General features: G+C 41.9%; 1 long non-coding RNA gene across 1 annotated transcript; it reads right to left on the reverse strand.

The window, feature by feature from the left end:
* Nucleotides 1-2,008: 2,008 nt before the first annotated feature.
* Nucleotides 2,009-27,179, reverse strand: LOC142254619 (uncharacterized). Its single transcript, XR_012727281.1, has 3 exons — nucleotides 27,100-27,179; nucleotides 6,574-6,629; nucleotides 2,009-2,163 (listed from the first exon to the last, which is right to left on the reverse strand). It is a non-coding gene; the product is annotated as an uncharacterized LOC142254619 (long non-coding RNA).
* Nucleotides 27,180-72,089: the final 44,910 nt, after the last annotated feature.

Below are 72,089 nucleotides of genomic sequence, written 5' to 3' on the forward strand. Positions count from 1 at the left end.
TGACACAGATGCATCTCCGTATGCTCCGTGTACATTTTGTGCTTTTTTTGTAGCTATGTCGATCATTCTTTTTTTTTCTGTGTATGTCAGTCAATCTCCCTCAGTCCGTCGGTTGGTCGGTCTCTCTGTCTTGTCTGTCCCTCTCTCTTTATGTCCATGTCGGTCAGTCTCCCCCCTCTCTCATACTCACCGTTCCCCGATCACCGGCGCGGTGCTGCACAGCTGTTAAAAAACCTCCGGCGGCTTTTACTATTTTGAAAAAGCCAGCCGCTCATTAATCAATCTCGTATTTCCTGCTTTCCCCGCCCACCGGCGCCTATGTTTGGTTGCAGTGAGACACGCCCCCACGCTGAGTGACAGCTGTCTCACTGCAACCAATCATAGCCACCGGTGGGCGTGTCTATATCGAGCTGTAAAAAAAATAAATAAATAATTAATAAAAAAACGACATGCGGTTCCCCCCAATTTTGATACCAGACAGGGTAAAGCCAAATGGCTGAAGGCTGGTATTCTCAGGATGGGGAGCTCCACGTTATGGGGAGCCCCCCAGCCTAACAATATCAGCCAGGAGCTGCCCGGAATGGCCGCATCCATTAGATGCGAAAGTCCCGGGACTGTACCCATCATCCCGATTTGCCCTAGTGCGTTGGCAATCGGGGTAATAAGGAGTTAATGGCAGCAGCCCATAGCTGCCACTAAGTCCAAGATTAATCATGACAGGTGTCTCCCCGAGATTCCTTCCATGATTAACCTGTAAGTTAAAGAAAATAAGCACACACAACGAAAAATCCTTTATTTGAAATAATAAACAAAAAAACCCATCCTCGTTCACCACTTTATTAAGCCCCGAAAACCCCTCCAATTCGGCGTAATCCATGGAGGTCCCGCGACGCTCTCAGCTCTGCTACATGAAGGTGACAGGAGCTGTAGAAGAACACCGCCGCTCCTGTCAGCTCCACGCAGCAACTGAGGTGAGTAGCGCGATCAGCGATGATGTCACTCAGGTTACTCACGGCCACCGCTGGATCCTCCAACTATTACAGCAAGTCGCCCGAGTGACAGCGATGAAGTCACAGGTGAGTTGCGGTCTCGGGTGGAGGATCCAGCTAGCCGCAGGTAACCTGAGTGACAGCAGCGCTAATCGCGCTGATCACTTCAGTCACTCAGGGGATTAGTGGTCACCGGTGAGTCCTTCACAGGTGACTGCTAATCAGTACGCGACACAGACAGAGCCAGGGGATGACAATGAAGTAGGGTGAAGTTCACCCGAGTTCATTCTCATCGCGCTACGCTGTCTGTTTGCTGTCAGCGGGCATATAGCAACGTCATTGTGCATCACACACGGAACATTTCACACGGGCAACTCACGGACATGTCACTTACATATCTCACGCACACACGGACATTCCACACGCACACACAGCTAGCATACGCCATTCACACGGATGCCACACGTACCATAAAAATGGACATAAAAACGGAACATGGACCCAAAAAACAGAACGTAACACACGCACGTGTTTTTCACGGACGTGTGAAGGGGGCCTAAGACAAACTATTGTGGCATCTAGACAGTAAAATGGGGGCATGAAGGAAAAAAATTCTAAAGTGTTAGGTCAGCATCTTTAGTCCATCCATCTTTTGCAGATACATGCTAGATGTACAATTTTTCATATCCAGCATAGCCCTTTTTCAAATACATATTTTTTTTTCCCTATCAATGATATGTAATTATAGAGGTTGTCCAAAATAGAAAATAGCGGCACTTGGTACCCACGTAAAGGGCTATTCTTTATTGAAACAAATACAAAAGGTATGCCAGGCAGACACTATCAAAATAAACCACATCCAAAAATAAGCTATCGAGGTAAGATTCAGAAGAGACCACCTGAGACAAACCTCTAAAACATAAGTCTTTATTGATATTAAATATTAAAATGAGACACCATGTGTCTGACAAACATAAAGGACAGACACTATCCCAGTCGGTCAATGTGGTTTCACGTGAACATGTGAGGGTGCCCGGTGCGGAAGTCGTTCCCGTTCTTCTCGGTACCCACCAGGGGAGTTGTGGTCCTGGCTGAGTGCATGGACTTGTGTAGTGCAGGTCATATCTTTTTGTAGGTCGCTCTTCACCGTTGCATCTGGTGAACCAGGACCAATCTGCAGTGAAGACAGTAACAGAGGCCAACAGTTCTTATCAGTCTTTTACTTAAGCTGGGTTCACACTAAACGACAGCGACAACGACGTCGCTGTTACGTCACCATTTTCGGTGACGTAACAGCGACCTTGTAAGTCGCTGTTATGATCACTGCTTAGCTGTCAAACACAGCAGAAGCAGCGATCATAACGTCGCTGTGCTACATGTGCAGAGAGCAGGGAGCCGCGCTTAGCGCTGGCTCCTTGCTCTCCTAGGTACAGTACACATCGGGTTAATTAACCTGATGTGTGCTGCAGCTACATGTCACAGTGCAGAGAGCAGGGAGCCGCGCGCACTGCTTAGCGCTGGCTCCTTGCTCTCTTAGCTACAGTATACATCGGGTTAATTAACCTGATGTGTGCTGCAGCTACATGTCACAGTGCAGAGAGCAGGGAGCCGCGCGCACTGCTTAGCGCTGGCTCCTTGCTCTCTTTGCTACAGTATACATCGGGTTAATTACCCGATGCATACTGCAGCCACATGTGCACAGAGCAGGAGCCGGCGCTGGCAACAAGAGCGGAGGCTGGTAACCAGCGTAAACATCGGGTAACCAGGGAAAGGACTTCCCTTGGTTACCCGATGTTTACGCTGGTTACAGCTTACCGCAGCTGCCAGTGCCGGCTCCTGCTCGCTTCATTTCGTCGCTCTCTCGCTGTCACACACAGCGATGTGTGTGTCACAGCGGGAGAGTGACGACCAAAAAATGAAGCTGGACATTCAGCAACGACCGGCGACCTCACAGCAGGGGCCAGGTCGTTGCTGGATGTCACACACAGCGACCGCGACGGGACGTCGCTGCAACGTCACAGAAAATGGTGACGTAGCAGCGACGTCGTTGTCGTTGTCGCTGTGTGTGACACCAGCTTTAGCTTCCACAGGTCTTCCACCACAGGTTTACACATGAGACAGCAGGCACATAACTTAAGCACTGTTTCCAAAGTACCAGACACCATTGGACGTACTTCCTTCTCCATCTTCTCTACCAGCACTTTTCCAGTTCTTCTATCTCCTCCCAGCCTAACACCACAGAATGTGAAACTCAATCTTGCCCACCGGCGGTTCTGCATCTTCTCAGCAACAGGGATTCGCCCATGCTTTTGGACTCTTTACCCATTTCACTTATGTTCCCATTTCAGTCCGTTCCCAATGACCTGTAAACTACCCTAGGTCTTTTGATAAGTGTCCACCTCCAGACCCTTCTCTACGAAAGTCACTCCATTCTTGGACAGCACTAGGTCTCAATGCTGACCTTCACTCTGGACCTCAGCCACTTTCCGTGCCTCAATCCATTTCCTCAGATCTTGCTGTCTCCCTCTCCAGTCTTAGCTGTTGTTACTGCCACGAGTCACCCACTAGATTAGGCCTTTAGCACCTAACTGACTTGCACGTCTGTACTCGTCACAAGCTGTTCCCCATCTCCCTTGTGAAACTGAAACCAGTCTCTTTCACTATGAGTTAACTCCTCCCCTTGTGGGCTAGTCAAACAATTAAAGCATAACTGTTGTTTTAATTTTTTATTTCATAAATCAATTGTTCACATGAAAATAAGCAACTTTGTAATATTTCTTATCAGACAAATTTGCTTTTTTCTTTGCCAGAATTGATCAGTCATTATCAAAATTCTCAATTCTGAGGTAAAATCTGTATTCAGTGAAGATTTTCCCATTATTGAGATAGGAGATGGCAGTTGTTACTGATGAAATTCTATAATGATGGGAGAAGCTAGAGGTAGAAGGAGGACCTAGGGGTGGAGGGAGGAGCTAGAGGCAGAGGGAGGAGCTAGAGGAAGAGGGAGGAGCTAGAGGCAAATGGATTAGCTGGTAGAGGGAGAGGCTATTGGCAAAGGTAGAAGATATATGCAGAGGGAGGAGCTAGAGGCTGCGGGATTAGCTAGTGATGGCCTATCGGCAAAAGGAGGAGCTATAGGCAGAAGGAGGAGATAGAAGTAGAGGGGGGAGTTAGAGGCAGAGGGAGGAGTTAGAGGCAGAGGGAGGAGCTAGAAGCAAAAAGATAAGCTAGTGGTGGAGGGAAGGGCTAGAGGAAATGGGATGAGCTATATGCAGAGGGAGAACCTAAAGGCAGATGGAGGAGTTAGAGGCAGAGGAAGGAGTTAGAGGCAGATGGAGGAGGTAGATTCAGAGGGAGAGGCTAGAAGCAAAGAGATAAGCTAGTGGTGGACGGAAGGACTAGATTCAAAGGGAGGAGCTATATGCAGATGGAGGAGCTAGAGGCAGAGGGAGCAGCTAAAGGCAGAGGCAGGAGCTAGAGGCAGAGGGAGGAGCTAGAGACAGACAGATGAGTTAGAGGCAAGAGGGAGGAGCTAGAGACAGAAGGAGGAGCTAGAGGCAGAGGGAGCAGCTAAAGGCAGAGGCAGGAGGTAGAGGCAGAGGGAGGAGCTAAAGGCAGAGGCAGGAGCTAGAGGCAGAGGGAGGAGCTAGAGACAGAGAGAGGAGTTAGAGGCAGAAGGAGGAGTTAGAGGCAGAGGGAGGCGCTAGAGACAGAAGGGCGAGTTAGAGGCAGTGGGAGGAGATAGAGGCAGAGGGTGAAGCTAGAGGCAGAGAGAGAGGAATTAGAGGCAGAGGTAGGAGCTATAGACAGAGGGAAGAGTTAGAGGCAGAGGGAGGAGCTAGTTGCAGAGCTCCACCCCTCCTCTTCTATCTGTATAGAATCTCATCAGCACCAACTGCCATCTCCTATCTCAATAATGGGAAAGTCTTCACTGACTACAGATTTTACTTCAGAATTGAGAATTTTGATAATGACAGATCAATTCTGGCAACTTTGTCTGATAAGATTTATTACAAAGTATCTTATTTTCATCTGCACATTGATTTATGAAATTAGAATTAAAATGACAGTTACGCTTTAACTATTTCTGTCCCTGCAGTCATCTTGTGCTGGGCAGGTCTTTCTCGTTAGTAACCATCCTGTCTTATACGATGACTTGTACCCTACATAACGTTCCTACAATGTAATACCTTACACATACCAACACTACTACATCTATGCATTACACTACACCTTATTATACCTTATATTAATATTGCTTAACACATTTTGTATCCTACATAACATTCCTATATATCTGCTCTAATGACCTACATAACAGTCCTATACCTTATCACTATGCATGACACATCCCATTACAAGACATAGAGGAGACTGGTGTCTTCAGGGGCAGGAACACGCGACCACCTATAAGGATTTTTTTTTCATTTGTGGAATTTTTTCATTACTATTCGATGGGACACAATATAATGCAGAAGTACGAACAGTGTATGTATATATTCACACCATCGCCTGCTGTCTGATATAACTAGCAAACAGGCATTGATTTTATGGTGAATTCACTTTCGGATGAGAATGAGTAACTTCGGGCATCGCTATCACTGTATTACACGGAAATGGTCCAAGTAACAAGATGAACATTGATTCAGCATTATGTTTGATCAATAATGAAATAAGTAACTGCAGGGCCAAATTAAAATGCAAGATGGCTTCACACAGCCGAGACCCGGCCAAATGACAAGGCAAATTTATTAGGAATTTATTTAGACCAAATGCTGTGACTATTTCTTAGAGCCATCGCTAAATTGGTTGTGGCGATGGTGCCGTTATCCAGCAATTTGCACTTCTAATTTCATTGTCAATACTACAGAGCACAAAGAAACAAAGCATGGGCTACCATTTGTCAACCATCCAGAAAGTCCTGGAATTTCCACTCTACTGGGCTTTATCTGTGCTGGTATCAATATATAGGGGGCCCGCATGGCATTTTGTTTATTTATTAAGTCTAACCAATCACAGATGCTGTCTAGGGGCGTGGTCTGACTGCAGCCAATCAGAGACTCTGGTAGGAGGGGAAAGCAGTGAATATGTATGAGGGATAATGAGCGGTCTTGGAAGTAGCACTGCAGCTGCAGGGAGACTCGGTAAGTATATATTGCTTTATCCATTTTGCTTCCTTTTTTTTACCGTGATTTCCTTGGCCAATCACAGCCATGCCAATACTTGATATAGCTGTTATGGGGATATGTTATGGGGAGAGAGTATAGTTTCTGCAAACTGAAAATGTACAGATCCAAACCGAACATTTCCGACTTTTTGGTCAAATGTTGGGTTTTCCGATCCCGACCCAATCCTGCCAAGGATTGTACGATTTTGTAATTTTCCAGATCAAGATCATTCATTTCTATCGAGGACAGTCCCTAAAAATAGGACAACTTTTTCCAAACTGTTAAAAAATTAGTTTTTTTTAAGCTGAATAAATATATACAGATTATTTTGACTGTGATTATCATTTTACAGTTTAAAATGAATACAAATAATGTCTTCTTATCAGAATAATGAGCTGTAGACATGTATCACTTACCATCCTAACGATTATTTATGATCTTCTAATGTGGTTGTCCGTAATTTTTTGATAACCTGTCCAGAAAAAATAAAAAGTTACGTGGGCAAACCTGTTGTCTACCAGGAACCATGACAAATTTATAAATTGTCTGGACCACTGCCTTGACCTAATAGGCTTTCTATACAAGCGACTGGTGAACTGATTCCAACTATACTCTGCTAAATATGAGCACATCTTTAAAAGCTATAAACTGTGTTATTAACCCCTTCACGACCTTGCACTTATTGGTACTTCTAGTAACGTGGAAACCCCCTATAGTTCTGGTAACAGATGATAGACCTGAGTGGGAACTTGATTTTTTTCTGGGTTGAGTTGAATGCTACTGGTAGCAACTTGGGGTACAGAACATTACACCTACAGTGTTACCCTGACAGAACACCTTTTAGACCATTCTCCTGGCGTGGTCTAACAGCTTACCATAAATAGTAGACCCAGAGATATTAATTTGCTTTCCAGGTGCCATGGCAATGAATGGGCTGCTGTGATCACATCAGGGATCCCGATCTGGTGGGAGAAGGAGCACATTCCTTCTCCAATTTTCTTAAATGCTGTGATCATGTGATTATTGTCACTATGTGACGATAGACACTACTTGCATGCAGTAAATGGAGAGGTAGTCAGACAGGCTGAGATCATAAACCAGGAGAACATGACAGTACACAGGAGGCAGACAAAGATGAGGTCAAAGTACAAGCCGAAGGTCAGGGTTCAAGGCGAATACGTACCAAAATACAGGAAGCAGATAGGGACGTGATCAGTCGTAAGTCCGAGGTCAGAAGCCAGTGAGTCACAACAGAAACAGAGGGGGGTGGGGGGGCAACAGTCCGGAGTTGAGAGGCCAAGCTCTGAACACTGAGCACCAGGGGAACCAACAGCATAACTAAAACCAGAAAGTACAACTGGCGGAGTCCTGAGTTAACACACTCCCTAATGAAGCAGTGCAATCACCGGGAACGAGAAGCATCTGTGTGAGCACCTCCCAGGACCAGCGTGGAACCCAGTACTGTTAAACAAGCAGCAGAGCAGTCATTCTTCAAAACGCTCTGCACCATAGGCAACGTTTATCGGCTCTGCAGGACAGCATAGAAGAACAATATAGAATGTTCTGCTCATAAGAATCATGACAGATCACTATTGATATTGGCATTTAGGAGTTAAAAAGCCATGGGCAGTGAAGGGGTTGGCCCTGGCAGTGACAGCCGGAGCTTGGCTATTACTTACAATGAGGTCCCGGCAATAGTTGTGCGGGCACAGCTCCTGTGCTCGCATGATCGCTATACAGTAAATTTACGTCATGTTGAGGGAACTCCTTCTCGACCATGACATAAACTTACATTAAATTTTGTAAAGGGGTTAAAGACCTTTAAAGACCTATATAAACATGGAAGGACGTAACTGGTATATTGGGTTTACTTTGATAAACTTGACCATCAGACCTGTTTATCATCATCCATCAATGCATCAGTAGTTGTACCCCACTTACTGTACTAAGCCTATGTAGCAGATAAAGACCACGTAGCCTGAAAAAACGTAAAATGTGAATTTCATAGGATCTTCGCATTTCACTCATCTATGATAAATGTGTATATTCTTTTCGACAATTGATGTAGAGTTTCTTGGTTGGTCCAAATACCATTAAAATCATCCACCATGGAGATTTCCATAGTTTATATTTTCTATCTCCTTCCCAAGCTCTTTATAGATGGCGATGAGGATTCATAGCTCTCCGATATCAAACAGGGGAGTACGTAGCAGGAATAATAGAGTTGCATCTGACACTGAGGAATGACCTATGGCTAAATACATATCCTTCAGCAGTTTAACAGACATGGGATGGAAAGCGCTCAGGCATCATCCCACATCATCAGCATTAATATGCCACTGAAAAATGATACTATCCTCATATTAAAAAATCAATCACAAGAGCTATTGTGAGTAATGCTTTTTGAAGCCCGGTGTAACACGCAGAGAGGATTTCTGCAGAGCGTAGCAGGCGTAGGTCCCATGATGTTGGCTTTTGGCCCAGTTTATATGTTTTGTCCATGGCTGGTTTTATAGCTTAGCCATTATTATTGTAACCATGACATTGATTTCCAATCGACATGTTCATCCTCCTGCTGCACAGCTTAAACCCCAGGTTAGAAAGCGTAAAGCCTCCTCTGGATCATCCATGGCAGGCTGAAACGACAGATATGAAACATGGAAGAGAGGAACGGGAATGACATTGCCATGTTCGATGGTATACTCAACGACAGATCTGACAATCACTGGAAGCTATAGGGTAAATGTTTGTAGGTATTATCAAAAAAGCACTAAAACAATTATAGACTATGTTCCGACACATGATTTTTGCCAGATATTGTTGGATGTTCATAAATATCAGATGATACAGAGACAAAGCATCATCAGGAGTGCCCATCCTCCAGAAATAAAGGAGTCATCTAGTTGATGAGCAGTGTACTCCTGCTTTGAGTATATGGGACTAACCCTTCAACTTATATGATAGCTACTCCAATAAATGGTACCCTTTCTGTGACAAAATGCTCATATTCATGTTTTGCCCCATGGGGCATTGCCAATAAGTCTTGTGGGCTTACTTGGTGAAGTGGATTTCCTAATCCATAGATAAGAATGAGCAACATGGACTAGAGGTAATAATTCAGCAGAGTTAAGGGTACTTTACATGCTGCGACATCGCTAGCGATGTTGCGAGCGATAGCACCCGCTCCCGTCGTTGGTGCGATATGTGGTGACTACTGCCGCAGCGAACATTATCGCTATGGCAATGTCACACGCACATACCTGCTGTGCGACGTCGCTGTGACCGCCGAACAATCCCTCCTTCAAGGGGGAGGTGCGTTTGGCGTCATAGCGACGTCACTGCGGCGTCACTAAGCGACCGCCCAATAGCAGAGGAGGGGTCGGAGATGAGCCGCCGGAACATGCCGTCCACCTCCTTCCTTCCGCATTGCCGGCGTGACGCAGGTACGGTCAGTTTCCTCGTTCCTGCGGTGTCACACATAGTGATGTCTGCTGCCGCAGGAACGACAAACAACCTTGCTAGTGCCCAAACAACGATATTTGGTGTTTGAACGACCTCTCCAAAACCAACGATTTTTACCACTTTTGCGATCGTTGAAGGTCGCTCGTATGTGTCACATGCTGCGATGTCGCTAACGGCGCCCGATGTGCGTCACAAACACTGTGACCCTGACAATATATCATTAGCGATGTCGCAGCGTGTAAAGCCCCCTTTAGTCTTTAAGGACAATGCACAGACCAGGGCAGACGAATATGCAGGACGGAAGACAGATATGTGAAACAGGTAGCACAAGATGCAGCTAAACTAGATTTGCAGATTTGCATTGGAACAGTAACTGTATATAAAACTGGTATCTTCCAGCAGAGATGCAGTAGATCACAGGAGTGGCAGAGTAGTAAATGCAGTCTGGTATATTCCAGCAAGGTAAAGGTTGAAAGCAGCAATATAATAATATTTATTCACTTATATATCGTAATTAATTGCATAGTGCTTTACATACATCAGCAACACTCTCCCCATTGAGGATCACAATCTAAAGTCCCTATCAGTAAGTCTTGGAGTTTGGGAGGAAACCCATGCAAACACAGGGATAACATAAAAACTGCTTCCAGATGTTGTCCTTGGTTGGATTTGAACTCATGACCGTAGCGATGCAAGACTGCAGTGCTAACCACTGAGCCCCCTTGCCACCCCTGCAATGTATGTAAACTGGGACTTGTAGAAAGGAAATGGTTAACTGCAGGATATCAGTGAAATACTGATAAACTAGAGACTTGCTTGAAGAGATGAGTTACCTTTATTGCAGAGGCTAGTTATGAAATGTATTGAGAACAGTTGTGAGATGTTGGTAACTTGCTTCCTGAGCTGTAGATGTAAACACCACTTAGTATACTGTGCCAAGATTGGAAATGCTAGTTGAAGAATGTAAGTTAGGGTGCAGTCCCATCTGATTTGTGTACTTTTATTTCTCAGGAAATTGTCCCAATTTATGGCACTAAGTTTATCTCTTATACATTGGAAATTTGCCTTCCTGAAATGTAGTGTCTTTGTAGACCTTCTACCATACATCTTATTAAAGGATACATGAAAACATATTATTTTGTGATCACTACTATGCAAGAGACCCCCAAACCGTGTATGTGATATACCGTCCTTCCAGTCCCTAGTTTGAAAACTCCACCAACCTTCTAGCCGTATTGTCCACCAGCACAGTGACACCCTCCCCATTGACGTGCAACCCGTGGGACTTCAACAGCTGACAAATCTAAGCTTGATCCTTGTTGTGTTGCACAACTTTACTAGGTGAGAAATTCCCTGCACCTTATTAACCTTTATCATCAGATAAATCCCTATTACACTTTTTGCTCCTCAGCTTTTTCCAAATTTCTCTTTGTATTACTTGTTGTAGTGTCCTGGAATCAGGGTGGGGATTGGGATATCTTTATCGAGCCCTCATGTTGGTCATTGTGATGGCCAAATCATTGTGATGTGTCCCTCTATGCAGTGGTTAGTAGAATGGGCATAACGATTGCGGTTGCAGAAGGTGCAAAGAGGGTCTGCTCATGGCAGCGCCGATTACATATATTCAGCTTAAATATATTGCAGTATAGGGACCCGCCAGGTACCTGTACCGCATACAAGCTGTTGGCCAGGTTTGGGGACATTATTTCATTATGGGAGGAGTAGGTAAACATGTACCGTATGTCTTTATAGGATTTAGAATGCTACACGGGCCCATACATCTGAACAACATGCAGGTGGGCGGTTAGGTCCAAATTTTAGCCCATTGGACTCTAGTTAAACCATTGGTTAGTAGTTACCAAAAATGGTCCATAGAAGACAATCTGTGAACTAGCGACAGGATCATGGGAAGCATAAGTTGGTCATACACATGAGATCGCTATCTCTACAGAGTTGTTCATTCACATGGGCGTCCAGTTTGGCCAAACGTTTATGTATTTTCCAGAATTAGACAAGAGAAAATTGCTGCCCGGAACCTTTTCCAGAGGCTTATATGTCCATTGAAAACAAAAGAATAGGCTGTCAAAATTCCAATGACCGTATCCTTGTCTTGCCTGGTCGGCCAGTCACATTGACAATGACTTGGTTCAGCCATTTTTCCATTTATAATTTATCTGTGTGGGTAGTTAAGGATAGCCCATCAGATCAGATCCCTCAAAAGAGCTATTGTAGCACAAATTGCTGAACAAGTAACTGCTGGCAATGATCTGTAGGTGTCAGTATCATAGAGTGCCAGGTATGGGGCTGCAGACTGATCAGAGAACCCTGAGCACTGCAAAGGCCCAAAGTGGGCCTGTGAGCATCAGAAATGGACCATAAAGGAATAGATGTAGGTGGCTTCGAATGACAAATGATTAGTGATGAGCGAACACAACCATACCAGGAAAAATGCTCAAGTCCCCATTGACTTCCATTATACTCAAGTGAATGAGTTGCGCCCCTCCGAGCATCAACTGCTCATTACGAGTACTGAGCACCCGAGCATGGTAGTGCCCGCTCATCACTAGTTACGAGTACCGTGCTCCCGAACATGGTTGTGCCCGCTCATCACTAGTTACGAGTACCGTGCTCCCGAACATGGTAGTGCCCGCTCATCACTAGTTACGAGTACCGTGCTCCCGAACATGGTAGTGCCCGCTCATCACTAGTTATCAGTATCGAGCCCCTGATCATAGTAATGTAGAATGGCTAGGGGAGACAATGGTAGTCGTGTGTACAGGGGTCACCAGGCCGCAGCGCAGTCGCTCGGTAACCCCTTGCCTCTCGGTTGCTGCTCCAATGCAAGGATGCTTTTGCCTCAGTCTATTCATTCTCTGATTCAATAAAGCCGGCGCCAGTATATTTTCTTTAAACTACCGAACATTACTGGTCTTCTTTGCAGGGACTTTTTCCATTCACATAACACAGGCACCGCTTCTGGTCCCAACAGGGTTCCCTTCAGACTCCACTTCAACATTTAATTTATCGGCCGAGCGCTTTCCTGGCACCTGGGCTCATCGGACACCACAAGGCCCCTCATTCTCCCGTCTAACATCACACTGCATGAACTGATTCAAATAGTCCTTAAGCCTATCCGTCCCACTCACAGGGATTAGCTTGTGTCGCGGGCGGGGAGGAGGGTGTCAGCACACCGCGCTCACCCCTTCTGCTCGGGTCCGGCAGCTGCTCAGTGGTGGCTCGAGCGGTGGGCCGGATCCCGGGGTTTCTCGAGCGACACTCCTCGCCCGTGAGTGAAAGGGGGGTTTTGTGGTTGGGTGTGGGGATTGTTATAGTTCGTGACGCCACCCACGGTTGTGGTGATTTCACCACCGCTGCTCAATGTGGGGGTCCCGGGGATGGTGATGTGGAGCAGCCAGTTGTTGTGTTGCCCCTCCGTGGGTAGGGGTTGGTGATCCCGGGGGCCAGTGGGGTGCAGGGGCGCAGGGGCAGCGCTGTGCCTTGCGGCACTGAGGTACTCACTCAGCCAGTAAACACGACACAGTTCTCGGTAAACAAACGGCTGGTTGGACGGGTCCCTTGGACGGTTCACGGTGCTGCGGTTCCCTGCGGTTAGCGGTGACGGTCTCTTCCCTGCACCTTTGAAATGTCTGTTTGGTAGCGGTGGATTCCCACCGGTTACCCGCTCCCCGACTGCAATCTGTGCCGGAGGAGCTCCACACTTTGCCCGCAGGCGCCGGCCCTGGGAAACTGGTGCCTTGGCGGTGGCGGTGTTTCCCCGTTGTGGTTGGACCTTTGCCGTCAATCAGGACTTGCTTGTTGGGGGATCTACGTCCCCTTCACTAACGGATTTAGCAATTTACAGCGACTCCAAGCCTTGCTGGGATCCGAAAAGCCCCTGCTCTGGTGCTGACTGTCCTTCGGAACACTGCTCCAGACCACCGGGCACACAGCCAACGGGGTCCTTCCAGGAACTTCCAAACGGTCCCCCTCCAGACAGTCACCGCCGTTGCTGACCTTGCTGTTCTGGCCCTACACAAAGTTGGACCCTTCAGGCTTTCCTTCTCTTCTGTCACTTCATTTGCTTTCCTCCTTTTTCCACTTTCCTACTTTAACTTTCACTTTCTTTACTCCTCTGCTTAACTCAACTTCACTCTTGCCCTGCCTGGGCTAATCTGCCTGGTTACTTCCTGCCTCCAGAGTTGTGAGCTCCTCGGTGGGCGGAGCCAACTGCCTGGCCCACCCCCTGGTGTGCATCATCAGACTCCTGGAGGAAGGCAACAAGGATTTCTGGTTAGCTGTGATGTGCCTACCTGGAGTGTGGGGTGTAGTGGTGTGTGACCTGTGTCCCCTGGCTTGCCCAGGGCGACACATTCCCCCTTAGCAAAATGCAGACCGTCCGCGGGCTGCCGTCCTACACCGGTTTTATTTTTCTGAAAAAGGGGTAACAGGGTTAAGAAAACATTAATAACATTTTTAATCATAACTCTTCCCAAGACGGGAGGCACATTTACTTAAACGTTGCAACGGTATACGGTCACGGTTTCCGCTCTCTCCCACCCAAGCAACCTGGCCCTGATGCTGCCCCTAAAACCCAGGCAGCACCCCTTGACCCACAGTCCAGCACAAGTTACCCGAGCGGGATCTGTCCTTCCCCTCCAGAGGGTGGCCACCGGTCCCTTTGGTGGCTGGGCCCTGGCCTGCTCTGCTCAGGGCCCTCCCTCCAACCTGCCTCTCCGGAGGCGGCATTGCGGAAACGGTAACGGTACCCAACATATTTACAAGCCACTTAACGTTTGTGGTGCCCTGCAAGTTCACGGGCTTGTCCATGGATAGTTCCCATGCAAAAACTTTAAACGGTCCCCACGGGGACAACGGTGCCGGCTCCTGCCGGTTCAATCACAAACAAATCAGGTGAAAGACTCGGTAATTTTCATTTTCCTTATCATTCTTTTGCAAACTGTCAAACAAACAAAGTGGTGGTCCCAACGGGGACGGTGCAACGGGCACCCACGGCCCTACTCGTACTTTTCTGTTGAGGCAGACCCATCCTCTGCCACCGGCACATCAAACATGCACTGACATGCCTGCGGTGACAGGGGCACCCGGTACCCATTTCCACTGGCACACGGGGCATGGACAACCATGGGGTCCCATACATAGCGGGAACGCTCACTGGCCTCTTCAAACTCAGCAGCAGACCCGGGACTAGGGCCGGAGTCGTCATCTCGTGCTTCTGCGTCAGGCGGGTTGCCGCCAGCTGTCGCAGCCTCCTGGCCTCCAACTTCCAGCACTTCAGCCCCTTCTGCGGTAGCACGGAGCAGCAGATTTGGCAAGCTGACATTAAGGCGCCTCATAAGTAACGGCAAGGGCGATGCACAGGCCGAGACTAGGCCCTCAGCCGCAGCGGCCGGTCCTGGGAGAACATAGGGACGTGGGTCACCAGTCGGTTCTGCTACATCCATTCCCCCTCCGTACCTCGGGGCAGTTGTAAGCAGCTCCTCCACCTCGTTGGTCCACTGCTCCATCATCCGGAAGATCTGATCCTGCTGACGCTGGTGGAATTGCATCACCCGGGCCTTCATCCAGGCCACGGTCTCGGGCTCAGGGTCTGGCACCATGCTGTTAAGGGGCCGCGGTTCTAGCGGTTCCCCCTGGTATACTTCAGGGACGTCCCGGACGTCTGCAGCTGGCTGGTCCGCCGGAGCGGCTGGGCAGGGTATCGCTACCGGTTGGGCAGGTAGCGGGCCTAATGGCGGGGCGGCAGCAACTATCACGGGTAGCGGGGAGAGAGGCAGGGTGAGCGGAAGCCGGCCGGGCCCCTCAGCTCTAACGGCTGATCCCTCAGGAATACAGGGGCGTGGGTCGCTTACCCGCTCCTCCAACTCCTCTTCAGCCTCGCGTCTCGCATAGCAGCCACTACGTCCGCCATGTCGGTCTCCCACTCCTCCAGGAGGAGTTGCATATGAGCCTGCAGACGATTACTCAGCGGGACGGTCCGGTCCCTCAACCACGTCGCCGTGCCGGGCGCGGGGACTTCCTCATTGGGGGTTAGGTTGTACATCTTGGCAATCGTGCCTTCCAGGAACCCAGTATGTCAGCAGAGTCCTGGCGTCCCTGCTTTTACAGCCGCAGCTACATGCGTCCAGCCGCCATCGCGTCCCCCTTAGCTCTTTCCGGCCCCTCCTCTCTCGGGGCGGGGTTTTGGCCTTCGCGCCTCTACTGCTCGAGAAGACGCTCGAGCGGGAACTTTTCGCGCCAAAGATGGCGGCTTCTGAAATTTTTCTGCCGGATACCTCCGGCGGTAACAAGGCGCACCTCTACCAGACGGCAGAGCGGTAAGATCCTGTTCGTGACGCCAAGTTGTCGCGGGCGGGGAGGAGGGTGTCAGCACACCGCGCTCACCCCTTCTGCTCGGGTCCGGCAGCTGCTCAGTGGTGGCTCGAGCGGTGGGCCGGATCCCGGGGTTTCTCGAGCGACACTCCTCGCCCGTGAGTGAAAGGGGGGTTTTGTGGTTGGGTGTGGGGATTGTTATAGTTCGTGACGCCACCCACGGTTGTGGTGATTTCACCACCGCTGCTCAATGTGGGGGTCCCGGGGATGGTGATGTGGAGCAGCCAGTTGTTGTGTTGCCCCTCCGTGGGTAGGGGTTGGTGATCCCGGGGGCCAGTGGGGTGCAGGGGCGCAGGGGCAGCGCTGTGCCTTGCGGCACTGAGGTACTCACTCAGCCAGTAAACACAACACAGTTCTCGGTAAACAAACGGCTGGTTGGACGGGTCCCTCGGACGGTTCACGGTGCTGCGGTTCCCTGTGGTTAGCGGTGACGGTCTCTTCCCTGCACCTTTGAAATGTCTGTTTGGTAGCGGTGGATTCCCACCGGTTACCCGCTCCCCGACTGCAATCTGTGCCGGAGGAGCTCCACACTTTGCCCGCAGGCGCCGGCCCTGGGAAACTGGTGCCTTCGCGGTGGCGGTGTTTCCCCGTTGTGGTTGGACCTTTGCCGTCAATCAGGACTTGCTTGTTGGGGGATCTACGTCCCCTTCACTAACGGATTTAGCAATTTACAGTGACTCCAAGCCTTGCTGGGATCCGAAAAGCCCCTGCTCTGGTGCTGACTGTCCTTCGGAACACTGCTCCAGACCACCGGGCACACAGCCAACGGGGTCCTTCCAGGAACTTCCAAACGGTCCCCCTCCAGACAGTCACCGCCGTTGCTGACCTTGCTGTTCTGGCCCTACACAAAGCTGGACCCTTCAGGCTTTCCTTCTCTTCTGTCACTTCACTTGCTTTCCTCCTTTTTCCACTTTCCTACTTTAACTTTCACTTTCTTTACTCCTCTGCTTAACTCAACTTCACTCTTGCCCTGCCTGGGCTAATCTGCCTGGTTACTTCCTGCCTCCAGAGTTGTGAGCTCCTCGGTGGGCGGAGCCAACCGCCTGGCCCACCCCCTGGTGTGCATCATCAGACTCCTGGAGGAAGGCAACAAGGATTTCTGGTTAGCTGTGATGTGCCTACCTGGAGTGTGGGGTGTAGTGGTGTGTGACCTGTGTCCCCTGGCTTGCCCAGGGCGACACACTTGCGCTTTGGAAGGGCTATGTGTGACAGCACTCCTCCGTTCGTGCTTGTGGCTAGGACCAACCCTTCTGTGTTAAGGGCCCACTGACCTTCGGTCTCGCAGGGGATTTCTTTGGGTTTTCTTATCAAGGAAAGAATGGACGCCACTCCAACTGACTGGACTAAACCCCGCTTCTGGGGATGCAGTTTCACAGTCCTCTAAAGAGCAGGAACCTGTGTATCCATGATCAAAGTGTTGACCCTAAGGATCGTTAATCAGTTCAATAGTATGGCCTCTTCTCTCTATCTCCTACTGGGGACTCTTCTATCCTCCTTCTATACTCTGTTCTATTTGTGTATACTATCCTCCTCCTTTCTCTTAACCCTTTATCTGCCTACCCAAGTGCCAGGACAGCCGACACTACCACACTGTCACCTGGTTGCCATTTACAAAATACATGTTACATTTTATTACATCAAATAAAACCTTCTGTGTGCTGACTACTTCTGAAGGAGGGTGGTGTAGCCTTGACCCCCCCTACAGTACTGCCCAATCATCACTAGTTATGAGTAGTGAGTGCCTGAGCACGGTAGTACCTGCCCATCACTAAGTATGAGTACCGACCACCCGAGCATGGTAGTGCTCGCTCATCACTAGTTACAAGTACCAACCACCCAAGCATGGTAGTGCTCGCTCATCACTAATTATGAGTGAGCACCCGAGCATGATAGTGCCCGCTCATCACTAGTTACGAGTACAGAGCATGGTAGTGCCCGCTCATCACTAGTTACGAGTACAGAGCACCCGAGCATGGTAGTGCTTGCTCATTACTACTCACGAGTACCGAGCACCTGAGCTGGTAGTGCCCGCTCATCACTAGTTACGAGTACCGAGCACTCAAGCATGTTAGTGCTCACTCATCACTATGAATGATGAATCACATATTACTTTACATGATGTTGGTGTGTGTGCGTCACTTATCTGGGAAACAGATGGCACCAGGATGTATTATATGAAACAATTAAGCCATTGGACGCAGTGTGATGCTGTGGATAGTGGTCATTTGGTGCAGGGGTGGACACACCATTAGCGTACAGTCACACAAATGCCCAAGGGATAAGTGGGCCACTTACTACTCCAAATCAGCAAGAAACCTATGTCACGGACACAAAGGAGTACATAATGACTGCAGAGGGTCCATATACTGGTCTTGCACAAAGACCTCTTATGTTTCTTGCTGCTCTTTTGTTGTATAACATTGGGCCTTAACATTTATGTGGATGTTGCACAACACATAAAACCTACCTAATATCACAGGACATCTTTCCAGTTTTTGTTTTGACAAGCGAGAGCTGCACCGGTGGCACAAAAAAAAAGACGCAATAATAGGCAGGACGTGTTCATGTTATGGATGAATTTATAGTGCTGGTATTAAGATTTTCATAAGACACATGCAATTTTAATAGTTTTTGAAATGGATCTTAGGAATCACCAGTCACCCCTCATACGTCCCTTCACATACACACACACACTGGACAGCATTAATGTTTTCCTATGCTTCGCCATATTATATCTCAAAGTAAGAAAAATGAGGTCATTATAACATCATATATTCCCATTATGGCACTTTTGTTCCTGCATTAAGCAGTATAGTGTCAAAGTGGAAGCAATAGTGTAGCCATGTATTGTTATAGAGCAAGCTTGTCCTTTGGGGTGATTTCTGTGTGCCCTTTTATACATTTTGCATTCATTTTGACCTTTTAAAAAAACATCACATTCTTAATATATTTGTAAATATTTGTTGATATTACAGAATTGCGTCTGCAAGATCCATTGATATGAAATTAAGATTCCTGGCTGCAATGCGGGGATCGTGGGACGTCAATGTGTTACCATGGTAGTGCGGGGTCAGCTGATGACCCCTGATGATAGCATGACTCACTTCCTGTGACAGCCGACAGAGCACCGGCACTCACAGGAGATCAGCATTTCTGCTGATGAGAACAATGCTACTCTGATTGGTACGCAGCGTGGCGAGAATATAATTTGACATTTCAGTCTTAAATCCAGTCTTAAATCCAGACCTTCATCATGTCGATTGCTAAAAGAAAGATATGTACAAGTATTGGTGCCCCGAGGTATGCAACAACAGTTTTACCTATCTTTAATTTAGCAATCCACATGTTGTGTGGAGGCCTAACATATTTGCTCCCCTCCTATTTATGCTGGTTGAATTCTTCTACACATGCCAGCTTTAGTTTATTCTGTGTTGTTCTGTGTGGGGTGGTGTTCCAGACTCTCTGGTAAAGTTGTGTTTAGTGGTGCTTTCTGCTTCGTGCGGTTGTAGAGATTACCCCTGTTATTTTATACCTCCTTTCTGCTCTTGTTTCCCTCCTGAATCTCTTATTGTCTTATCCTGTGTGACAGAATTTTGTTTTTTCCATTGTCTGTCTTTTTTGTAGTTTCAACACACTCTTGTGTCATCCCTCCCTGGGGGAAGGGGAACTAGATCAGGTCTGGTTAGGAGCAGGGCCAGGAAGGAGACACAGTCCTCTCCACCATCAGGAGTATCCCTGGGATGGCACAGGGCACAATATTCCTACACAGCGTTCATTCATCAAGTTGCCATGGCTCAAGCTCAAGTTGAAAGCTGTTAAAAAGACTCAGGCCTCTCCACCATCAGGAGTATCCCTGAGATTAAGGATGACACAGGGCTCATCTTCCTACACAGCGATTATCTATCAAGTTGAGTTGCCATGGCTTAAGATTGAGTTGAAAGCCGTTAAAAAGAATCAGGCCTCTCCACCATTAGGAGTATTCGTGAGATTAAGGATGATACAGGGCTCGATCTTCCTACACAGCATTCATGCATCAAGTTGCCATGGCTCAAGATCGAGTTGAAAGCCTTTAAAAAGACACAGGTCTCTCCATCATTAGGAGTATCCCTGAGATCAGGAATGACACAGAGTTCGATCTTCCTACACAGTGTTCATGCATCAAGTTGCCATGGCTCAAGATTGAGTTGAAAGCCGTTAAAAAGACTCAGGCTTCTCCACCATCAGGAGTATGCCTGAGATTATGGATGACATAGGGCTTGATCTTCCTACACAGCGTTCAAGCATCAAGTTGCCATGGCTCAAGATCAAGCTGAAAGCAATTAAAAAGACACAGGCCTCTCCACCATTAGGAGTATCCCTGAGATTAAGAATAACACATAACTCGATCTTCCTACACAGCATTCATGCATCAAGTTGCCATGGCTCAAGATTGAGTTGAAAGCTGTCAAAAAGACTCAGACCTCTCCACCATTAGGAGTATATCTGAGTATAGGGATAGCATAGGGAAGCCTAGCTTGAGGGACAGCTTAGGAGTTCCGGTTCTCTGCTATCCCAAAGTCATTGTGACAGTTATATCAGGAACACAGGCACACTTCAATCAAAACGTTTTCTTCTATTAATCCAGATATATAAAAAACAGCAGCTCATGGAAACAGGGGGAGAGGGCACAGACAGGAGCACTGAGACAGAATTTCAGATGATTTTTTTTTTTTGCAGATATGATGTGGATTTTAGTTCAGAAATTTCTGTGTAAAATCCGCACCATCTGGACATCCCTTTTTGGGCGCCATATTATCTGGATAGACAAAAACAAAATATAAAAAAAGCATAATATATTAATACACAAATCTCTCATTTTGCGTTATGATATAATATACATTTTTGGATTTGAAGGATTGAAAGATGAAAATCAATCTGCTCGCAATCTGACAAAGTGTTCCATTTTTTGCTTAGCTCCGTGCCGTGCCAATCATAGGAGCGGACCTGAAATTGCACTGAATTATTGGTATAAAAGGAAATAAATAATGATGAGAGCTATTAGCAGGGGTGGACCCCCGGAATCATTAGCCATACCCATTCTGCACTTTCTGTCTCACTAAGTGATTAATGGCCAGAGAGAGAATAAAGCATGCATTAAGGAAATGAAGGCATATTTCAAGAACGGGTCTAGTAAAAAAATAAGAAATAAAAAAAATTGCTCTTTGTTTTATCAAAGCAAATTATTAGTATTATTAACAACGTAGCTCCGTTCTCGACGGTCTAATTACAGGGTCGCAACTGATGCTATATTTATCATTGCTAAACAAATGAAGGTAGATTATTAATATTTAACTCTAATTATTATAAATGGTATCATTCATTCTGTGTGTAATAGGGTGACATAATGTGTGTCTGCATTGCTAACGGCCTCTCCGCTGCAGGAGGTCTGCCATTAATCGTCTTCTTCTGGAAGGGTTAATTCTTTGCCAGCGTGGCACTCGCGGCCGAAAAAAAAAGAGAAGTAGGCAGAGAACCTTCTAACGTAAAATCGATAGAAATTGTTCCCCCTTGTCAGCCATAAGGAGCTGAATAGATTTTGTGTAAGATGGAATAATTTACTAAAAACATCTCTTAACGTCAAGGCTTGCCTTTCTCGGGGCGGTGAAATGAGTCATCGGCACAGTAGATTATTTAAAGCGTCGACCGTGTCTATAACCATGTATATATACACGTTATTATATATTGAAAAACTGTCCCCAGCCTCTTATAATCCACAGAGAAAGGACGCGCCGGGGTTCCCTTGTGGAAATTTAGCAAAGAAAAATCAGTAATGCTCTTAGAATCAAACAATAAATCCTCAACTTATTTGCCAGCACATTTAATTAAATATTTCGAAAAGAAAACCCCGGGTGATTGATTTGCCTACTGTATTGATCCGGTATTGATTCCTGCTCACCCAGCTGTGGTATGTGTTATACAGCAGCACTGCTCCCGGATGGTTGCCGCTGAATTATATCTCAAAATAACTCGCCTTGCAAATAAAAAAAATGGCGTTTACATAGAGCGGCTTGGAAAATATGACTATTGCTAGACCCTGGCTGTGGCAGTAAAGTTAATGATACTTTTTATATGTGCATTTTCTTTCAGCAGATAAATCAACGTGAGTTTAGTTAGAATTTTCATTAGAACTTTGCCTATTGAACGTTTTAAAAGGGTAAGTGAGCCGTCGGATTCTGCCATTTTTGATTTCCTTAGGGCTTTTGCATGTACACAGTGTTTCTCTATGTGGGACAAAAATACTGGCATGACCAGAAACCGTTGACGTGTGACCCAAATTTTGCTTTATAGGAATGCACATGGATGTGTAGTAGTGCGATTATAGCAAAAAAAGGGCATAAAAAGGGCAGAAAGTGGCATAGAACCTGTCTAAAATTGCTCCCAATGCTTTATAGGAATGCACATAGATAAGTAGTAGTGCGATTGTGGCCAAAAAATGCCATAAAAAAGGCAGGAAATGGAGCAGAATCTGTCGGAAATTGGTCCTGATGCTTTATAGGAATGCACATAGATGTGTAGTAGTGTGACTGTGGCCAAATAGTGCCAAAAAAGGGCAGAAAATGGAGCAGAACCTGTCTGAAGTTGCTCCTGGTGCTTTATAGAAATGCACATAGATGTGTAGTGGTGCGACTGTGGCCAAAAAGTGCCATAAAAAGGGCAGAAAATGGCGCAGAACCTATCTGAAATTGCTCCCGATGCTTTATAGGTATGCACATAGATATGTAGTAGTGCGACTGTGGCCAAAAAGTGCCAGAAAAAGGGCATAAAATGGAGCAAGCCTGTCTGAAATTGCTCCCGGTATTTTATAGGAATGCACATAGATGTGTAGTAGTGCGATTGTGGCCAAAAAGTGCCATAAAAAGGGAAGAAAATGGAGCAGAACCTGTCTGAACTTGCTCCTAGTATTTATAGGAATGCACATAGATGTGTAGTAGTGCGCCTGTGGCCAAAAAGTGCAATAGAAAGGGCAGAAAATGGAGCAAACCTGTCTGAAATTGCTCCCGATGCTTTATAGTAATGCACATAGATATGTAGTAGTGCGACTGTGGCCAAAAAGTGCTATAAAAAGGGCACAAAATGGCGCAGAACCTATCTGAAATTGCTCCCAGTGCTTCATAGGAATGCACATACATGTGTAGTAGTGTGACTGTGGCCAAAAAGTGCCATTAAAAGGGCAGAAAATCGAGCAGAACCTGTCTGAAATTGCTCCAGGTGACTCATTCTTGATAACAAATAACACACACCCCTTTTAAAATAAGACACACCCCTTCTCAAAAAAAGACACACCCTTTCCAAATAGGGGTTGAGCCATAAAACTACTATTCATATAAAAAGAGGCAAAAGGCAAACATGTGGAAATTGCTCTTAAATGCACATAGAAATGCACATAGATGTGTAGTACAGCAATTGTGGCCAAAAAGTGCCATAAAAAGGGCAGAAAATGGAGCTGAACCTGTCTGAAATTCTCCCGATGCTTTATAGGAATGCACATAGATGTGTAGTAGTGTGACTGTGGCCAAAAAGTGCCAAAAAAGGGCAGAAAATGGAGCAGAACCTGTCTGAAATTGCTCCCAGTGGCTCATTCTGGATAACAAAAGTGACACATTGTTACATACTTGCCTAACTTTTGTCTAACCTCTTGGATGGCACACTATTAAATTCAGCTTTTTCACTAAAATGTTTGCCATACAATAAGCCCTTTCCAAAATAAGCCAAACTCCTTTCCAAATAACATACACCTTTTTCAAATAAGACGCACCCCTTTTTAAATAAGACATACCCCTTTTCAAATAAGATACACCCCTTTCAAAATAATACACACCTCTTCTCAAATAAGACACATTCCTTTCCAAATAAGTCACACACCCTTTTTGGTTGAGCCATAAAACAACTGTTCACATAAAAAAGGCATAAAGCAAAAATGTGACAATTGCTCTAAAATGAATGAGAATTTGGCAAATTTTTGTAAATTGTTGTAAATACTTGAAATCATTACGCTAACAGCAGGAATTAATTTGGAGAACAAAAATATCTAAAATTGATGTTATCTATTTTGGGATAATAAAAACATAAAAAATAGGGAAAATTACACAAAGGAAACCACGAATGGGTGACATACAGCGGGTACGGAAAGTATTCAGACCCCTTTAAATTTTTCACTCTTTGTTTCATTGCAGCCAATTGGTAAATTCTAAAAACTTATTTTTTTTCCTCATTTATGTACACTTTGCACCCCATCCCCCATCTTGACAGAAAAAAAGCAGAAATGTAGAAATTTTTGCAAATTTATTAAACAAGAAAAACTGTACTATCACATGGTCATAAGTATTCAGCCCCTTTGCTCAGACACTCATATTTAAGCCAGATGCTGTAGATTTCCTTGTGCTCTTCTTTGAGATGGTTCTACTCCTTCATAGGAGTCCAGATTTGTTTAATTAAACTGATAGGACTTGATTTGGAAAGGCGTACACCTGTCTATATAAGACCTCACAGCTCATAGTGCATGTCAGGCCAAATGAGAATCATGAGGTCAAAGGAACTGCCCAAGGAGCTCAGAGACAGAATTATGGCAAGGCACAGATCTGTCCAAGGCTACAAAAGAATTTCTGCAGTACGCAAGGTTCCTTAGAGCGCAGTGGCCTCCATAATCCGTAAATGGAAGAAGTTTGGGACCACCAGAACTCTTCCTAGACCTGGCAATCCAGCCAAACTGAGCAATCATCGGAAAAGAGCCTTGGTGAGAGAAGTAAAGAAGAACCCCAAGATCACTGTTGCTGAGCTCCAGAGATGCAGTAGGGAGATGGGAGAAAGTACCACAAAGTCAACTATCACTGCAGCCCTCCATCAGTTGGGCCTTTATGGCAGATTGACAAGATAGAAGCCTCTCCTGAATGCAAGACATATGAAAGCCCACATAGAATTTGCAAACAAATACATGAAGGACTTCCACACTGAGAAATAAGATTCTCTGGTCTGATGAGATGAAGATAGAACTTTTTCGTGATAATTCAAAGCGGTATGTTTAGAGGAAACCAAGCACTGCTCATCACCTGCCCAATACAATCCCAACATGAAACATGGGGGTGGCGGCATCATGCTATGGGGGTGTTTTTCAGGTGCAGGGACAGGATGACTGGTTTCAATTGAAGGAAAGATGAATGTGGCCAAGTACCGAGATATCGTAAAAGAAAACCTCTTCCAGAGTGCTCGACCTCAGACTTGGCCGAAGGTTTACCTTCCAACAAGACAATGACCCCAAGCACACAGCTAAAATAACAAAGAAGTGGCTTCAGAACAACTCAGTGACCATTCTTGACTGGTCCAGCCAGAGCCCTGACCTAAACCCAATTGAGCATCTTTGTAGAGACCTGAAAATGGCTGTCCACCAATGTTCACCATCCAACCTGACGGAGAGGGTCTGCAAGGAAGAATGGCAGAGGATCCGCAAATCCAGGTGTGAAAAACTTGTTGCATCATTTCCAAGAACACTCAAGGCTGTACTAGCTCAAAAGGGTGCTTCCACTCAATACTGAGCAAAGGGTCTAAATACTTATGACCATGTGATATTTCAGTTTTTCTTGTTTAAACCTGAAAACATGATCTGTTGGTGAGTCTTCAGAAAGTTCCAGTATGGAACATCCTGAAGACCCACCAACAGGTCATGTTTTCAGGTTTTCCTCAATTAGGTTCTCAGGATTTCCTTATTGATGCACAGGTGATGGAATTATTCCCGAATATTGAGGAAAACCTGAAAACATGATCAGTTGGTGGGTCTTGAGGACTGAACTTGAGAAACACTGCTATGGAACATCCTGAAGACCCACCAACAGATCATGTTTTCAGGTTTTCCTCAATCAGGTTTTCAGGATTTCCTTATTGTTGCACAAGTGATGGATTAATTCCCTAATATTGAGGAAAACCTGAAAACATGACCTGTTGGTGGGTCTTCAGGATGTTCCATAGCAGTGTTTCTCAAGTTCAGTCCTCAAGACCCACCAACAGAGCATGTTTTCAGGTTTTCCTCAATCAGGTTTTCAGGATTTCCTTATTGTTGCACAGGTGATGGAATTATTCCCTAATATTGAGGAAAACCTGAAAACATGACCTGTTGGTGGGTCTTCAGGATGTTCCATAGCAGTGTTTGTCAAGTTCAGTCCTCAAGACCCACCAACAAATCATGTTTTCAGGTTTTCCTCAATCAGGTTTTTAGGATGTCCTTAATGTTGCACAGATGATGGAATGATTTCCTGTCTAATATTGAGGAAAACCTGAAAACATGACCTGTTGGTGGGTCTTGAGGACTGGAGTTGAGAAACACAGCTATAGAACATTTGCTGTTACTTTCAGACTATAGTTTGTAGCTAAAGTCTTGATCTACTTTTCTTTCGAGACCAGTTATCACACATGAGAACACCTTGTACCCCATCCAACCCTGTTCCCATCCTGTAAAAGGATGGAGAGACTCATTTGATTCTCATACAATACGTTGCATTATGACATGATAATAGACCGCCATTGTCTGGATACACAGCCGCCTCTGTCTTTTGTGTATGAAGTCGCCAAACAGGAAATTTAAACTGTTCCATAAAAGATTGAGTAATGTTTTCAAAACGCGTATAGCAATTTGTTTAACCTACATACTACAATGCACAATGTGCATTCATCAAGCCAAGCAGCTCGGTGATTTTATTTATTATTATTATTATTATTATATATTGTTTTATTTCTACGCTATCACTGTGGCATAAATCAAATAAGCGATTAGCTCCTGGGTGGATTATTTTCAAGGTTAACCCCTTTGCTACTGCACGGCTTACCGCCTACGAAGCAATACACTTGTCTCCGCGGCACGCGATAGCTTTAGAGGACCAGTCAGTAATGGGTTTTGCCATGGCCCCTCTCTCTTCTATTTACAGAATAAAAGCCAACGGTAAACTCAGTGGCTTGAGGGATTCAGATTCCTATCAAGGTTTTATCAATCCTATTTTAGTGCGGCATTGATCCTTACTGAGAATCTAATCTAAACTATGAAGCCCAAATAACAACTTCATTACCTGCGCAGTTCTGATTGGAGATTCCTAATGCCAAGATTAGTGGCAGTCAGCCTAACCTGCCAACATTGATTTGCTCTGTGAAATCACTTGTTAAAAAAAGACGAAGAAAAATCATGTTTGCTCGGTAATTGAACAATTTTTTTTTCTTCTTCTCTCTCCTCTCACTCTCCCTCCTTCCTTCTCATCCATGCATTGATTAAACGCCTGGAAGAAAAAAAAAATAATAATAAAAATTGGGATTTTTCTTTTTACTTGTATTTATTTTTGATGTATAAAAAAAAATCAATATTGGTTTTCCAAAAAAAAAAAAACAGCCGACGTCCGGTTGCAGGATAATGGTTTCACAGCTAGTTAGCCGTAAGTAAAAGATACATTGAGCCTATCCTGCAAGAATAGACAGCTCATTTATATAGTTTTTCAATACAGATTACCCAGGTTAAATAAATGAAACAGACTCTTATGCTCAGCCATCACAACCCGGCGGAGAAATGGATGAACCCATTTTGCTTAATGCATACATGAATGTTACACCAGTTCCCCCCATGGTAAGGTGAGAGGTTAATGAAATGCTCATTTCACTGAGCCATATTGTTTTGTTTTCCTGCAAAGTTCTGATAAGTAGCTAACCAACCAAGCTTGTAATTACAATCTTACAGAAACCAGGCAGATCTGTATATAAATCTCACCATCCAATTACAAGATGTAATAATTTTGCACTCAAGCTGGTAATGAGGTCTAATACGCGAGCATTTGATAATCCCTACTGGATGCTGCCTTGATCAGATGTTGGCTTTGTAATTAGACTGGCAGAAAATCATTATTTCATGTTCAAATAGAAAATGAGGTTGGTGGGAAGTTAATTTCTCTACGCTCTGTGAAGCGTAGACAAGAATTTAATGATTTAATTACAATTGTAAGCTCTTTGCATGAGACTTAAATTGAGCTGAGATTTTTTTTTTTCACACTGTGTCATGTTAGTAAGTGGCCGTATGAAAGCTTTTGACATTGCATTGTAATGACAGGGCTGCCCAGTTGTTTGCGTTTGATAAAAAACACAACCTGTCTTGTTTTGGATGGATAGAGGCTTGCGGGTACCGGGGAACATGATGCGGAGAGGGAGAGGTCTCGGGGCTGATCCTACGGAGAACAGGACGCAGGGTCTTGTCGGAAGGAACTTGTCATCTCTCGCGTATCTGATAATTGATTTCTTCAGCTTTTTGATGGTTGATGGTGGATTAAAGGTCTAGACAGATTTATTATGAAAAATCTACCTAACTGAAATGTCATTTGTTTGGAATAGAGGTGCCCCAATACAAGGTCTGTAAGACGTCTTCCCCTACCATGTACAATATCATATAGGTGGGCAGAAGGGCTAAAGTGTGTCTACTAGTGATGGGGGAACATGCTCAGCACTGCTCGTTACTTGATCATGCTCAGGTACTCCTGGTGCTCGGCACTTTTCAGTACTTGATCAAGCATCGAGGTGCTCAGGTACTCGCAGTGCTCGGCACTATTTGGTACTCAATCAAGTATCGGGGTGCTCAGGTACTCGCAGTGTTCGGCACTATTCAGTACTCGAACGAGCATTTGGGTGCTCAGGTACTCATGGTGATCGTCATTATTCAGTACTTGATCGAGCATCGAGGTGCTCAGGTTCTCGCGGTGCTCGGCATTGCTCGTTACTCGATCGAGTTTCGGGATGCTCAGGTACTAATGGTGCTTGGCATTATTCAGTACTCTATCGAGCATCGGAGTGCTCAGGTACTCATGGTGTTCTGCACTATCCAGTACTCAATCGAGCATTGGAGTGCTCTGGTACTCGTGGTGCTCGGCACTATTTGGTACTCAATCAGGATGCTCAGGTACTCACGGTGCTCAGAACTATTTGGTACTCAATTAGCATCGGGGTGCTGAGGTATTCGCAGTGCTCGGCACTCTTTGGTACTCGATCGAGTATCGGGGTGCTCAGGTTCTCGCAGTGCTCGGCACTGCTCATTACTAGATTAAGCATTGGGATGCTCAGGTACTCATGGTGTTCGACAGTATTCGGTACTCGATTGAGCATTGGTGTGCTCTGGTACTTGCGGTGCTCGGCACTATTTGGTACTCAATCAAGCATTGAGGTGCTCAGGTACTCACGATACTTGGATCTATTTTGTACTCAATCGAGCATCGGGATGGTCAGGTGCTCGCAGTGTTCGGCACTCTTCGGTACTTGTTCGAGCATGGAGGTACTCAGGTACTCGCAGTGCTTGGGACTATTCAGTACTCGATCCAGCATCGGTGCTCTGCATTATTTGGTACTTGATCGAGCAACGGGGTGCTTAGGTACTCCTGGTGCTCTGCACTATTCGGCAGCCAATCGAGCATCTGGGTGCTTGCCACTATTCGGTACTCGATCGAGTAACAGGGTGCTCCTGTACTTGCGGTGCTCAGCACTGCTCGTTACTCGAGCGAGAATCAGGATGCTCAGGTACTCGCGGTACTCGGCACTAATCAGTACTTAATTGACCATCGGGGTGCTCAAGTTCTTGCGGTGTTCGGAATTATTCAGTACTTGATCAAGCATTTAGGTGTTTGGGTACTTGTAGAGCTCAGCTGAGTAACACAGGTGCTCGGATATTCCATCCGTGAAACAACGACCACAATGCACAGGTTTGCTTCACTGCATGATGCATACAGGCACCACAGAGAGAGTCATTTGCAGTCTTTGAATGGCTCTCCTGGAGAAACAACATTCTGGGACACAGTGTGAAAAAAACAAACTTTGCCCTCTTTTCCCCCAGAAATGGTTTGTTTATGGCTGGCTGTATGTGGGAGGAACCCTGAACAGGCCAATCATTGCTCATTACCAGCGTCAAGCTCATCTGAGCGTCTGACCAGCTTGAATCAAGGAATGAGCATTCGAGCATTTTAGTGCTCACCCATCATTAGTGTCTACTACTAGTGACAGCACTACCATGCTCAGGTGCTTGGTACTCGTAATGAGCAGTTGGATGTTCGGACACTCATTTACCGATTTGAATCGAAGTCAATGGGGAATTCCATCATTTTTCCAGATCTTCGAGAAAAATTCTTGACTTTCCCATTGACTTTATACTCAGCACTCAAGTCGCTTCCATATGGGCTTCCAACTGATCATTATGAGTACTGAGCTCCCAAGCATGGTAGTGCTCACTCATCACCATCTACTACCTATGCACATCCTTTAGTTATGATCCAGTATGACAAAGGGAATGAATCATCAGAAAACGACCAATTGTTTAAATCAGACTTTTATGTTACATGTATTTTTTTTTTTTAAATATTGTATATTTTTATATAGCAATATCTGAATTAAAAAATAAAATTAAATAAAAAAAAAGAATAGAAATATTGTAATTTTCACACTGACCACTGAGGCTATAGACTAAACTCCTATTTCAGAAAATTCACATGTACATTATCAGCAGTTGACTGACTCTGACCCTGTCTTTTCTAGTGAAGCATCTAATGAGCATGTGCAAAGGTCATTGTGATGGGAGGGGAGGGGGAGCGAGGTCATCTGTGACTTTACATATTGTGATTGGTGGATCCTGTGTTATCAGTTGTGTATAGAGGACTTAACTGACATTTTAATTCTGCATCTGATGATAATGAGCCTGCTGAAAACTCTCCCATGAAACGACAGGAAACATTAATTTAAAAAAGCCCCAGTTTCCATTTTTTTAAAATAATGAAAAAAAAACATATAAATTTATTAAATACATAAAAAGCTAATCAGATTTAAATTATAGGTCATTTTTTGATTATAGAATCTCTTTAAAGGGGTTGTCTTTTATTTAAATAACAAAGTAATCAATACTGATCTATTCAATCCCTCTGCTGCCTGGGTTTCCACTTCAGTGGTCTGCACTACTCCTACAGCAATGTCAAGTCTATCATTCTTCTGACATATGCAGCTAATTATTGGCCTTAGGTGTCACACACCATACATGCAACTGTCACTGCCGAAACCTGTGATTGGCTACAGTGAGTAGAGAATAGAAGTCAATGGGGAACTTGAGCATTTCTCCAGAATATCTTCTAGAAAAATGATGGAGTTCCCTATTGACTTCCATTATACTCGGGCACGTGAGTTGCGCCCATCTGACCATCCAACTGGTCGTTACGAACCGAGCACCTGAGCATGGTAGTGCTCGCTCATCACTACACCCAATTTATTATTCTTTTAGCGCCTTTTTTAAGTCTATTTGATATTTGGTCGCCTGTTTTTGTTTTCTCTCACTTTGTGGGTGGCATTTAGCATTCCAGATGTTTTTTGGATTTTTTTTTTAAATCTCAAGATTTGACACGTCAAAAAAAGACCAATTTTTTGCTTAATTTTTTTAGCGTTAAAGTCTATGGCAATTTTGTTTAGGTTAAATAATAATAAAATATTTAATAAATACAAATAAATAATAAAATACTAAATAATAATAGTAAATACAAATATATAATACTATTAAATAATAAAATATATAATACTAAAAATAATAATAAAATATTTATATGACTGAATAAATAATAATAATAATAATAATACAATATATAATTCTATAATATAATAAAATATATAATACTAATAAATAAATATATAATATAGGATTCCAACAAATAATAAAATATTTAAAACTAATAAATAATAATAAAACATCTAATACTAATAAATAATGAAAAAAAGTGTAATACTCACAAATAGTAATAAAGTACATAACACTAATAAATACAAATAAAATATGTAGTACTAATACATAAAATATTTAATACTAATAAATAATAATAAAATATATAATACTAATAAAATTTATAATACTATAAAATAAAAATAAGATATATAATATTAATAAATAATAACATTTATAATACTAATAACATATAATACTAATAAATAAAAAAGCATATAAAACTATTAAATATTTTACTATTTATTAGTAATAAATAATAAAATATTTCTTTCTTAGAAAAAGTAATATAATATTTAATACTAATAAATACAAATAAAATATATAATACTAATAAATGATAATGAAATATTTAATACAAATAAAATATATAATACTAAAAGATAATAATAAAATATATAATACTAATAAATAAAAATAAAATATATAATACTAATAAATACAAATAAAATATATAATTCTAATAAATAGTAAACTATTTAATGCTAATAAATAATGCAATATTTTAATCTTTGAAATAGTAATAAAATATATAATATTAATAAATACAAATAAATTATATAATACCAATAAAAAGTTATATAATATATAATACTAATAAATGCAAATAAAATATATAATACTAATAAATGCAAATAAAATATGTAATACACATAAAATATATAATACTAGAAAATAATAATAAAATATATAATACTAATAAATAATAATAAAATATATAATAATAATAAATAAAAATAAAATATATAATACTAATAAATAGTAAACTATTTAATGTTAATAAATAATAAAATATTTTATTCTTAGAAAAAGTAATAAAATATATAATGCTAATAAATACAAAAAATATATAATACTAATAAATAATAAAATATTTATTACTAATAAATAAAAATAAAATATTTAATACAAATAAAATATATAATACTAGAAAATAATAATAAAATATAATACTAATAAATAAAAATAAAATATATAATACTAATTAAATAATAAAATATTTAATACTAATAAATAATGACAAAATATTTCATTCTTAAAAAAAATAATAAAATATATAATACTAATAAAATATATAATATATTCCGAAAACAAATAATTTTATATAACAGTGTAGTAATAGCACTAAGATCATAAATATAGCACAGTAGTTATTAATATCTTACTATCGGTAGTAACGCACTTGTGATCCTTGTCAAGGTTGTCTACGTCGTCTTACATTAAAACCTAACATACCTGGCTTCTCCCGGTAATGGAGCTATAGCAATTCCAAAGATGCTCAGAAAAGGTTGAAATTAAATGGGAGTTAATTGATTTGCTGAACTATGTTACGGCTCTCATGTGTGGTGAATAAGAGTGCGTCTCTTTGTGGCGCCATGAATTACTATGTATGATGGCGATTCACCCTCTCTGACAGTAAGATGCCTTCATAGTTAAGATGCACAAAATGTCACTCAACATAAGAGCATTTTTCTCCTGCTTTGCATTTTCTTTAGCCTAAAAAACCGTGGCACGGCTGCCCTCTTTATTATGCCATATATCTAAAAGATAAATATGTCTGTGACTGGACACCAGAAGAGCGGTCTGTAAGCAGCGATTATCTGGCGGTTTATTCATGTATATTTAGGAGATGGTAATGAGAGGGTTTTGCATTGTTGCATGAAAATAGTCAATTCCCAGCAGTTTTGATAGAAATGGATAACTAAGTGTCCAGCGACAGCTGTGCTTAGAAATGATATTCCCACTTAGCATTGCATTCTGCCTCTCAATAACCAGCAATTTGATAAGGTGAACTCCTGCCACAGGATTTAACTCAGTGTTTTGTCAATTGGTATTTTCTGCTGACGATGGCGCGGCTCGATAGTGCGTCTATGGCAGAGCTGGCTAATACTTTAATTAAGGCATCAATGCTCCAGATGTAGCATGATCAATGATGTATCCACACCGGCGGACACAGACAGAAAAGGGTCCCTGTGCAAGAACAATATATGGGCCCTTTATAAGATCTCATAAAAAGGCAAAATTGCACCTGCTTTGGAGGTAGAACTAGGCCCCAACTTGCAGCAATGATATGACCGCCCCAGTGTATCCATATTAAGAGTCTGTGTACCTTTATGCCCATGTATTGGATCTGCGATGCTTTATTCTTTTATTTACATGACTTATTTTACATATATTATACATAATATATAAATATTATGTATAAAAACATTCTTAGGGGCAGCAATGATCATGTTATGACTCTGCAAATTCTGATCCAGTCTATGCAGAAGAGCTGACAAGTGTTTTAATAGGCAATACAATATACAGTATAGATATTAATAAAATGCAGAAAAAAAATCTGATTAAAATAAAATAAAATCTACTTTAAATAATGTTTCTCTAATGGTTTTTGTCCTATAAATATATACACATAAAGACGTAAAATAATGAAATAAATATATATATTTAAAAAAATGATATGACCGCCCCAGTGTATCCATATTAAGAGAGTCTGTGTACCTTTATGCCCATGTATTGGATCTGCGATGCTTTATTCTTTTATTTACATGACTTATTTTACATATATTATACATAATATATAAATATTATGTATAAAAACATTCTTAGGGGCAGCAATGATCATGTTATGACTCTGCAAATTCTGATCCAGTCTATGCAGAAGAGCTGACAAGTGTTTTAATAGGCAATACAATATACAGTATAGATATTAATAAAATGCAGAAAAAAAATCTGATTAAAATAAAATAAAATCTGCTTTAAATAATGTTTCTCTAATGGTTTTTGTCCTATAAATATATACACATAAAGACGTAAAATAATGAAATAAATATATATATTTAAAAAAATGATATGACCGCCCCAGTGTATCCATATTAAGAGAGTCTGTGTACCTTTATGCCCATGTATTGGATCTGCGATGCTTTATTCTTTTATTTACATGACTTATTTTACATATATTATACATAATATATAAATATTATGTATAAAAACATTCTTAGGGGCAGCAATGATCATGTTATGACTCTGCAAATTCTGATCCAGTCTATGCAGAAGAGCTGACAAGTGTTTTAATAGGCAATACAATATACAGTATAGATATTAATAAAATGCAGAAAAAAAATCTGATTAAAATAAAATAAAATCTGCTTTAAATAATGTTTCTCTAATGGTTTTTGTCCTATAAATATATACACATAAAGACGTAAAATAATGAAATAAATATATATATTTAAAAAAATGATATGACCGCCCCAGTGTATCCATATTAAGAGAGTCTGTGTACCTTTATGCCCATGTATTGGATCTGCGATACTTTATTCTTTTATTTACATGACTTATTTTACATATATTATACATAATATATAAATATGTATAAAAACATTCTTAGGGGCAGCAATGATCATGTTATGACTGCAAATTCTGCTCCAGTCTATGCAGAAGAGCTGACAAGTGTTTTAATAGGCAATATAAAATACAGTATAGATATTAATAAAATGCAGAAAAAAATCTGATTAAAATAAAATCTGCTTTAAATAATGTTTCTCTAATGGCTTTTTTGCCCTATAAATATATACACATAAAGACGTAAAATAATGAAATAAATATATATATTTAAAAAAATATATATGTATATGCGTATATATATATATATATATAGATACAGTATATTATATACACAAAGACATAAAATAAATAAATATATATACAGCATATTATATATCCAAAGACGTAAAATAACTATATATATATATATATAAAATATATATGTATATTTATATGTATATATACACTATATATACAGTATATGTATGTAGATATATATATATATATATATATATATATATATATATATATATATATATATATATATATGCATAAATAAATATATACAGTATATTATATACACAGAGACGTAAAATAATTAAATATATATATAGATATATATGTATATCTGTATATATATGTAGAGTAGGAAACTGGCTAGTGGGAGCAATGCCTAGTAGAAGACTACGTAGGTAAGGATGGTTGACCTTGGGGAGATCAACATCCAACAACACGGAGACACCATCACGTGTTTCTCAACGCTGGCAGGAAACTGGCCAGGTCTTTTACCGGGAAGGAACAACTACGGGAAGGGCAGTCTCCAGTCAGGGAAACCGCCTATACTTTACCTATGTAGTATTCTACTAGGCATTGCTCCCACTAGCCAGTTTCCTACTCCACACTGATGAGGGGCAAATGCCCCGAAACAGCTGTCTGTGGATGGATACCATGTTTTGGTATAGGTGGTTTCCTTGACTGGAGACTGCCCTTCCCGTGGTTGTTCCTTCCTAGTGAAAGACCTGGCTAGTTTCCTGCCAGCGTTGAGAAACACGTGATGTTGTCTCCGCGGCATTCTTGTTTTGCATATTTTCCCAGGGGGCCTTGGTCAAGTGTCACTGCGTTGAGAAACACGTGATGGTGCCTCCGCGGTGTTGGATGTTGATCTCCCCGAGGTCAACCATCCTTACCTATGTATATATATGTAATTTACATTATATACACAAAGATGTAACATAATTAAATAAATAAATAAATATACATTTGGATAAAGTCCTGACTGTATTGCTTGGGAAAGGTTCAAATGAAAAATGTCACATTTCTTTGGGTGAATAAAATCCACCTTTTTTTAACACTTTGTTACACATTTGGAGGTTTTTCGCTCGAAACAGTATTGAAACATATATATATATATATATATATATATATATATATATATATATACATACTGTGTATATATAGTATATATATATATAAAAATATATATATATATATATATATATATATATATATGTATATATATATATATATATATATATATATATATATATATATAATTTATAAATACACATTTGGAACAAAGTAATAATGCTGGAAGACACTAGAATAATATGCACTATAAAATACCAATTTTGTTATAGTTTTTTTTGTAATACTAACAGGTGAGTTTGTTTTTGTTGTTTTTTTTCTTTTGCTTTGTTCTGCTTTCAACCTTGGTAATTTTGTTATCAATCACTTTTCTGGACTAATTCCTCTATCTGAAGACTCATTTTCTGCCTGGCTCGCTTACTTTCCAGCATCTGACCTTATTAGCCTTGCCCTTGGAGGTTGTGACTTCCTAAACTATAGCAGAATTACACTTTTACTGCTCCTTTATTATCTTTTTTTCTGTTACCTTTTTTGTTGAATTCGTTTGTTGACCAATGCTTTGAAATCTCATGTGATTGGCGGTCTTGTATGTCAAAAATTTTACTCATGGGGATGGCCACAAATTAGACTCCAGCATTTTTTTTACTTACAACTATATTTTGGTACATTATTTTATATTGTGTTCGTCTTTAATTTATTTGTGTCCTGGTGGGTTCTGAATTCAGAGATCCCTTCGATTTGATCAGAGGACAGAAGTGGTCATAGACTAGACTCCATAGACTATAGTCTATAAAATTGGCAGGATACACAAGGAGACGTTTCCTTCTTCCATAGTGTTTTGAGACATTGGTGCCAATATCATGACCCACAGCACCACCATCGATCTTGATAGATTAAAATGGCCTACAAAAAAAAAAATCACCAAAATTTGGTTAAACCTGAATACTTAAAGGTTTTTTCATATATAGAATTAAATTCACCCAGAGAAAAAAATTACTCACTAACTCTTACTAACAAATACTGTTATTTTAGATTGATAATTTGAGAGAGCCTTAAATGGAACCCATCATATTGATATGTTCCACTTATAAAAATCTGTTTAGTATTTTATTTATTTTTAAGAACGGACAGCAATGATGCTGTTGTGACTCTGCCTATCTTGCCCCAATCTATGCAGTAAAGTTCACAACTGTTATCATATTGATATGTTTCACTTACATAAATCTCTTTAATATTTTTTTGGTAAGCAGTGTATCATTTTTTTAAAGAACTTTCCTAGGAACAGTAATGATGCTGTTGTGACTCTGCTTATCTTGCCTAAATCTATACAGTAAAGTTGAAAACTCTTATCATATTGATATGTTTCACTTACAAAAATATGTTTAATTTCTTTTTGATAAGCAGTGTAGCTTTTTTTTATAAAAGAACTTTCCTAGGGACATCAATAATGTTGTTGTGACTCTGCTTATTTTGCCCCAATCTATGCTGTAGAGTTGACAACGCTTATATTGATATGTTTCACCTACAAATATATGTTTAATATTTTTTTGGTAAGCAGTGTAGCATTTTTGTTTTATAAAAGAACTTTCCTAGGGACATCAATGATGCTGTGGTGACTCTGCTGATCTTGCCCCAATCTATACAGTAAAGTTGACAACTGTGATTATATTGATATGTTTCATTTTCAAAAATCTGTTTAATATTTTTTTGTTAAGCAGTGTAGCATTTTTTTAAGAACTTTCCTAGGGCAGTAATGATGCTGTTGTCACTTTGCTTATCTTGCCTCAATCTATGCAGTAAAGTTGACAACTGTTATCATATTGATATGTTTCACATACTAAAATCTATTTAATATTTTTTTTGGAAGGCAGTGTAGTTTTTTTTTTTATAAAAGAACTTTCCTAGGCCCATCAATGATGCTGCTGTGACTCTGCTTATCTTGCCCCAATCTATACAGTAAAGTTGACAACTGTTCTAGAAGCTAATGCCGTATGCTTTATTTGTGCTGGGTATCTTAATACGGGGGGACCGTACGCCCCTTGTCACTGCAATAAAACAACACAATGTAGGTAAGACAAACAGGTAGGGAAAGACACAACAATGAGTTATCAAAGGTTTAACAGGAGCTTCAAAGCTGCAACAGAAACAACACCCCAGCTATGCAGAGAAAAGCTGCTTCAATATGGACAGCTAAGGGTTGAGCTTACAGGACTTTTAGAGTCTCAGAGGGAAGTCCTTAGGGATATGCCATCACTTGTCAGGGTGGGAACATTTAATAAGAGGTGTAAAATGAAATTACCACTTAAAGGATGTCATTATGTTGTGGGACAATACTTTTGGTGCACAAGCAAGGATGGTTGACCTTAGGGAGATCAACATCCAACACCACGGAGACACCATCACGTGTTTCTCAACGCAGTGATTCTAGAGCAATGCCCTCTGGGAAATATTCAAAACAAGAAAGCCTGCGGAGACACCATCACATGTTTCTCAACGCTGGCAGGTAACTAGCCAGGACTTTCACCGGGAAGGGCAGTCTCCAGTCAAGGAGACCACCTATGCCAAACATGGTATCCATCCACAGTGAAAGACCTGGCTAGTTATCTGCCAGCGTTGAGAAACATGTGATGGTGCTTCCGCAGGCTTTCTTGTTTTGAATATTTCCCAGGGGGCATTGCTCTAGAATCACTGCGTTGAGACAATACGTGATGGTGCTCCGCGGTGCTGGATGTTGATCTCCAATCATCCTTGCTTATGTAGTCTTCTACTAGGCATTGCTCCCACTAGCCAGTTTCCTACTCCACACTGATGAGGGGCAAATACCCCGAAACAGCTGTCTGTGGATGGATACCATGTTTTGGTATAGGTGGTTTCCTTGACTGGAGGCTGCCCTTCCCGTGGTTGTTCCTTCCCGGTGAAAGACCTGGCTAGTTTCCTGGCAGCGTTGAGAAACATGTGATGGTGTCTCCGCGGCATTCTTGTTTTGAATACTTTTGGTGCAGACTGCTAAGTGCCAAAACTCCGGCTTCTTAGTTCTAGACTTAAGTTGTTCGTCGTGAAACACCCAGACCCACGTAATATAATAAGACCCATGTAAAATATCAAATAATTAAGAACATTTATAACAAAATATGTGCTTGTTAGTTGTTACAGCAGCAGCCCCCCACAACAGCCCGAGGTATTTGTTAGCAAGCATTTAATGTAATTTATTAGCTTTTTCCCAGACTTGTCGAACCGTTTTGGCTCCACTCCTGACATTCAGACAGCGCAAATGTGTATTTTCTAGGGTTAGTTTAAAAGCTTCTATTAATAAAATGATTGGTGCAGCTTTCTGTACAATATTTTACAGACTCAGTAAATGGTGTCATATTCTAGGTCATAGTCGATATTAAATGCTGGAACCACCACGGCTCCCGTGTCTCTCGCCTATGGCCCTATTGGATACAATCACCAGGATGGTGTAAGGAGCAGCGGCTTCATCCTCTAATGGCAATTTTCATTACTGTGGTTCTTGGGGTGCAGATCTTGCTCACTTTTATTATTGGATTAAACTGCACCTATCCTTTTACACAAAATCTGTAGAAAGGCATGGTCTTCAGCACTCAGCCCCACAAGTAAAAATGGTTATTATTTCCCCTATCAGTCTAATATATATCCTTCAAGTGGCCAATTATTATGCATTGTAACTTGATATTTTTGAGTGGAAGGTTTATCTATATTATCATTCTGCCAGCACTATAGGTACTGGAGCTTTCATTCCTTTCACCGTCCATAATCAAGAAGGCCACATCTCTTTTATACCTGTATGTAGTTTGCCTGAAAGGAGTGGAAGGTTTATCTACGGTATATTAGCAGGTTTATCTATATTAGCATTCTCCCAGCACAATAGGTACTGGAGCTTTCATTCCTTTCACCGTCCATAATCAAGAAGGCCACATCTCTTTTATACCTGTATGTAGTTTGCCTGAAAGGAGTGGAAGGTTTTTCTATATTAGCAGGTTTATCTATATTAGCATTCTCCTAGCACAATAGGTACTGGAGCTTTCATTCCTTTCACCGTCCATAATCAAGAAGGCCACATCTCTTTTATACCTGTATTTAGTTTGCCTGAAAGGAGTGGAAGGTTTATCTATATTATCAGGTTTATCTATATTAGCATTCTCCCAGCACTATAGGTACTGGAGCTTTCATTCCTTTCATGGTCCATTATCTAATACCATGCCAGGAAAAACAAGAAGACCACACCTCTTTTACACCTGTATTTAGTTTGCCCCTAGAGAAGTGGAAGATTTATCTATATTAGCATTCTGCGCACACTATAGGTACTGGAGCTTTCATTCCTTTCACAGACCATTATCTAATACCTTGCCAGGCAAAACAAGAAGCCCACACCTCTTGTATACCTCTATTTAGTTTGCCTGAAAGGAGTGAAAGGTAGCATTCTGCCAGCACTATAGGTACTGGAGCTTCATTCCTTTCACAGTCCATAATCTAATACAATGTCAGAAGGCCACATCTCTTTTATATTTGTATTTAGTTTGCCTGAAAGAAGTGGAAGATTTATCTATATTAGAAGGTTTATTTAAATTAGCATTCCGCTAGCATTAGAGGTGCTGGAACTTTCATTCCCTTCAGGGTCCATAATCTAATACCTTGCCAGGCAAAGTAAAAAACCCATACATCTTTTTTTTACCTTTATTTAGTTTGCCTGAAAGGAGTAGAAGGTTTATCTATGTTAGTAAGTTTATCTATATTAGCATTCTGCCAGCATTATAAGTGCTGGAGCTTTCATTCCTTTTACGGTCCATAATCTAATACAATGCCAGGTAAAACAAGGAGGCAACACCTCTTATATACCTGTATTTAGTTTGCCTGAAAGGAGTGGAAGGTTTATCTACATTAGCATTCTGCCAACACTATAGGTACTGGAACTTTCATTCCTTTCATGGTCCATTATCTAATACCTTGCCAAGCAAAATAAAAGCCCACACATATTTTTTACCTTTATTTATTTTGCCTGAAAGGAGGAGAAGGATTATCTATATTAGCAGGTTTATCTATATTAGCATTCTGCCAGCACTATAGGTACTGGAACTTTCATTCCTTTCACAGTCCATAATCTAATACAATGCCAGGAAACACAAGCAAGCCACACCACTTTTATATATGTATTTAGTTTGCCTGAAAGGAGTGGACGGTTTATCTATATTAGCTGGTTTATCTATGTCAGCATTCTGAAGCTTTCATTCCATGGTCCATTATCTAATACCTTGCCGGGCAAAACAAGAAGCCCACACCTCTTTTATACCTGTATTTAGTTTGCCTGAAAGGAGTGGAAGGTTTATCTATATTAGCAGGTTTATCTATATTAGCATTCACCCAGCACTATAGGTACTGGAGATTTCATTCCTTTCACCATCCATAATCTAATACAATGGCAGGCAAAACAAGAAGCCCACACCTCTTTTATACCTGTATTTAGTTTGCCTGAAAGGAGAGCATCCCCCAATACATGTAATCCGACTTGACAGCTCTGTACTTGATGACAGGCAAGAGTCGCTCTCACTTTGGTGGCTCTAACCTGTCCCTATATTTAACTCACCATTCAGTTGTATGGTTAGACACAACCTTCCTAATTAGAATAGTGGATCATTTGCGTTAAAGAAGCCAAAGCTGAGATGGCAGGACTAGCATTAAGGGGTTGTGTCTAATAGGTGAACCCCTTAGAATCAACAATTACTTTACCTTTACTGGTTTAGTAATAGGGAAGAATATACAGGTAGTAGTATTCAACACCTGGTTGTAGAAGTATATCCCATATAACATTTCCTATATAGTAGCACATCTAGCCAAGAGATATGCCCTACTAGTAACTGTGACCTTGTGAGATAGAAGGGGACATTGATAAATCACAATATTTTTAAAGGGGTTATCCAGGACTATTTTATGGGCCTAAGAATTATCAGGCAGGTAGCTGCTAACTACCTGCCTGTTCTACCTGGCGCCGGCTCCAGTTAGTCATGAACAGCTCCTGCCGGCTATTCTGCTGCTTCATGTCAACAGAGCAGCTCTTTCTCTTTCGGGCTGCTCTGTTGATGGGGCATGACTGCTGGCATCATGGTGCTTTGGTTGACAGACGGTTCTTGTATTTCGGTAGTAGGGAGCTGGCTGTCAATCAGAATGATATCGACAGTCACACCCTGTCGCCAGAGCAGAGCAGAAGAGAAGGTAATCAAATCCTGTGGCCAGAGCAGAGGAGAAGTTAGTCACACGCTGTGGCCAGAGCAGAGGAGAAGTTAGTCACACGCTGTGGCCAGAGCAGAGCAGAAGAGAAGGTAGTCACATCCTGTGGTCAGAGCAGAGCAGAAGAGAAGGTAGTCACACGCTGTGGCCAGAGCAGAGCAGAAGAGAAGGTAGTCACATCCTGTGGTCAGAGCAGAGCAGAACAGAAGGTAGTCACACTCTGTGGGCAGATCGGAGTAGAAGAGAAGGTAGTCACACTCTGTGGGCAGATCGGAGTAGAAGAGAAGGTAGTCACACTCTGTGGGCAGAGCAGAGTAGAAGAGAAGGTAGTCACATGCTGTCACCAAAGCAGAGAAGAAGAGAAGGTAGTCACACCCTGTGGCCAGAGCAGAGAAGAAGAGAAGCTAGTCACACCCTGTGGCCAGAGCAGAGCAGAAGAGAAGGTAATCACATCCTGTGGCCAGAGCAGAGCAGAAGAGAAGGTAATCACATCCTGCGGCCAGAGCAGAACAGAAGAGAAGGTAGTCACATCCTGTGGCCAGAGCAGAGCAGAAGAGAAGGTAATCACATCCTGCGGCCAGAGCAGAACAGAAGAGAAGCTAGTCACACCCTGTGGCCAGAGCAGAGAAGAAGAGAAGGTAGTCACACCCTGTGGCCAGAGCAGAGAAGAAGAGAAGCTAGTCACACCCTGTGGCCAGAGCAGAGCAGAAGAGAAGGTAATCACATGTTGTGGCCAGAGCAGAGCAGAAGAGAAGGTAGTCACACCCTGTGGCCAGAGCAGAGAAGAAGAGAAGCTAGTCACACCCTGTGGCCAGAGCAGAGCAGAAGAGAAGGTAATCACATGCTGTGGCCAGAGCAGAGCAGAAGAGAAGGTAGTCACATGCTGTGGCTAGAGCAGAGCAGAAGAGAAGGTAGTCACACCCTGTGGCCAGAGCAGAGAAGAAGAGAAGCTAGTCACACCCTGTGGCCAGAGCAGAGCAGAAGAGAAGGTAGTCACACCCTGTGGCCAGAGCAGAAGAGAAGGTAATCACATCCTGTGGCCAGAGCAGAGCAGAAGAGAAGGTAATCACATGCTGTGGCCAGAGCAGAGCAGAAGAGAAGGTAGTCACACCCTGTGGCCAGAGCAGAAGAGAAGGTAATCACATCCTGTGGCCAGAGCAGAGCAGAAGAGAAGGTAATCACATCCTGTGGCCAGAGCAGAGCAGAAGAGAAGGTAGTCACATGCTGTGGCCAGAGCAGAGCAGAAGAGAAGGTAGTCACACCCTGTGGCCAGAGCAGAAGAGAAGGTAATCACATCCTGTGGCCAGAGCAGAGCAGAAGAGAAGGTAATCACATGCTGTGGCTAGAGCAGAGCAGAAGAGAAGGTAGTCACACCCTGTGGCCAGAGCAGAGCAGAAGAGAAGGTAGTCACACCCTGTCACCAGAGCAGAGCAGAAGAGAAGGTAATCACATCCTGTGGCCAGAGCAGAGCAGAAGAGAAGGTAATCACATCCTGTGGCCAGAGCAGAGCAGAAGAGAAGGTAGTCACATGCTGTGGCTAGAGCAGAGCAGAAGAGAAGGTAGTCACACCCTGTCACCAGAGCAGAGCAGAAGAGAAGTTGCTGCTCTGTTGATGTGAAGACGCAGAGTCTCCAGTAGGAATGGTCTCCGACCATTGCACCAAGCAGAATAGGCAGGTAGTTATCAACTACCTGACTGTTAGTTCTCAAATCCATAGTTAATAAAATAAAATTCCCTTTACTGCTTAGTTTTTAGATACATGGCGGCAATGATTAAATTGTATTTAACAGTGAACATAAGTTTTGCATCTTGTTGTATCTGAAAGCTAAATATTACTATGGAAAATACTGCACTTCCATTATGAGGCTCATATTACCAGTGTGAATAAAGACTTAGGGATATAGATGAGTGAATCGATGGCCGCAAGTGGTCAAGTGAAGCATAATCGGCACCAAATGACCCAAATGCAAAAACCAAATCATGCTTTGGGGTCCGATAAGGGTAAAAAGTCCCACATTGAATTTGTGACAATTCGGAATTGATTTTTTTTTTTTAGCAACTCAGACAAATTGAACCCACATTGTTTATGTTTTTGTTTGCATTTGGATCTATAGAGATTACAAAGCATAAAAAAAAAATAAAAAAAAATTCTTATATACATTTTTCAGAAATTAAATTTTGGGGTCCATTTTGGACAAATCAAACTAATTTTTTTAAAATCTCAAATTTAAAAATTTAACAAGTACCCACAAATTTAAGTTTCTTTTTATAGTTTGTATAACATAACATTTAATTTTCAAAGAAAAATGAAGATTTTACCATGAAATTGTGGGGTCCACTTGGACAAATCAAACACATTTTTTCAAATCTGAAATTTTAGAAATTGAACAAAAACTCACAAATTTCCATTTTGTTTTTATAGTTTGTGCAAAATAAATGTTATTTTTCGAAAAAAAAAGAAAAATGGAGATTTTACCATGACATTTTGGGGTCCACTTGGGCAAATCAAACTAATTTTTTAAAATCTCAAATGTTAAAAATTGAAAAAAAACCCACACATTTCCATTTCTTTTTCATGTTTTTATAGTTTGTACAAAATAAATTGTATTTTAAAAAAAAGAAAAATGAAGATTTTACCATGAAATTTTGGGGTCCACTTGGACAAATCAAACTAATTTTTTAAAATCTCAAATGTTAAAAATTGAAAAAAAACCCACACATTTCCATTTCTTTTTCATGTTTTTATAGTTTGTTCAAAATAAATTTTATTTTTCAAAAAAGAAAAAAAATTGAGATTTTACCATTGGCTTCTACAACCCCTGGCAAAAATGATGGACTCACCTGGCGCTGAGGATGTTCATTCAGTTGTTTACTTTTGTTTTAAAAAAGCATATCACAGAAATGGCACCAAACTACAGTCATTTCAAATGTCAACTTTCTGGCTTTAAGAAACACTAAAAAAAAAATCATGAAAACGTAATGTGCAGCCAGTAACTGTTACTTTTCAAGACCAAAAAGGAGGAAAAATTATGGAATCACTCAATTATGAGGAAAAAAATATAGAATCATGAAAAAAAAAACAAACAAAAGAACCCTCCAATACATCACTAGTATTTTGTTGCACCACTTCTGGCTTTTATAACAGCTTGCAGTCTCTGAGGCATGGACTTAATGAGTGACAAACAGTACTCTTTGTCAATTTGGCTCCAACTTCTTCTGATTGCTGTTGCCAGATCAGCTTTGCAGGTTGGAGCCTTGTCATGGACCATTTTCTTCAACTTCCACCAAAGATTTTCAATTGGTTTGAGATCTGGACTATTTGCAGGTCATGTCATTGACCTTATGTGTCTTCTTTCAAGGAATATTTTCACAGTTTTTGCTCTATGGCAGGATGCATTATCATCTTCCCCAAACATCCTTTCAATTGATTGGATAAGAAAAGTGTCCAAAATTTCAATGTAAACTTGGGCATTTACTGAACATGTAATGACAGCCATCTCCCCAGTGCCTTTACCTGACATGCAGCTCCATATCATCAATGACTGCAGAAATGTACATGTTCTCTTCAGGCAGTCATCTTTTTATTGTTTAGTTTTTCTGTATGTAAATCCCATTTCCTTTAGGCAGTTTCTTACAGTTCGGTCACAGACATTGACTCCAGTTTCCTCCCATTTGTTCCTCATTTGTTTTGTTGTGCATTTCCTGTTTTGGAGACATATTGTTTTAAGTTTCCTGTCTTGACGCTTTGATGTCATCCTTAGTCTACCAGTATGTTTGCCTTTAACAACCTTCCCATGTTATTTGTATTTGGTCCAGATTTTAGACACAGCTGACTGTGAATAACCAACATCTTTTGCAACATTGCGTGACGATTTTGTTTCAATTGACATCTCTTGTGTTGGAGCCATGGTTCATGTCAGTCCACTTGGTGCAACAGCTCTCCAAGGTGTGATCACTCCTTTTAGATGCAGACTAATGATCAGATCTTATTTGATGCAGGCGATAGCTTTGGGAATCAAAATTTACAGGGTGATGCCGTAATTTTTTCCTCATAATTGAGTGATTTCATAATTTTTCCCCCTTTTTAGTCTTGAAAAGTAACCGTTACTGGCTGCACATTATGTTTTCATGATTGTTTTTAGTGTTTCTTAAAGCCAGAAAGTTGCCATTTGAAATGACTTTAGTTTTGTGCCATGTCTGTGATCTGCTTTTTTTTTAAACAAAAGTAAACAACTGAATGAACATCCTCAGAGCCAGGGGAGGCCAGAATTTTGTCAGGGGTTGTACTAATTTGTCTTGACTAATGCCCGTCACTTTCACCGTAAAATGAAAGCATGTAAACAGAAATATGGTCTATTTGGACAAATCGAACACATTTTTTAAAATCTTAATTTGTCATAAATGAAATCGAACTAATTTTTTAAAATCTCAATTTAAAAAATTGCACAAAACCCCACACATTTTTATTTCTTTTTTTATGTTTTTATAGTTTGTACAAAATTAATTTCATTTTTCAAAAAGAAAAAATAGAGATTTTACCATTGGCTTCTACTGATTAGTCTTGACCAATGCCCATCACTTTCACCATAAAATGAAAGCATGTAAACAAGATTATGGTCCATTTGGACAAATCGAACACATTTTTTAAAATCTTAATTTGTCATTAATGAACTCGAACAATTTTTTTTAAAAATTTTAATTTGTCATAAATTAAATTAAACTAATTTTTTTAAAATCTCCATTTAAGAAATTGCACAAAAACCCACAAATTTAAATTTCTTTTTTTTATGATTTAATACATTATACAAAATAAATTTTAATTATTTTTATAAAAAAGAACAATGGAGATTTTACCATTGGCTTCTGCTAATTAGTCTTGACCAATGCGCGTCACTTTCACCATAGCATGTAAACAGGAATATTCCGATATTGTTCTTATTAATTCCAAACCCTTCACTCATTTTGTTTTATTGCTTGTGGTTTATGAAACAAATCAATACTTAGTAAGGAAAACATGACATTTAGATGCGACACCGAGAGCAAACTAATAAGACATGTGTTATTTACCGGCTCCTCACCGCCACCCGGCTCCGGCACTCTCGCTATGCATGCGTTGCGCCCATTCCGTTTGCTTCAAGGGTTAATTTTCGCCAAGTCTTCCGCTTGTACATAGACCGGCGTTCTGCTGGTGGGTGTATGTTGTCTGTTAGCCCACTGACAAGCTAAATTAGTAGAATAAACACAACAACCCTGAAAGTTAGCCGGTTGCATGCAAATCTGTCAATTTCTCGGATCCTGTCTTTTTTACAAAACGTATGGTTTATTTATGACTTGTTGAGAGGAATTCTGAATATTTCACTCTGGTGCATACGAGGCATCTGCTCTTTAATCTGCTCATGATATGCGCCATGATTATATGTCAATGCGAGATCACATGTAAGATTTCTTCTAAGCAAGACCGGACTGCGAATATATGAGATTTAGAAATGTAACAAACTCCATATTTCCGTCTCCAGATGTGAAATGTATGGGAAGATTTCTTATTTATTGCATAAAACAAGGCTATCTCAAACTTTCTACATTCGGTTTATCACTATTTCAAGATTTCCGATTGATTCAATAGGAAATTATTTCAAATGACTTTATATTTTTGGGTATTTGGTATTTATTTTTAACTTTTTAATTTTTTTTAATCTATTTTAGCATTCTGCCAGCACTATAAATTCTGGAGCTTTCATTCTCTTTACGGTCCATTATCTGTTACCTTGCCAGGCCCAATAAGTACAGATAGTGAATTTAGATTTTGAGCCCCATTGGGGGCTGTGATGATGTCTGTGAAGCTGTGTGAAACATGATGGTACTATATAAGCAATGTGTCATGAGTGTGATCTCGGAGGGATATGGGATCAGAAAGTCACAGCATATTGTTGATCGCAGATCCACTTAAGTGCCCGCACGTTGTTTACCCTAAGTTGGAGCTTATTTAATTCCATCCTGTATGGAATGAGTTAACCCTAGAACACATACCTGGGGCCTCGCAGGCCTGCTAGGTAATTTGTTTTCTATGGTAGATTGAATTGCTTGCGCGTTCTAGGGTTAAAGTTCATTTCTATCCTGCAGTGATCTAACCTTAGCTGCAGCAACTCCCTTCTACTATAAATATGCACTCCTCACTCCTCCTATGCCGGCTACAGCTCCTACCTATGCTGTCCATTTTGAAGAAACTAGTCTTTGGAGAAGCTGAGGTGTTGCTTCTGTTGCAGCTGAGAGGTTTCTGCTGGAGAAGCTGTAATTATTTTTTTGTGTCTTTCCAAATATCTTTGTCTTTCCTTTCTTGTGTTGTTTTATTGCAGTGGTGCTAACCTTCACTGTTCAGGATGAGTTCAGAGCCAGCGAGAGCCTAGGCACATGATGGCGCTTGGGGAGAAGGATGCATCTAGGGACATTAGGGAGTCCAGGGATCTGCCTCAGGTGAGTGTTAGGAGGTGACCCTGCTCCACTCTCCCACTCTCCCTATGGCTTGGGCCTTCTGTTGTATTGCTACCCTGGTGTTCCATCTGTGTTGTGCCGCTCGCTGGGAGTCCTCTCGTACTTGGCATGACACCTGCAGTCACATTGAGACACAATGAATAATAAATAAAAAATACTTTACCAATTTTCACTCCAGCTCCGGCTTTGCAACTGTTGCAAATCCAAATTTCACCCGCATTGGCATCCTAAGGAGTGTAGTATTGCCAAAACTCAAACACCCACCGGTAGTGAACCACAGCTATGAAAAGTGCTGGTATATAAAGTGTTCTTGTTTCCTGGCATTTATTATAATGCATAAGGCCACATTTAGCACAAAGACATTGACAATAACGGCAGAATAAAACTGAGCCAAAGTAAAAAAATGGAAAAGAAAACAACACAACACATTTCGAAAGCAAAAAATGATAACCTTACCCTGAGATTATTTTCCATAATTGTTTGTGAAGAGCACCACCTGTGGCACCGTCCTCTATTAAGTGGCGGTGTTTGTGCTCACGCATTTGCGCTTGAAACAATTGTTCATTTACTTTGTAGTTTACATTTTCCAATCAAGCAGTTGGATACATCTATTATGGAGCTAATAAAAGTTGAAATAAATCAGAATTGAATCAAATATGAATTGAAAAATGTTCCTGTAGATGAAATGGCGCAGTCATATACACAATTTGCATAATATGGTCCTCAATTTTTTTAATTCGTGCTATCCTGGTAATGCTAAAATTATCATTGGCCATAAGAAAGGTTATCCAACTTTGTGAAAAATTGCTCACTATCACAGTAAAGGCCGCTTTACACGCAACGACATCGCTAACAAGATGTCGTTGGGGTCACGGAATTCGTGACGCACATCCGGCCTCGTTAGCGACGTCGCTGCGTGTGAAACGTACGAGCGACCGCTAACGATCAAAAATACTCACCTAATCGTTGATCGTTGACACATCGTTCAAATCCCAAATATCGTTGATTGTGCTGGACGCAGGTTGTTCTTCGTTCCTGAGGCAGTACACATCGCTACGTGTGACACCCCAGGAACAACGAACAACAGCGTTCCTGCGTCCTCCGGCAACAAAGTGGGCGTGACTTTCATGCGGCTGCTTTCTTGGACGCCTGCCATGTGACGTCACTGTGACGCCGCACGAACCGCCCCTTTAGAAAAGAGGCGGTACGCCGGCCACAGTGACGCTGTTAGGAAGGTAAGTACATGTGACGCGTACTAGTGATTTTGTCTGCCACGGGCAGCAATTTGCCCTTGACGCACAAACGATGGGGGTGGGTGCGAACTCTAGCGACATCGATAGCGATGTCGCAGCATGTAAAGCCCCTTTTACCCTTGCATGAACTAGAACTGCTCAAGGGCTGTTGTGAAGTTGGAAGTTATTATGCGCACATTGTACTGTATTAAAGCTGTCACCAGAATGTATGATCTGTCTCCCCTTAATCTCTCTTACACATGAGAATTCAGAACCCCTAAAAATAAAACGATTAGTTGTTAAAAATCCAACAACCTAATCCTTCCCTCTCTTCAACATCATCTGTCTGGACAAACTCAAGATGCCCCATTGGGTTATTTTTCTGTCTTCTGATAGTCTTGATGCCACTTGTCCTTTGCACTGCTTGGGATGGGTTTTGGACAGAATCAGTCTCCAACCACTTCTGGCAGCTGAAAACAATGATGATTCCATGTCACTCCAAAGACATACTGATATGGACCTTAGATTGTGAGGCCCAATGGGGACAGTGTTATTACTGCAGACACTCTGCTCCTCCCTTGACAAAAAGCTCATTGTCTGTTCTGAAACAAACCATAACTCAACTGTTAGCGAAATACACTCCTTCTATGCCCTTGGAACTCCAAATTAATAAGATTTGTTTTACAAACGATTGGAGAAATTAATACAGCACACACCATCTACGGTGTACTGAAAATGTCTGCTTTATTACATCATGTGACCAGCCTATATAGTACCTCAAACAAAGAAATTACCATGCATCAATAAGAGCCAGAGCGGTGTGCAAAGAAATATGAAACTTTCCAACCCATTGGTGTAAGCTGAACCCTATGACGTCATTCAGTTATAAGACAAGATGGTTTCTAGAGAATACAAAATGGCTTGTATTCTTTCACACAACCATAACTCAAAATGCATACAATTGGCTCTGGGGAGAACAACAACAGCATGTGTGTCCACTCGCATTTAGCTCATCATGTATATTGATATTGGCTTTGAACACCAGACACCACGCCACGTCATGTGAGCCCTTTGTCCAATCAGCACTGACTTCCGTCTACCCACCTTTGGACAAAATGAACACTCAACAGGAAGTGAGCACAGCTGTAGCACTCCTGTTGATTAAATGGTTTGGTCTAAAGGCGGGGAGACAGAAGCCAGTGCTGATTGGACTGGGGTCTCGTGTGATTTCACAACCCCATGTGAGCCACCGAGATCCCGGACACCACTGGAAAGGCACCAGTACAGGAGATGAGTATAGTCTTTATTATTATTCCTAGGGGAAACATGTGGAATCAAAAGAGGTTGTCCTAGTAGTGGACAACCCCATTCACTTTAGGAACCAATCAATATGTGTCTCACAGACATTCTCATTCATCAAAATGTTGGTAATATGGTGGCAAAAGACCAATAAATATCTATAATATGCTCCATTCATAAACAGTCCCTAATTTGATTTCCGATAATGGGCCAATCTTAAGTGTGAAGCATATGGAAGATGTTTATTGGGCCTTTGCAACCACATGATTGAAATTTGTTGAATAAGAATGCCATTTTTTCATTTTTATAATAATATTTTGAAATGATAGTTTGCATTAGGTTACACTCATATTTGAGCATAAATCGGCCTCTCTGACGTTTTATCCGATAGCACACTCTCCAATATTATACCATGGGACAGTGCCGAGCAGCAATTTTTTTCCTGGTGCCAATTCGGCACGAGAAAGAAAAAAGGCTGCATGCTATGATTGGCAGCATATAGTGGATCACGTCTATGTGTGCGAGTTAAACATCGGCTGCACTCGGATGACACCGGAGTGCAGTCCGATAGACATCGACATGGGCAATGGAGAAGATGGAGAAATCAATTTCTCCATCTTCTCCGCACTTGTGCTCCGATTCTTGCATGTGAGAGAATCGTAACACAATAAAATGACACTCCTCAATTTATTTCTATGAAGCTATCATGGTCAGATTTGGAAAGCTGTAGCAAGTCCATGCATTGAGATCCGACATCGGAAATGTGAAAGCGCCGTTACCGGAATATAATACAGACTGATATTGCAAATGGGACTGGGGAGGAGGATTCAGGTGGATTCTTGACCTGCTTGAAAGATTGCTGATGCAGTAAAGTGGTATTTAAGTTGATTCTAATTTAACATAGTCTGGAAAAGATGGGCGGATAATTGTACCTGGTCCAGAGTGGTGGCTACACCCCCTGCCATGCCTAATGCAGAAAATATCAGTTTCTTCCTCACTTGATTTGAGATCTGGTTAGGCATATACAGAAGTGAATCAATGGCGTCCACTACTGGGACAACCCCTTCTGATTTCACGTTTCCCCCAGGTAAAAGAATAAAGCCTATACTCACCTCCTGTACTATGACCTTCCCGCTGTGTCAGGGCTCATGGTGTTGGGGATCACGTGGTGTTGTGACGTCACATGAGCCCCATGTCCAATGAGAGCCGACTTCTACCTCCCCGCCTTCAGACCAAACGAGTTAATCAACAAGAAGTGAGTGCTGAGGCTGTAGTCACTTACTGTTGATTGATTATTTAGGTGGGGAGAAGGAAGCCAGTACTAATTGGATTCAGATCCCATGTGACATCGCAACCCCACGTGAAATATATATATATATATATATATATATATATACACAGACATACTAGTTGTAGTACCTGGCGTTTCCTGGGACAGTAACTGTCTCTCTGTCTCTCTCCCAGTCTCTGTCTGTCTCCCTCTCTCTGTGTCTGTCTGTCTCTCTCTATCTCTTTGTTTGTCTGTCTCTGTCTGTCTGCCTCTTTCCCTGTCTGTCTATTCCCCTGTCTGTCTCTATCTCTATCCTTGTCTGTCTATTTCCCTGTCTGTCTCTATCTCTTTCCCTGTCTGTCTCTCTCTTTCCCTGTCTGTCTCTCTATCCCTTTCCCTGTCTGTCTCTCTCTTTCCCTGTCTGTCTCTCTATCTCTTTCCCTGTCTGTCTCTGTCCCTCTCTTTCCCTGTCTATCTCTGTCTCTTTGTCTGTCTCTTTTTATGTCTCTGTCTGTCTGTGTCTGTCTGTCTCTTTCCCTGTCTGTCTATTTTCCTTGTCTGTCTGTCTCTTTGTTTGTCTGTGTCTGTCTGTCTCTTTCCCTGTCTGTATTGTGACACGCCAACAATATTCTGAAGTTCTTGCTGCATTGTGGCTCCCAGCTCCATTTATTTTAATGTAAGCAGGTTTTTTGGCGAATAACTGTAAAGAATGGGGTTAAATCCAGCTCTATTGACTTTAATGTAAACAGGTTTTTTGGCGGATAACTGTAAAGCGTGGGGTTAAATTTACCTCTCAAAAAATAGTCTATGATATTCCCTGAGTCAAATGGGGTGTCTGTGCAAAAGTTTGTGATTGGAAATGTGACGGTGCGAATTCCTTTAGTAGACATACACACATACACTCAGCTTTACATATATATATATATATATATATATATATATATATATATATATATATATATATGCAGCATGAACAATTTGTACGTAATCTGAATGAAAATTGAGGGTATTTTATATTCACAAAATATAAATTTTTTTACAGATTTTCATAGCGGATTTCTCTCTTCCGAAATGCAAAAAAATCCATAACACAACTTGCAAGTTTGATTCACATTTTAACACAGATTTGGGTCAAAAATCCTCACGGAATTTTCACGGATTTTTTGTCTTTAGTGCATGTACCGCCATCATAAGTTGTGTTTGATGCATTAACTAAAATATAAAATCAGCTGCAATACCAGTGACGGCCTATGGACAACAGTGGCACTGTTTAAAAGAATGAAAGAAAAAATCCCTTCAGTTCTCACTAAACCTTTAAGACATTATGTGGCTTCCCCGTTGTTTCGGGTTTCAACGATAACAAAGAAAATTCACTCGTCCTACCAAAAAAAAAAAAAAATAAACAATTCAAAACCTTAACCATTAAAAATCAGATTATTCTACTATGTACTGTTTATGGCTAATGGAATTGACTTAAGACCAGAGTGGTTGAAAAGCAATTATTAATGATATGGAGAAGAGGTAGGAAAAAGGATGTTGAAGATAATTAATGATGATGGATGACGATGGCACGGTGACAGCAGAAATGAATTCACTGTCCCTGACCCTGAGTGTGGCACTCATCAGACGGTTTCATGGAAAACTATTTTGAACAATGCTAAAAAGAATATCATTATTATTCCTGGCTCTAGAATAGATATGATATGGACAAAAAAAAAATAAAAAATTCTTAACAGTGGGAAGATTTATGTCTTAGTTTTATTGAATTGGATCCATGGAGAACCTTTAAGATTGTCATCTCTACGCCGGGCCTGAACTTCTAAAATTATACTGAATGTATAAGCTACAGATGGAACACGATTGTTTGATGTGGTCACCCAAATGAGTTTTTGAGTATTCTTTTTGCACTATTTGTGAAAGCATTGATAAACATTAGAAAATATATTATATATCATTGCTACAAGGTGCAGTATAAATCACTTTAAATACATCCATATATTACCGCCATATATTACCCTCTAATGCTCATGCTATGTACATGTATGAGGCATTGAACATTACCACTTGGGCAATCACTGATGTATCCTGCCAACCTAAAGAAGCACTCCCATCTAAGTTTTTATCCTCTTACTATATTGCAGTCATAATGTTTTATAGCACTGATTAAGAACAATTGCTCATTTTGCCTTTCTACCCAGTTAATTCTTCTGTTTTCCACGAGGTCTATAACAGCACTTGACTAGCTGAATCCTTCTAAGCTCTATAAAAAAATTGTTTAAAAGAACTGAGAATCCTCAGTGGTTGATACCTTTTAATGACTAACTGAAAAGATGGTAATTTTAGCAAGCTTTCAAGACTACGCAGGTCTATTCATCAGGCTCAGTAAAATACAAAATCTGAAGAGTCACATAGACCTGCGTAGTCTCGTAAGCTTGTTATTATTACCATCTTTTCAGTTAGCCATTAAAAGGTATCAACCACTGAGGACTCTCAGTTCTTTTAAGCAATTTTTTTTTATCTCTACTGGCTAACACGGTACAAAGATATATTTTACCTGTATCTAAGCTCTATGTAAGAATATAGGAAGTCTCTTTTACCTGCATGAGTCATGATTCACTGCAAAAGTCAATGACAAGATGAATGAGGGAGCAGCTGGGTCAGGGATTGAAGAGGGGAATGATTTATGCAGGAAGAAAAAACTTCCTGTTTCTACATAGATCAGAAAAAAAGAAGAATTTACTGGGAAGGAAGGCAAAGTGAGAAATTGTAAGTACACAGTGCTTGATAATATGATGATTGCAATACATTACAATGATAAATACTTTGATGGGATTGCTTCTTTAAGGCATGTGCAGTAACCTAAGAGTTGTTTAGATGCACCTTTAGATGGATCTATAGAGAAAGAACCCACAAATATATGAGAACCCATTAAATCAATCATGGTTACTGTGGCTTACCTTAGACAAGGCAGTTAGAGGTAGTAGTAGTACCATCTCCGGGGCCGGCACCGACTCTCCCAGGGCTCACGTGACATTGTTATGTTACGCGATCCCTGAGGCCAACAGTGAATTAAAGCAGCTACTGATTGGCCGCAATGATCACGAGCACAGGGAGAGCCAATGCCGATACTGCTAGAACAGCAGCGGCACCAGAGGCGAGTGAAAGTATTATTTTATCACACTGATTTAGAAAGGATTGTCTGACCGAGCATTTGATGAGAGGTGCAATGGAAAATCTAATAGGTGGGTTGGGTTTTGCTAGTTATTTCTGCCTCTGTCTGCCTGTCCTTCCTCCCCCTATGTCTGTTATTACAGAGGGAGGAAAGAAGGAGGAAAGGCAGGGGAGAGGAAGGATGTGAAGGTAAACAGGGCGGGAATAACTATCAAAACTAGACCCACCTATTAGATATTCGGTTGCACCTCTCATCAAATAACAGTGTATTTCTCAAATTTTACTTGCCTATATTTCAGAAAGTATACATCTGATCTCACAACTAAAGCTATGTATAGAATCAGCATGAGAGCACCAGTATAGCACTGGCTTTAGTTTATATATGAAAATCCTGGTGGTTGGTCCTCTTTAAATGGCACATGGTAGGTGGGAGACCTGGTAAATAAACCCAACACTTCGACATCTGTCCCCATCATCAGGGTGTCATTAGCATGGTTGCAAACCTCCACTGTGTTTTGGCCAACAATTGACAAATGCCTTATGTCTTTATTATTAGAGTGGGAAGAAGGACAGGCAGGCAGACAGGAGCAGGAATAACTTGCAAAACTCGACCCACCTATTAGATAGTCCGAGTCCAGTGCACCTCTCATCAAATAACAGTGCATTTCACAAACTTTACTTGTCTATATTTCAGAAAGTATACGTTTGATCTCCCAACTAAAGGTATGTATAGAATCAGCATGATAGTGCCAGTATAGCACTGGCTTTAGTTTATATAGGAAAATCCTGGTGGTTGTCATCTTTAAAACCAGGCTGTCTTGTCCCCTTGGGCACCAGGGTCTTTGTGCAACTTCTACCTTGGATCTCATAAGGGGCAAATGGCATACTTGACAATTTTTCACTTTTTCATCGGAGATAGGTAATGTGGTGGTTGAAATTCCTGGTGGTTGTTTTTTTTGTAAAAGGCACATGGTAGGTGGGAGACCGGTAAAATAAACCCAACGCTCCGACATCTGTCCCCATCTTCAGGGTTTCATTAGCATGGTTCATCCATTAGGTTTTGGCCAACAATTGACAAACGCCTTAACGTTGTTCTACCTACTTTAGCTATCGAAATACCTGGAAAACCATCTCACTGTGTATTTTATGCATCAGTGATAGAACTGTAATTCCCACTTCAGAGGGGCAGCCGCTCATCTACATGCCCCCTTATCTGTAGAGCGTGAATTATCTATTTAGAATGAGTAGCAAACGTATAAGTTTCAGCAAACATTTCCATAGAAAGTGAGCAGGATAGAGCGGTTTAATCTGCGGCAGGCGCCTATCCCCCTCTTGTCTGGGCATCAGTAATATCCCTACGCAAATATCTCATCTCACTGGTCAGAGCCTCTTTAAAACTCCCATAAATGCTTATAATTACAGCATTAAACTCCAGTTTATTATTTTTTACAGGTGCAGGTGTACAGCTGATAGCAAACCGCGCCGCATTTACATACAAATTGAAGATTTTTTTCTCTCTCCTCCCTTAACTAATCAGCCAAGTAAAAGGAATGAAGCCTTAGAGCTCGATCAGGTCCTTAAATACATCTGGTGACATTTTTACCATGCATTAGCATGATAGGGCAAGCAGAAATATAATGTAGCAATGATTGCTTTTCCATTGAAAGCACAAACTGTTTCATTTTTCCTGTCATCTCAAATAAGTGTTAAAGAGGGATTCGAGGCTATTGTGTGTGTTCCTTATGCCAGAAACTTACAAACATTGATGGGCGCATTAAATACCCATTAGTGTCTCCGCTGAAATCATGGCCACATATCTGCTCCTCAGAATGTATTCTTTGATTTAAAGTGAAATTGGCCTATGTTCCGCTTCCCATCCCTACCTCTTAAAGCAACAGCCCCAATTACCTAGGGTGTAAATTAATTTCTCGTTTTCAGATTGCATTTGCCTGTAATTCTTCATGCGGGTCACACGCCTCATCGCAAGACTGTAGGCTGTCACTACTACCAAATCTCTTGAGTTGACTCTATAGACCAAGAACAAACAAAATAGCTTATAGGGATTGAGAATGTTATACATTTTGCATGGTGCATAAAGGGGTTGTCTATAGGGATGAGAGAACACAAACTGTAAAATTGGGGGTTCATACCGGACACCAAGTATCTGGTGCACAAATCTGATCATTGATTTTCCTTGGACGTCCATGTCCGAGTTAATAGTTCATGGGAGTATAAAGCTTGTTGAAAGGCTGCAGCACAACAAATCATCATTTCTGCAGCCATCACAGTCATATCGAGTATTGGAATTGCTATAATTGGGTGGCACGCCACATGACCCAACCTGTATAAAAGCTAGATCAAGAGTGGTGCCACCATTTCGCTCTAACTAGCATAGGGAGGGGACGGTTCTTGGGAAAAAGACTGTGTTAGATTACAGTTGGGTTTTTCTTAAAAAATACTCTGTGTGTCCACTTTGCACCAAGCTCTGTGGGGATACGCCTAAAAAAGAGACTCTGTGTGGCCACTCTCCACCAGGCTCTGTGGGTATACTCTTAAAAATGGCTTTGTGTGGCCATTCTGCACCAGGCTCTGTGTGTGGGCTCTTAAATAGGGCTCTGTGTTGCCCCTTTGCACCAAGCTCTGTGAGAGTACTTTTGAAACAGGCTCTGTGTGGCCACTCTGCACCAGGGTCTATGGGGATACTTGTAAAAAAAGGCTCTGTGTGGCCTCTTTGCACCAGGCTGTGTGGGTGGACTCTTAAAAAGGGCTCTGTGTGGCCACTCTGCACCAGGCTCTGTGGGTGGACTTGTAAAACTGGCTCTGCATAGCCACTCCGCACCAGGTTCTGTGGGTGGACTCTTAAAGAGGGCTCTGTGTGACCACTCTGCACCAGACTCTGTGGGTGGACTCAGAAAGCTGTGTCTGTATAGCCACTCTGCACCAGGCTCTGTGGGTGGACTTGTAAAACTGGCTCTGCATAGCCACTCCGCACCAGGTTCTGTGGGTGGACTCTTAAAGAGGGCTCTGTGTGCCCACTCTGCACCAGGCTCTATGGGTGGACTCATAAAACTGGCTCTGTATAGCCACTCTGCACCAGGTTTTGTGGGTGATCTCTTAAAGAGGGTTCTGTGTGGCCACTCTGCACCAGGCTCTGTGGGTGGACTCTTAAAAATGTCTCTGTGTGATGACTCTGCATCATGTTCTGTGAGTGGAGTCTTAAAAAGGGCTCTGTGTGGCCACTGCACCAGGCTCTGTAGGCATACTTTTAAAACTAGCTCTGTGTGGCCACTCTGCACATGCTCTGTGGGTAGACTCTTAAAAATGGCTCTGTGTGGTGACTCTGCATCAGGCTCTGTGGGCGGACTCTTAAAAAAAAGCTCTGTGTAGCCACTTTGCACCAGGCTCTGTGGGGTTACTCTTAAAAAGGGTCTATGGTGGTACTCTTAAAAGGGTTTGTGGGGGTTCTCATAAAAAGGCACCTCACTACCATTTGTGGCTCCGTGACCCCTGTTACTGTCATGAGTAGTTCCTGTGAATGCCGGCTGAGCGCCAATGTTCATAGGAGAACAGCATTTGTGCTGTACATAGCGATGGTGATGATGATGCTGATGCTCTGCTCTGTACAGCACAGGCAATTGGAGGATCACAACTTCAATTCCCCTAAGAGGACTAGTATAAACAATACAAAGTGTAAAAAAAGTTAATAAAAATATGGAAAGGTTAAAACCCCCACAAAATTTCAAATCACCCCCCTTTTGACACATTGAAAAAAAAATAAAATATACATGTATTTGGCACTGCAAAGTTCAGAAACACGCAATCTAGCAAAATATAAAATAAATTAATTTGGTACGTAAACAGTGTAATGAGAAAAAAAATAAAAACACCAGAATTACGTTTCTTTGGTCCCAGCAAGAATTACAGGAAAGGGAATGGAGTATGATAGAAGGGTCCGACTACACAATTTGTAGTCTGTTACCATGGAGACACAAGTTTGCTTAGGAGCTGCAGACATAAAATGATCATAAAGTTTTTTTTAGGCCTGCGCCACACATCCGTGCCTCCGGCACGTGTTTGTCATTTTTTACACGTACCGGCGGCACGGAGACACTTTAACCAATGCTACCCTATTGTAGCAGGCACACACACGTAAAACCACACGGAACGTGTGTCCGTGTGCGTTTGTACGTGTGTGCGTTTTTGAAAGCGCTGACATGTCCGTTTTTTCACCGGCAGCACGGGTGTCACACGGCCCGCACCCGCACCACACGGGTGTAGTGTGGATGCGGTCCCGTGTGACACGCGCCGGAGAAAACACACATGTCATTGAAAAAAAAACAAAACATTAACTCACCTTCTCCAGCCCTCCTGTCTCTGCCGCTGCTGCCTCTTGCTGACGACCGCCGCTCATTATTCTCATTGAATATTCACTTCACTGCCTGGCAGCAGCAGCAGCGGGGAGACGGGAGGGCTGGAGACCGAGGATCAGCACCACGGACAGCACCGCGGACATCAGGAAGGACCAGGTGAGTATAATAATTACCGATTCTACGTGTGCTATCGCGGATAGCACACGTAGAACACACGTGTCACGCACGTACCAGAGACACGTACTTACCTGCACGCAACACGCAGGGAAAATACGTGTCTCTTGGCACGTGCGTGAATTTCACGTGAGTGTGGCAGAGGCCTTACTTTGGATGTGTTGTAACAATGTTTGACAAGTTTTACATCCCTTTAAAGTTGCTTCCAGACGACGTGATTGACATTCCTGACCCATTTTTTCAAAAGAACTCATTGTAATTTCAAAAAGGCGGGGCGATGTTCTTCTCGCACTTACATCATACAAACTGTGCGTTCATGTAAGATTAAATCAGTAGCCGTGCACTTTACTTGTATGCAGATCCACACACACATATACAAAGCTTGATCATTTAATTTCATACTGTCTAATGATTGGGCAAAGTTGTAAAGGTGGAAAATTTCTGCCCATCAGTGTTCGTGAAGACAGCTGAATTTTCGGTCCAGTGCAATCCATAACAAAAAAAACAATAAAATCTCACTCAAAACAATGTTTTTCAATGAGACAGTGCACATCTGATTTTTTTGGGGTGGTCAAAGGTAAAAAAAATAATTGCAGCATGTACAATTAGCCTTCAAGAATTTAATGGCACTGTTATGGTTGTATAGCAACTCACAAGGGAAAAAGGCAACCACACACTAAAAACTGCAACTGACCTTGCCGGTTCCTGTACAAACTGGAAATCCCAACCCTGTGGTCCCTGTGGGAGTTGGCATAACTATGAACACAGACTAAATTATGACAGCTAGGGTCTATACTACCTGATCGGCCATTGAGCATTTCACGTTCCCCTTAAACAACTGGAGGGCAGAGCAGAGTGCAAATTACCTAAAAACGGGAAGATGTGCTGTAGTAGAAAGTGATCCTATGGGGGCTTTACACGCAACGATATCGCTAACGAGATGTCGTTGGGGGTCATGGAATTCGTGATGCACATCCGGCCTTGTTACCGACGTCATTGTGTGTGAAACGTACGAGCAACCGCTGACGATCAAAAATACTCACCTAATCGTTGATTGTTGACAATCGTTGATTGTTCATTTCCCAAATGTCGTTGCTGGTTCAGGACGCAGGTTGTTGGTCGTTCCTGAGGCAGCACACATCGCTATGTGTGACACCCCAGGAACGACGAACAACACCGTACCTGCGTCCTCCGGCAATGAGGTGGGCGTGTCTTTCATGCAGCTGCTCTTCGCCCCTCCGTTTCTAATGGACGCCTGCCGTGTGACGTCACTGTGATGCCGCACGAACCGCCCCCTTAGAAAAGAGGCTGTTCGCCGGCCACAGCTGCGTCGCTAGGAAGATAAGTACATGTGACGGGTACTAGCGTTATTGTGCGCCACGGGCAGCGATTTGCCCGTGATGCACAAATGACGGGGGCAGGTGCTTTCACGAGCGACATTGCTAATGATGTCGCTGCGTGTAAAGCAGCCTTAAAAGTGAGTAGGACAAACAAAAAATACGAGAGAGGGTGAACATTGCTAAAGAATATGCCGCCTACTACTGACAGCAAACATAAGATAGGTGCACAGTCCATGGGAGTGCACATGGTCAAAACAGTAGTGGAAACCACCCTCCCCAAAGATAAGCTCCCTGCACGTGACTGCAGACCGCACCAAGAAGACAAGCCACACTTTTCAGAGGAGACTGGTGTGTTGATTTTGGGGGCGGACACAGCAAGCGCTGATGATGCACTGCTGTTGCATTGCCCATCCATCAGTCCAATGAAGGAAGAGAGAGTCTTCACAAAGATGGCGCCCGAGAAGCGCAATGCACTGGTGCTGACTCTGACGCCATCTTAGTGAAGAGTTTGCTGCAATAGTGATAAATGCTAATTAGCAGGTGCCGGAATTAAAGTCTATGGTGGCAACAGGGGGAAGAAGGCTAGTCAGGTACAGAGGGGCAGGAATCGATAGCAAGACCCAACCCCTATATTCCCACCCCTGTTGCACCTGTCAATCAAATAAATATTACTGTAATAAAACATTTAATCTCAGAACTGAAGGCATGCCTGGAGTCAACATCGTAGTGCCAGTATAGCACTGGCTTTACTTAACATATGAAAATCTTGTTGGTTGGTGCCATTTAAGTAATATAAGGAAACACTGCAACTGTATAGTCACTCAGTTTGACCATAAATTGAGTGATCAAAGATAAATTGCAGTAACAGTACCTTATTGGCTTTTTATTTCTATACTTTTTTCAATTCTATACACTGCTAACAAGGAGGGGAATTATTAAACCCCTCAGTGCTGTTTTTGCTGCTAAAACAAAATCCTGAATCCAAGGCTTGTGTGATAGAGAAAATGTTCTTCCAACATTGTAAGGTGGGCAAAATATAATAGTTTTTTTTCTTTTAACATTCAAAAGAGAAAGCTCCATCACTGTTCACACCATCCGTTCACATATAGCCAGATAGTTTGAGATCACTTGGACATCAAGACGTCTGTGCTGGAATTATAGAGCTCATAACGGTTTCCTTTCTACCTAGGAGACCCCAGTATTAGGCCCGTTTCACACGTCAGTGAAAAACACTGACGTTTTTCACTGGCGTGTAAAACACGCACATGTCCCTCCGTGTGCCGTGAATCACGGCACACGTGGGTTGTCTAAGTGCAATCCGGGCTCCGTTCTCCGTGGCCCGTGATTGCACTTAGAGATTAACTCACCTGTGCCCTGTTGTTCTCCATGGTCCTGATCGCTCCCGCGGTGCAGCATCCGCCCGGCGCTGACCCCTGCAGCAGCTGCTTCCGGGTCGGCTGTGTCGTGCATCATGAATATGCGCGACAGTAATCAGCCAGCTCAGAAGCAGCAGGGAGAACGGGCTGCAGAGAGCGCGGCTGAAGCCGGGTGAGTTAAAATGTTTTTTTATTTTAGAAGCACGTTTTTTTCCGGCACGTGTTTCACGGACCACACCACTGTGTGTGGTCCGTGGGACATCAGTGATGCCAGAAAAAAATGGACATGTCTCCATGCGGCAATCACGCACACGCGGGTACGCCGCACGGAGACACGTGCAGGGAAAAATCACTGACGTGTGAGCAGACCCATTCATTATAATGGGTCTGCGTATGTCAGTGATTCTGGTACGTTTAAAAAAAAGCACAAACGTCCCAGAATCACTGACGTGTGAAAGGGGCCTTATACATATATTTTCCGGTTTATTAGAAGCTTCTTCGAATTGAGAATTTATTTAAATTAAGAACAAATCAATTTTTTAAGGAAAATCTGTCAAAGACGACAAATTTGAATTTCCAAAGATCTACTTATCTCTAGATACCATAGATCTTATGGCACAAGGGGACCAGAACAGGATTACGCTGGTAAATTTTCATGGAAGGTGGGATTGTCAGTGTTGGATAAACTTTGCCCTTTGCTTCCTTCAGTTGTTGATTGTAGTATGACGAATTTAAAAAGAGCGATTTTAGTCTGCGTATCTGTAGCTAAGAATTGTATAGATCCCGTCTTCATTTTCATCTTCCCCAGCTCTCATTTCTCTAAATTCCTTATCTTTTCACACCTATGGCTACAACTCATCAGCAATTGCTGCTCCTCCATAAATCTGTCAGCTTCAAGCTGCTTCTCCCATTAAAATACAGCTCCCAGGGGCTTGCAAAGTGTCTAACTGGTGCATCTTTAACTCAACATTTATGATCGGTTATCGCCGGCCATGATTTTAACAACAGACCTTTTCTATCATATCAAATGAAATGGGTAAACTTCTATTTAAGTGGAATAGATGGGCCCATTACACTAATTTTATAGTTTATAGGCTGTCATATTGATGTTATCCCACTCTTGTGGGTATGGTATATGATGTTTGATAGAACGAGTCCATCGCACGTGCCAAGGAAATTCACACTGATGTATTAATACTGAAAACCAAATCTTATGGTGGTAAATTGGCTGATACATAATATTGTAATGTATCTAGCTTGATCATAGTGACATTTTAGATATTTTCATTGGTGGGGACACAAGTGCTGAGGCCTTACCTATCGATAAAAGAAGGGTCAACACCAGTTTGTAATGGCATCCCCTTATAATGGTTATGAAAATCTATTGAAAAAAAACCAACACATTTAATAGGCATAAAACATATATTTTTAACAAATTTCTTTGACGGGTTGCCTTATGGTCGTGTTTGACATTAATGGTCTACCATATAAAGAATTTTTTATACAAGGGGTATAGGTTTTTTACTGGACTAAAAAAAAGCCGTAAATCATCAAAAAGTTTCCTATGATGTCACCATTAAATATTAATAAATATCAAAAAGCCCTTGGTGAAAACCCACAGCGATTCAAAACAAAAGGGGATAGTAACCAATTTATAATAAAATTATGTTTTTATTCAAATCATTAAAAAATAACAATAATATTCATGAAGAAAATAACAGACTGGATCAAATTCCCAATAAATTAGCAGCAGTTTCACAGGTTATAAGGTGCGTAGTGCTATGACCAACTATATAATGATAATAAATAATTATATAGAACAAAGTGCTTAGTGCATTAATGATGTTTAATTAATAAATAGTTATATATAATCCTAAATATGTGCACAAGGTGTTCCCCGGGCTAAAAGTAATGCCCAATAAATATAAGGTGTATAATATATAAAGGTAATGTGGGGACACTATACCTTTATGGTGGTCAAAATGAGTCCTGCGTGCCACAATACCCCGACGCGCCTTTCAAGTGTTCTGTTCCTCAGGGGGCGCTCTTATTATAAATTGGTTACCATCCCCTTTTGTTTTGAATCGCTGTGGGTTTTCACCAAGGGCTTTTTGATATTTAAAAAAAAGCCTTGCAGATCTGCTCTGCTTCAGTAAATAACATTTATTCAAGTGCAATAATGAAAAATGGCAAAAAAGTATTGAACACATGAAAAAAGAGAAGTGCAAAAAGCCATGGCAAGTCATGAAACTAGCTGAAATCTATCAGTAATTAGAAAACAATCCTGTCACTTTGTGAAAAATTATAGCTGATTCAACTGGTGGCTGATATATAAAAAGGTGTTTAATTACCAAGGTGCCACACAAGAAACATCTCATGATAGGTAAAACCAGTGAGCTGTCTGAAGACCTTCACGTTCTAAGGCTGCTTTCACACTACGTCTTTTTAACATGCGCCCTGAACGTTTTTTTGCTGCAAAAGCGGATCCTGCTTTTACAGCAAAAAAACGCATGCAAACGCATGTGTTACTTTGCAGGATCCTGTCACTGGATGTTTAGGGGCGGGCATTGGAGTCATGTGATCGGGAGTGAGGGGAACTAAACGTGCCAGACTGGGAGCCGACATCTGACAGCTGCGAGGCTCGTAACAAAGGTAAACATCGGGTATACTTGCTTGGATACCCGATATTTACTTTGGTTACAAGCGTCTGCAGCTGCTAGGAGCCGGGCTCCCTACACACGTTACCAACGTAAATATCGGGTAACTAAGATAAGTGGTTACCCGATGTTTACCTTGGTTACGAGTGTCCGCAGCTCTCAGGTGGGGGAGAGGGAAGGGGAGAGACAGAGAGGTAGGAGAGAGAGAGACTGATCACGGGGCTGGCTTCTGGGCATGCTCAGTAGAGCAAGCAGGATCCTGCCTATCAGCACGCCAGCGTTCACATGCGTTTGCGTGCTGTTTAGTCAGGATCCAGCTATTTGCAGAAGTTGGACGCAGCTCAAAAATGCTACAAGTAGCGTTTTTGAAAGATGTTAAAAAACTGCAAGTCGCTGGATCCTCACTATAACGCACGCAAACGCAGGTGAACGCATGTTAACGCGAGTCCATTGTAAATGCATTGAAATGAAAACGCATTTGCACTGGATCCGTTTCTGCGTTAAAAAAACGTTCAGGACGCATGTTAAAAAGATGTAGTGTGAAAGCAGCCTTATTGATGCAAATCATACTCATGGCATTGGTTAGAGAAGTATTTTTCTAAATTACTGTACAATTTAGTCAGCGCTGTGAGGGCCATAATCTGGAAGTGGAAAGAACATAATTTCACCATAAACCAGTTATGACCAAGTGCTACCAGCAAGATTTCCTGAAGAAGAATAATGGGTATGATTGCTGTGCTGCTGTAGTCAGAGAAACATCCAGGAGTAGGTCATATGTGATTTTCCTGAGGAAGGAGAGGGTTCTCTCTGAAACTCATAGAAATAAAATCACTATTGACCTACTCCTGGATGTTTCTCTGACTACGGCAACATGGCAATCATACCCATTCTTCTTCTCCTGGTGTTTGCTGTTACATTCGTGGGGCTGCTGTAGCCATCAGTTTTGTCATTTCCAGTTGGTTGTGATTAACACAACTTCCTAAGGTGAACATAACCAATTTTTTTTAATCATCTTTTCTCGGATTGCACTTTTTTTCCTACAGCTTTCTGCACCAGCAAGATTATAGACAGAAGGGTCAAAAGGATTAGTAGATGTGTTGTCCATGAGCCAAGGACCACCCATGGAGAGCTACATGAGAGACCTGTAATCAGCAGTACAATTTCTTCTAAAAAAGTATAGTTAATGCACTCAAACTCAATGGCCTGTATGCACACTCACCATGCAAGACTCCATTGAACAAAAAGCATGTCCAAATGCATTTAAAATTTGCTCAACAACATTTATACAAGCCTGATGAGACCAAAATTGAACTTTTTGAAAGCCATAAGACACACCATGTTTGAAGGTCAAGAGGTGACACTACATATCACCCCAAAACCACTATAGAACATGGAGGTGGGAACATCATGATGTGGGGCTGTTTTCCAGCACTGGCAAGCTTCATTAAATTGAAGTAAGGATGAATGGACAAATGTACAGAGACATTTTTGACAAAAATCTGCTGCCACCTACCAGGATGAAAAACATGAAATGATGGTGGACATTTCAGCAAGACAATGATCCCAAACACACAGCCAAGGAAGCTCTCAATTGGTTTTAGAGAAAATAAAGGTGCTAGAATGGCTGAGCCGATCACCGGACCTTAATTCAATAGAAAATTTATGGAAGGAACTAAAGCCCAGAGTTCATAGAAGGAGTCAAATGGGACTTTGAGAATTTGAAGAGCGTTTGTGTGGAAGGATGAGCCAAAATCATACCTGAGCAATGCAGGCGACTAGTTTCTCCATTCTGAAGGCGTTTTGAAGCTTCATCACCTAGAAAGGATTTTGTATGAATTATTAAATAAATATCAGTAATCGTGTTCACTACTTTCTCCTAGTGTCAGTTCTCATTATTTTATGTAACGTAATTTATAGACATCTTTGGTGTGATTTGTTTGCCTATTTGGATTGGATGGTTTGTTACTGACATCTGGGGAGAAATTCATTTGAATATCAACTCTAGAAATAAATTTACTTAGAAAATTTGTGACATGTTCAATACTTATTTCATCCCATGTATCTCCTGTGTATGGGAGCCTTTAGAATCACCAGGAGAATATAGTTCTTTAATGAAGCACCATATTGCAGCAAATTCAGTGCCCATGGATTTGTAATACAGAAACCATAGAACTGTATCTGTCAATGAACCACAAAATGTGAAAGTTTGGGTTGCTTAAAGGCCCCGTTACATGCTACGATTCATCTAACGATATGTCGTCGGGGTCACGATTTTCGTGACGCACTTCCGTCGTCGTTAGCGATGTCGTTGCGTGTGACACTTATGAGCGACTCCGAACGATCGCAAAAATAGAAAATCGTTAATCGTTGACACGTCGTTCATTTTCAAAATATTGTTTGTCGTTTAGAACGCAGCAGACATATTGCTACGTTTGACACCCTGCCAACGACGAACAACATTGTTAGTGCGTCCATCATCAGCGACGCGGGCGTGTCGTTACAAGCAATGCTCCACGCCTCCTCCTCTCTGATTGGTGTCACGCCAAGGTGTATGCTATGGACAATTATATGCCTCTGTCGTTGCCAGAATCATTGGGAGGAATGCTGTGTGACGGTGTCCACCCGACCGCCTTGGTCAAACAATATATCGCTGAACGATGTAGCGTCGTTTCTGAGATGGGTACATGTGACAGCTACAAAACGACCTATGAGGGATATCAGCAAATCGTAGCAACAATCTGGGTGTGTCACATCGCTAGCGATATCGTTGTGTGTAAAGCGGCCTTAACACAAACCCATCTACACAATTTTTTCAATATAGGGATCACCAGTAAAGAAAACCATAGAGCTGTTTTCTGCACTTTCAAGAAATCTTTTTTTATATTTAGAAAACTGACTTAAAGGGATTTTCTGGCAGATAATGTTTTTGCTTTAGCAAGGCTCTAAGTGGCATAATAAAAATGAAAGAAATAAGACAGAGCTCCACAAGATCCCCCATTGCATCCAATCTTCTCAAGTTCTTCCATGCCTCTTTGGTGTCACACTGGTTTCTACTTCCTGTTTGTTGTTGACACACAGGAAGTCCCTGATTAGCAAATCAAGAGGGCAGGGGATCTGTCTCAGCCAGTGATTGGTTGAGCAGCAACAAGGAAACAGTAGCCAAAGGGGCATTGTAACATCTGCTTGGAACCACAGTCTCAGAATGGCTGTCACAGACAGACTAGAGGCAATCAGGCCACTCAGCAGGATCCCAAGAACCCCGACACCTTTTAACCCCTATACAGTGATTTGGAATTACACAGGGCCACAGAAATCACTACCTGTGGAAGGCTGCAATCCCAAGTAGAGTAGTCGTCAGGCAGGGTGGAATCGGGAGATATAGAGAAGGGAAGGGACAAAATCGGCAGACAAGAGCTTAGTCAGGAAATCAGGTTGGGGTCAAAACCAGATTTGACAGAGAGGTACAAAAATGACAGGCAGGAGAGTAGTCAGAGAGCAGGCAGGAGTCAAAACACAGGAATCAATATTCAGAGCAGGGCAAGAACCAGAGACAAGCAGTACTACAAAACTATATCTGGCAGTGACCAGCAGACAGGAGGGGGTATAAGAAGGGTGTGGTGTCTTCTCATTGGCTGTAGCTGAAAGGTGGTAACTTCAGATGGAAGACACATGCTACCTACAGTCAGCCAGTGGTACTGCAGGTCCCAGCAAAACCCAGCTTAGTGGATGAGCAGAGCCTGCGCCCACCAGAGCTACTGGCACGACTCCTCTCCTATCACCAGCACTGTCCACGGCGGTGCCTGGTGACCGAAGCAGAAATTGCAGGAGTGGACTCCAGTGGGCACGTGACAGGCACATATGAGTATTGGAAGGGTAGTGGTGGGGAAATCATTCTACTCAAATTGGTTGAGCTTTTGTAAAAAAATTAGTTGTATATGAATATGCGGTTATGGACTGAGCAGCTACTTTTGTGGGATGGTCATGTTGACTTAATAAACGAGCCTTCCTTGTAAAGAGAACAATACTCAGTTTAATTATATTCCAAGAAGAAAAAAAAAATCTACAAATTGTTTTGGTTACCTAAGCGGTGATGAAAGGGTGTTGATTACTTCTGAGTAATGTTGTGGTTTTGTAAATATTGTTGTTACAGATTTTAATACCTGCAAATTGATGTCTGTGAATCTGAAGTCATTGCATCCCTATGAAGAGGGTGGAGCAAGGCCGAACTCGAATTTCTACTTTGTCTTGTACAACTCTCAGGACAAAAGATTTTGATCTCATAGTTGTTATTTGACTGATCGTTTCCTTAGATGATCCTTTTAAGTGTTGTAAACTGTTCTGACAGCAAAGTCAATTGACTTCTGAGTGATGTATTGAAAGCTCGCTGAAAAATGTATCTATGCCATAGGTTTATTTTATATTTTTTATTTTATATTAATATTAACCCTTAATAATAATATTTTATCTACTGTATGTGTTGCTTTCATCAGAAACATAGCTCTGATTTCCTTCACTCGGGGAATAATTTAATTTACAGCCCTTGCTCTATAACTAAATGCTAAGGCTAAAGGGCTTCTTGGTGCCCCAGTTGGCTTCCAGCAACCAGTATAAATGCCCAATTAGCTCACTCTACTGTACCTGTGATAGAAGTAGCTCCTATTCTTGGTGGACCTTCACTTGGCTAGGGACTTAGTTGCCCAACTCTATATTGCGGCAGTTACGATCACCAAAGCTGTACTTTTAGTAATCCATTACTTTTCCATCTCCTACGGTAGCTGTCATGAATCAGTTTGGACTCTGCTGTCAAAAGGTTGTATTTGTCACCCGGTCCTGTGGTCAGTGGGTGGAGTCTATCCTGCCGTGCCTTATTCCCAGGATCACTCCGCCATATCAGGATGTCTCCTCCATTGGTGCATTGCCAGTTATAGCCCTGCTCTGCAGCGTGCGCACCTGGTCCCTGTAAGTGTTCTTGATTCTGCCCACTACTTCATCTGACCTTCCTGACCTCAGTCCTCCCTGTCCTGCCCTACCTCCCTGACTTCAGTCCTCTCTGTTCCATCTGAACTCTCTGAGTCCGGTCCCCTCCTTTTTTATTTTACCCTCCAGTCTTCCTCTCCTTCCCCCTGTTGGTTGTTCAGTCCCTGCACTCCCCCTCTTCGACTTGCTCTCCCGGTTTCCGACCTCTGGCTCGCTCATTACACTGACTCTGCCCTGACCCCGCTTGTGCAACTTGTCTTAGTTATCTCTCTGTGATTACTCCTGTAACACCTTATCATTCCAAAGTCCTGTTGCTCACTCCAGTATTCCGGCTCCCACTAGTGGTGACTTCACACTAGCCAGGTTCTTGAATGGGGTAAAGAAGGCAAACTGTGGCTGGCAATATGTTGGGAAATTTTGACATTCCCAATGTGGCTTTGTTTTTCAGATATAAAACACTCAGGACTAGTGATGCATGAGTGTGCTAACCACTGCCTGATACTCGATTGAGCATAGGGGTGCTCGGATATGCTCGGTACTCGATCGAGTATTGCAGGTGCTTGAGCACAAAGCTTGAGTCACCACCACACATGTTTTGCAGCTGATAGACAACCAATCAACCTGTGGGAATTGCCTACCATGTTGGCTACTGGCATTATTGTGATTGTCTGGCTCATTGGGTCTTCTATAAGACCTGGTGGCAAGGTGCACTGCACATTTCAGTTCAGGGACTATTCGTCTAGGAGGGAGAGCATAGGGTTTATAGCAAAACAGTCCTTCAATGCTTTTATACTGCTGATGAAATCTAAAACCAAAAGTCCTTTTCATAGCTAACACTACTGTTATCTGCAGTCACTATAGGGATAGCTGCTGGAGGAGGGCTAGTTTGAGATTAGAGGAGACACATAGGCAGGGTTTATAGCAAAACAGTTCTTCCATACTTTTGCTGCTGCTGAAACCTAAAATCAAAAGTCTTTTTCAGGGCTAAATACTGTCC

Source organism: Anomaloglossus baeobatrachus, chromosome 10 (genome assembly GCF_048569485.1).
Source record: "Anomaloglossus baeobatrachus isolate aAnoBae1 chromosome 10, aAnoBae1.hap1, whole genome shotgun sequence".
Taxonomy (NCBI): Eukaryota; Metazoa; Chordata; class Amphibia; order Anura; family Aromobatidae; genus Anomaloglossus; species Anomaloglossus baeobatrachus.